The 69,873-nt window shown below is 41.1% G+C and overlaps 5 protein-coding genes across 8 annotated transcripts in view; 2 read left to right on the top strand and 3 right to left on the bottom strand.

Annotated features, from left to right (window-relative positions):
• ralgapa1 (Ral GTPase activating protein catalytic subunit alpha 1) overlaps positions 1–25,592 on the bottom strand; it is a 78,451-nt gene extending 52,859 nt beyond the window's left edge. For 2 of the 4 annotated variants that reach the window (XM_050062538.1, XM_050062540.1), the window contains exons 1-27: positions 24,976–25,592; positions 21,245–21,355; positions 21,062–21,111; positions 20,518–20,575; positions 19,991–20,034; positions 18,806–18,983; positions 18,565–18,680; positions 18,019–18,157; positions 17,678–17,886; positions 17,146–17,469; positions 16,758–16,931; positions 15,752–15,823; positions 15,448–15,596; positions 15,175–15,298; positions 14,434–14,580; positions 13,517–13,607; positions 13,179–13,343; positions 7,050–8,906; positions 3,939–4,063; positions 3,528–3,762; positions 3,097–3,282; positions 1,844–2,014; positions 1,557–1,750; positions 1,360–1,458; positions 909–1,064; positions 505–633; positions 246–371 (exon numbers count right to left, since the gene is read on the bottom strand). In XM_050062538.1, the coding sequence (XP_049918495.1) occupies positions 246–371; positions 505–633; positions 909–1,064; positions 1,360–1,458; positions 1,557–1,750; positions 1,844–2,014; positions 3,097–3,282; positions 3,528–3,762; positions 3,939–4,063; positions 7,050–8,906; positions 13,179–13,343; positions 13,517–13,607; positions 14,434–14,580; positions 15,175–15,298; positions 15,448–15,596; positions 15,752–15,823; positions 16,758–16,931; positions 17,146–17,469; positions 17,678–17,886; positions 18,019–18,157; positions 18,565–18,680; positions 18,806–18,983; positions 19,991–20,034; positions 20,518–20,575; positions 21,062–21,111; positions 21,245–21,355; positions 24,976–25,081 (5,535 nt within the window). In that variant the 5' untranslated portion in view covers positions 25,082–25,592. The remainder of the gene's footprint in view (positions 1–245; positions 372–504; positions 634–908; positions 1,065–1,359; positions 1,459–1,556; positions 1,751–1,843; positions 2,015–3,096; positions 3,283–3,527; positions 3,763–3,938; positions 4,064–7,049; positions 8,907–13,178; positions 13,344–13,516; positions 13,608–14,433; positions 14,581–15,174; positions 15,299–15,447; positions 15,597–15,751; positions 15,824–16,757; positions 16,932–17,145; positions 17,470–17,677; positions 17,887–18,018; positions 18,158–18,564; positions 18,681–18,805; positions 18,984–19,990; positions 20,035–20,517; positions 20,576–21,061; positions 21,112–21,244; positions 21,356–24,975) is intronic. The other 2 variants (XM_050062542.1, XM_050062539.1) reach the window with 2 other exon arrangements.
• A 140-nt stretch (positions 25,593–25,732) lies between these two features.
• brms1la (BRMS1 like transcriptional repressor a) lies at positions 25,733–31,254 on the top strand. Its single transcript, XM_050062545.1, has 9 exons — positions 25,733–25,885; positions 26,635–26,793; positions 27,059–27,149; positions 27,260–27,387; positions 27,486–27,565; positions 27,793–27,889; positions 28,016–28,105; positions 28,249–28,313; positions 28,418–31,254. Exons 2-9 carry the CDS (start codon positions 26,655–26,657, stop codon positions 28,514–28,516), a joined length of 789 nt encoding a protein of 262 aa, XP_049918502.1. The 5' UTR covers positions 25,733–25,885; positions 26,635–26,654; the 3' UTR covers positions 28,517–31,254.
• A 2,223-nt stretch (positions 31,255–33,477) lies between these two features.
• ctage5 (CTAGE family, member 5) lies at positions 33,478–54,785 on the bottom strand. The gene is made up of 28 exons (XM_050062543.1): positions 54,516–54,785; positions 54,186–54,319; positions 52,983–53,069; positions 48,212–52,793; positions 47,838–48,062; positions 47,450–47,550; positions 44,209–44,340; positions 43,926–43,947; positions 43,676–43,764; positions 43,403–43,474; positions 41,952–42,062; positions 41,762–41,833; positions 41,531–41,635; positions 41,207–41,329; positions 40,791–40,979; positions 40,564–40,654; positions 40,342–40,409; positions 40,165–40,235; positions 39,982–40,083; positions 39,777–39,873; positions 39,125–39,192; positions 38,793–38,878; positions 38,543–38,656; positions 36,763–36,921; positions 35,489–35,644; positions 35,224–35,276; positions 34,933–35,110; positions 33,478–34,848 (listed from the first exon to the last, which is right to left on the bottom strand). Exons 1-28 carry the CDS (start codon positions 54,634–54,636, stop codon positions 34,625–34,627), a joined length of 7,632 nt encoding a protein of 2,543 aa, XP_049918500.1. The 5' UTR covers positions 54,637–54,785; the 3' UTR covers positions 33,478–34,624.
• Positions 54,786–55,069: 284 nt separating this feature from the next.
• On the top strand, positions 55,070–58,814 carry gemin2 (gem (nuclear organelle) associated protein 2). The gene is made up of 10 exons (XM_050061710.1): positions 55,070–55,371; positions 55,825–55,909; positions 56,208–56,297; positions 56,528–56,587; positions 56,796–56,912; positions 57,103–57,147; positions 57,244–57,312; positions 57,572–57,682; positions 58,040–58,098; positions 58,355–58,814. The coding sequence occupies exons 1-10, from the start codon at positions 55,250–55,252 to the stop codon at positions 58,392–58,394; spliced, it is 798 nt and encodes a 265-aa protein (XP_049917667.1). The 5' UTR covers positions 55,070–55,249; the 3' UTR covers positions 58,395–58,814.
• A 1,316-nt stretch (positions 58,815–60,130) lies between these two features.
• pnn (pinin, desmosome associated protein) lies at positions 60,131–66,208 on the bottom strand. The gene is made up of 9 exons (XM_050062046.1): positions 66,074–66,208; positions 65,498–65,575; positions 64,919–64,990; positions 64,243–64,318; positions 63,896–63,990; positions 63,630–63,705; positions 62,639–62,794; positions 62,253–62,391; positions 60,131–62,147 (listed from the first exon to the last, which is right to left on the bottom strand). Exons 1-9 carry the CDS (start codon positions 66,184–66,186, stop codon positions 60,874–60,876), a joined length of 2,079 nt encoding a protein of 692 aa, XP_049918003.1. The 5' UTR covers positions 66,187–66,208; the 3' UTR covers positions 60,131–60,873.
• Between the last annotated feature and the right edge of the window lie 3,665 nt (positions 66,209–69,873).

Genomic DNA, 69,873 nt, shown 5'->3' with positions numbered 1-69,873 from the left:
TACAGTCTAACTCTTCTTAACACTGAAAACACTAATAGGAATATTAAAGTCATGACCATGCAATCAACTGTCCTCTTAGATATATTTGTTTTTTCTGTTTGTCTAAAAACTATTTTGCATTACTCCTCTCTTCTCCCTGCTCTACTGGGATCTTCTATCACAAAGAATAATTATACTGTTCAAACGCAGAAGCATAATGACTTGTCTCAGCCCGTCAAACCCAAACTACTATTGCTTCCACCTACCTTGACATCAGGGAATTTGGTAAGCACCACGTCGGCTGTGGTGGGATGGAGGGCTGGAAGCTCCTCATACAAGTTGGGAAAACACACCAGAGATCCCAGCAGGATCTGGGCCTCCACTCTTGGAGCCTAGAAGGGAGGGAAAGAGACAAAGTGAGGAAATGCAACTGAAATGAAAAAAGTTGTTCCAACTTGCACTGTGCAGGTGTGACACAATGAATGCAAACAACATTGCGCACAAGTGTGTTTCTTTGTTTCTTACATTGAGTGATGAGCAGGCCGTGACTCTGGAAGCTGCAATAATGAAGTCTATGATCAACATGGTGGCTCCAGGTAGACCGATACTGAAGAACCTGGGACTGCAGTGTTTTATGATGGTGTTCACAATGTCCTGTAGGAACCAAAATTCTGTTATACACTCCCATAGCTAAAGCAGTCACAGCTAGAGCACATTTGAGAAAAGCCCATATTCCATCCTTTTATCAGAAACAGTACAAACTTTAACAAATGAAAACTGCTTTACAGTAAAGGTATACTATGCAGGAGTTATCAGCTACTGATTGTAAACAGTATTGCTAGCAAAAGTGAAAGCCGATTTGCGTTCAGCCCTGTGTCTGGGCTTTTCATATCTTCCCTTCAACACTTGCCAAAAACCACACACTGTACCTGGTCTTGGTGCAGTAGTCCTTGGTGCATGATGTTGTAGAAGTGTGTGAGAAAGTCTGTGTTTGGGGAAACGTCTTGCCGTCTCTTCATGATCCTGCAGATCAGTTTGTAGGCATGAAGCTTCCCCTGCTTGTAACGCTCTGTCAGCTTGGTGGCCTGGAGGAAAACATGTACATATATATATATACATGTGAGAATAAACATACAAATGCAAGCAATTTAAGGCACTGACTGGCCTGTTAATGGAGGCATCCCCATCTCTGTGTGTGGTTACTTTTTATTTAGCAAAGAAATTTATTTTCATTTTCATTTTCTTAGAGGAATCAATCAAAACAATAACATGATACCATTAGCTACAGGTGAAAAACAGATGGTTCTTATTCTCGTGTGTAACTAAATCTCAATGTAATAATTATCAGAGGTCCTATAGTGATCCCTCAGTCATGCCTACCTTAAAGAGCCAGGGGGTGAGGATTCTTAGGGGTGGGATCAGGACAGGGGGAGGGGGAGATGACTGGTTGTCCAGAGAAATGCCCAGATTATCTCTTATCTAAAAAGAAAAGTGTCATTTTTATACACATACCCCCAAATCTTTACAGAAAGTGTCTCATAGTTAGTAAGGTAGTAATTGTGTGTGTCGGTACACACCTTGGCCAGGTTTTGCCACAGTTCGCACAGATAGTCGAACACCTGCGCATGGATCTCTGGGTCTTTGATGCTATTGACATCCCCCAGGATACCCAGCATCCTACGCCACATTACCGTGGCAACATCTGCGTGCCATCCAGTTAGAGAGCCACCCGCCATGACACTGCAGTCTTCACTGGGGAACTCACTGGTTTCTAGAATCAATCAACGAATCATTTAGTAACTGTTATATCTCATTCACAGCGGAGGAAAAAAAAAAACAACGCACAAAGGTATATGTTTATTACCCAGGTCATCTGGCGTCTGCAGCACAGAGTTGTGGAGCTTCTGGTCCAGCTGTAGGTGTGTGTGTGGGTGGGAGTGTGTGTGATCAGGGTGCTCTGCTGTCAGTGTAGCAGGGGAGGGCGTCTGGGAGCGAGAGCCCCCAAGGGAATGCATGGGAGATGCACTCTCTGAACCTGAGAGAGAGAGAGAGAGAGAGAGAGAGAGAGAGAGAGAGAGAGAGAGAGAGAAAAAGACATTTGAAAAACTTAACTGCTGTGTTTTTGGTTGGGAAGAAACAATTCTTTGCTAGATCACAGGGTTTAGGAGTTATCAGCTGAAGTATAAAGCTGCTTGTTTATATAACATAATGTAGTCTTGTCACATGCTAAGAAGAAAGCTCAAAACCTATCCACTAAATCAGAGTTTTCTAAGATGGTATATGAGATGTATATCACGCCTGTAAGGGGGCTGATGAAGAGGAAAAGTAATTAATACTAACATGTATAGGCTGTTTACTGAAATGCACACATAACAAAAGGGCCATTAAAAAATGATGTGGATAAAATACAAATTAGCATCCAATTATATTCACTATGCAGAAAAACTGACATTAATATGTATATCTGTGAGGTATGTTATGATATATTTAGCCTGTTGGTACAGGTGCTTACATAATACTACAATATTATAGCAGTGTATAGGTATGATATTATAATTGTATTCTTTTACTTTATTGTATTTAAGTTGTAAAATTTTATTCTATTTTATCTATTATTTAATTATTACAAATATGTATTTTTGACCCCCTCCTATCAATTTTATTTGTCTTTATTTATTATTTTATTAATATTTCAATTGTTATTATATTTTTTAGTGTTATAGCTTTTAAATCCATTTGTCATTATTTTTATTCTTGTTCTGTCTTTTTCATCATACACAACATAATTTGTCCAGTTCTTTGAATGTGGATTTGATTACTACTATCACTGATATTATATGCTATAAATCTATTTTATTACATATTCATCATACTTATCACCTCACGTGTATTGGTCTCAAAATGTTTCATTTAATTTGTCTTTTTTGTTGTTTTTGCATTTATGGTGTCCACTTTTTCTGTCTTATTTTGAGCTTGTCAGTCATCTGTGAATCACTTTAAACTGCACTAACCTGTATGAAAGGTGCTGCGCAAATAAACTGGATTGATTGATGTTATCTTATTTAGATCTGCTGAAATAATACAGTAGCCAGAGAGCTCTTTATGTTAAGTGTGTACCAGTAACAGTGACAGTGTGGCTGAGGCTGCTGGTCTCCGAGTCAATATGAAGTGTTGTCAAACTGGCTACTTCATGTTCATCGCAGGCCACACCACCTCCCAAACTGTCCTGGTCCAGTGAGCTGCCTCGACCTCCTCCCCCAGATCCAACTCCTCCTCCACAAGCTTCTGTACTGAAAGTGAAATCTACGAAAGAAATGTTGACCAGTAAACATTTGTTTAGGGCTTATATACTTTTCAAAGTATATTTTCAAAGTTTCCAAATCAAGTCAATTCACAATTATCTATTTATATCCAACAACAGCATCTTACAAGCATCATGTCTTTTCATTTTGAAAAGAGAAAGCATATGAGACAAACGCAAATTGTGGTGATCTTTATATAAAAATGTGTCACAAATTCTGTAGCACTGTCTCATTTCTGTTCCTTACTATCAAATTTGCAGGTGGAGTACTGAAAGGCATTAAAGGAGTCCGACTGGCTGTCTGAGCTGATGACATCAGAACCGCTGGCACTTGCAGGTGACGTCCATTCAGAGGGAACCCCTGGATCATCAATGGGACGGAGATCATCTGTGGGTCGTGATCCAGGACTCTGACCAGCCTCCAGGAGCTCCGGCAGGTCCCTGGGAACTTCCAGACTTCCAGGGCTGCTGCCACGACGACCCTGTGTCGAGAAGAAAACAGGGTTTAAATGTAATTTCAGCGGGGGCAGCGCTGGGCCTCCGTAATTCACACAGAGGCCCGTGTTCAATCATTTGCAGTGACTGCCCAACTCTAGCTCTTTTTTGACATGGAAAATCTTTAAATCAGTGTGCCTGTGTGCATGGGCGTTGTACTCACCGCTGTTCCTTTTGCCCTCAGCCTCTCCTGGATAAACTCATCCATGAGGTCAGAGAAGTTTGGGTTTGTGCTTCCTACGTCACTGGAGACTGGACGAGCCTTCTGGACCACCTCCTCTTTATTGGCTAGAGGCAGATATATGATAATAGTCAAATACAGAGTTCCCACGTACACACACATACACACACAAACACACACACGAAAATGATGGAAAAAGGGATGAAGATTCACAGGTGGACAGGTGAGATGAACAAAAACACATGATAGAGAGAGAGAGATCTGTACCTCCACAAACAGCTCAAAGACACAAAACTGTGTAATAACTTTTAGAAGTTTGTAAAATAATTACATAATAAAGTTTGACTTGCTGACTATGTCTATTTAAGTAAATAATTTGTATTCATCTGTTAATATTAATTTTGCCTGTTTCAGCGGTCAGAGACTGACAGAGTATCTAAAATATTGCTGCTGATACTTAAGTGTTCAAACATTATATAAAGGTGTTACAATATGCATACAACAAACTGGAGCTTCTCTTGGAATTGTAAGAGCCGTCCTGATGTGTATGTACTGTTGGCCCTGACGTTAGCAAAAGGTTGGCTGTTAAACAAAAGCCACAACACAGCAGGCAAACCCACCAAAAAAGCAATGCAGGAGTTAATTCACACCATGCACAGAGAGCGAGAGAGAGATTATCACCTTGTTAGGTCCAAACAGGCAGCATATCAGAGGCCTACATTGGTGCAGTTATGTTACTATGAGTTATGTTACTGTTAGCTTGGTAGCAATGACAGCAGTCGATGTGAGTTTGTTAACTCGGAGAGCAAAGAGCATCGACCAATAACAAATCAGATGAGACTGAATATGCTGCCTATATTAATTCCTGAACCTGTGGCTGATGGGACTGACAGAGCCTGGCTATGTCTGCAGCCCAATACCAGGACTTTGATCAATGAAGCTTACTGAACAAAGAATGTAGATCTTTACGTTGCTGCCACCTAGCTGATGAAAATTTCACCTTGCTGCACATTTTTCCGTCAAGAGACCAGTTGCGTTCAAACTGCAACGCCCTGCAAGTGCAATTTTACATCTTTTTGGGCAGGACACTGTCTGTACCTAGATGTGGTCAGATGTGCAACAAGTTGAAACTTTCAAACCACAGAGGTCAGTGCAAAAATCTGTCATTTTAGCTGCATATTAGAAGAATTAGCATCTTACTGTGGTGATCATACGAAGGTAACTCAAGTTAGCAGCGAACCAATTTACAAACTTAACTAACACAGCCAAAAATATAATTTTAGTTCAACTGTTCTCAAGCATTAACCATACAACACAATTTTACATCATCACTTACAATTTGTTATATAGATACCTCTTCTAGCCTGAAGGTTGGATACCATGACAACAACTGTGTCTACAGGTGGACTGTTTCACTGTTATGGTTATTTGCCATGACATCACCACCAGCAAGAATGAGACTTGTATAAAGTAAAATATGTTGATCTAAAAATGGGATCCAAATGATTTTTCAATCAACTTGCTTTGCAGATCTGTGCACTGAATATCTGCATGTTCTGCATGTGCTCAGCCCATCAAGATGAGCCTATTTCTGTGTGATTACTGCCGTCAACATGGACATGCATATTTTCAATGCTATGATCTGTTAAGTTTTGTGGCCAATGACAAGGTGTAACCATCAGCATCATTGTGTTTAACTAGTTCAACACACAGCGAGGCAGGCAACCAGACAGTCATGGCACATAATATCTGGTTTTAGTCTGCATGGAGTACCAGATGATTGGGGTTGTCTTAATTCACTGTAATTGTAAATATACAAAAGAGAGGTTGCTGTCAATATTGTTAATCCAAGGAAGAATGTTATTTTAAAAGATAAGTATCATGTTAAAATAATTTGGGCCCCTACTGAATTATCATATGTGGCAAATTCCACATATTTGGCATAAAAGAAGACAAACCAAACTTACATATAAACAGTTTTTAGGTGCCATTTGGCACACGTTTGCAAGCAACACACCTAAACAAAAGAGAAAAATAAAAAAAAATGTGGCTGCGCAACAGTATTTCCACATCAAGACAGATTCAGCTGTTGAATCACCAATCACTCCCATCAAACATCTGAACCTCGAGACAAAATAATTTAAACCCTTCTGCAGCCTGCTGCCCCGAGAATTAGAATGAATAGAAATACGGTATTTGTACTGCTGATTCAAATGTGCAGTTATCATATTTGATATCAATTTTTTGGCAGCGTGCAAGGCAAATAACCATTCCAGATCGCTGATTTGAAAGTGCATACCATTTCTTATCCATTCAAATTCTATGTGTATACCTCCTATTCTCACGTAAGGTCTTATGCTGCATTCTAGTGGTGTGAGAATGAACTACAGCGATATGTTTAACATAACTACTGTTTGCTCTTCTAGAATAACTAACATGATTCATTTACCTTATATATACATANCTGAACTTTGTCTAAAAGTCTAAATGTAACAAAACTTTGATGGAAAACGCCAGAACATATATATGGGGGCTTTCTGTGAGGTATTATATAGTTTTCTTTTTATCTGTACTTTGATCTTTTCTACAGGCAGTTGTGTTTTTTGTGGACTGTTGTTTCCTCCTGTGCAGCTGAAGAGGGGCCGAAGTCCAGGGAGGAGGTGAAGGAGGCACAAGGAGGCCGCATGCAACATCGAGGAAAGGGAGGAGGATGTGGAGAAGAGGGAAAAGAGGAGAGGAGGTTAAAGTCCCAAAGCCCTTAGAAGAAAGAGGAAGGGAGGAGGAGGGAGGGGGCTTCTGCAGTGGAGGAACAGGTGGGAAGGTATGGGAGGGGAGGGGTGGGGTCCTTGACAGGAGGCAGGCTGGAGGAGGGGCTACGTTCAAGAGGAAACACATCAAAAGGGAGTTTGAATTTCAGTCCAGCAGCAAGATGATGAGTGTCAGCCAAAAAATATCATTCCATAACAAACCAGTTAAACAGCCAAAAAGGAAAAGAGAGCTGTTGGTGTTTGTGTGTTGATGAGAATTTCTTTCCAAAGTTGTTGTTTTATCTGTTGTGTCCTTTGTGAGCACTTCATTCGTTGCAATCCTCACCTGGCGTTGTCGTCTTTCGCCCAAAGTAGCCCAGGACATGGGAGTAGAGGTCTCTGAGCGATGCGTCACCCATGGCAGCCCGGCTCTGCCGTTGTGGCGATGAGCCTTGGGATGACCCCTGACCTCGGGGCCGTGGCTTTGAAGACAGAGCGTGAACAACAGTCTTATAGACGCCACCAAGAAGAGCCCCCTGGTGGTGTCGTGAGGCAGTGCTGCCAGGCTCCTGGGACCGTGAGCGGGAGGCTCGGGATCGCAAGGCGGAGCGACCCAAGCGGCCGCGCACACCTGAATTGCTTGATAATACCTCTGAGTGAGCCTCAGAGCCCAGGATGGATCCCACACAGGATCCAGGATGTTGCCTGTCCTTGTCCCCTCCAGTCCCAGCCCTGTTTTCAAGACCTCCCGACATTGCTGCGTTCCCTGCCCCGCTGTTATCCGAAACAGTCCCAGAGGCTAATTTCTCATGTGCACCTGCTCTATGGCTAATCCCAGCCACAGAGCCAAACTTACCTGATCCTCCTGCTGCCAGCTTCGCACCTGACCCTAACCCAGCTCCAGCCCCAGGCCTCTCCCCAGCTGAGTGGCTGTGAGTGTGGAAGTGACTGAGGCGGCGCAGCCTTGCTTTCCAGTGGGCCTCTTTACTCTCAAGGGGGTTGTGGAACTGGACTGACTCAGTCGAGGGCCGAAAGCTGACATGAACACCCCCAGAATGGTGTCTCTTGTTGCTACTACGGGACATCTTGGCCTTAGTTTGGTCTGAAGTTTGGGGTGTTTGATTTGACTCAGTGCTAGATTCTACTGTGTTAGTGTCTTGTTTAATGAAAACAGACCTCTCACTTGCTGCTGCGTCTTTATCACCCTGTTTCCCTTCTCCTCTTTCCCTCCATCCATCATATTTCCCTTCCCATCCTTCTGCTTTTCCTGTATTTCCTCCTCCCTTTTTCTCCCCAGTGTGTCTTTCTAAGCTAGCACTCCCTCTAGCATTGGGTGACGGCCACTGACACTGCAACTCCAGGCACTCATAGATGCTTCGCTGCTCTGCTTCATTCTCCTCTGCTGAATCCACACTGCTATGTCTCACTGATTTACTTACCTGTCTGTCCTCTTTACAAGTCTCTCTTTCCTCTCTTGCCTCTGCTACATGCCCCATGTGTTCCATATGTGTTCTAGCAACCCCTGTTTGAACAGGTACAGGTAAAGTTACCACACTGTTTTCTAGTAAATGACCAGGACTATCTCTCTCTCTTGCCTCCTCCTTCCTCTCACCTCCTTTGTTAGTGAGGTAGTCCCTAATAGAGGAGATTAAATCATCCTCCTCTACCCCAGCCCCCATTTCACCCTCCTCTACATCTAAGTCCTTTTCAGATGAAAAGGTGAAAGCAGAATCCCAGTCGCTCACCCAATCCGTACCAGAACCTTGGCTTCGAGAGCCAATCTGGTGCCAGAACTGGTCATAACCACTACCATCATCTTGTCCCTCTAAGGATGAGGACACAACACCATTGGAGAAGGTTAGAGGGGTAGGAGAGGGGGAGGTGGGGGTGTGTGGGAGTGGTTGAGCTGCGTGGCTGTTGGCTACAAGTAAGGAAGAAGTTGTGGAGTGGTGGTGAGGGGGAGTTGGAATCGAGGTAGGATCCCTCTGTGGGCCTTCACCTTTGACCCGCTCTGCGATGAAAGGCTCCATGATGTCAGAGGCACTGCTGCTCCTTGCAAGGGAAGAAGGAGCCGGGCCATCCAGGTCACAGGCCACTCCCTGGAAGACCTCAGAACAGGAGGTGGGAGGTGCCTCGTCGCTCTGGGAAGAGTGGCGCATCCGAGAGGTGCGGGATGTCAGCGTGATTGGCGGGTCCTCAAGGTCTGATTATTAAGGGAAGATGAAGAAAGGGGAGTGCAGTTAGTGGAGGGGTAAATGGGAGTTGATTATGGTAAATGCACATATACAGACATAAACACACTTCTAAATGAACAATGACCCACAAGAAAAAAAAAATCTGCAAACATATCGAGCCACAACATAAAGATAAAAAATAAAAGACCAATACTTTGCATAATAGATTTTCACATGCAACACACATCAAAGAGGAAGCACAGCACCATCAAAACCTAAATATATAGGCGAAACAGCAAGGGGACAATGCTCGTTCCAAATCCAGAGTGAATCTGAGGAATCAGTTTTCACTGTCGCTGGCGAACACTGATGGAGAGGATGGTGATGATGCAGAGTTGGCCTGTTTTCTGTTGGACAGGTAAGTGCAGACGGTTATCTTCCTTAGCTTGCTAAAATATCTGCTTTTCCATGACAACATATGTAAAGTTCCTACAACAGTAGCTTGTAGTGTACCTACAAGCGGTGGAAGGAGGAGGGGGCAAGTTTAAATGTTGTATTTACAAACAATAAACAACAATTCCTGCACGGTATACTGCTAAGTCACCACATCGTGCTCAATAGTTGACTCAGCCTGGTGAGATACGATGTAAATTGGATTCAGAGCAGCATTTATGGTGGCTGAGACAGTTAATGACAACTTCATCAATCTCAACCAGCAAACAGTGTCTACCAAGAAGACCATCACCCCTTTAAATGTTTGCTTTACTCGTATTTACAACTTGAGATCATTCAGGGTATTACATACATCATGAGTTCAAATAAACACAAGAAATTTGTGCTCTAGATAAAGGATCAGCGCTCAGTGAATAACCTCCTAAGCCCTATGATAAGCTATTATGGCAAGGCTTAACTATACAGACCAGTGAGCAGTGATAACTAACACGTCTTTGGGGTCATCGGGTGGGAACCTCCTTTCACCAGTGTTTCGTCTAGTTAGTCCCACGACACCCCCAGGAGGCTAGACAGTGATCTCTGGCGTCCCAGAGACACTTCCTGAATAACAGCTCTCACTGCTCCGTGCACCGACCCAACAACCTCCTTTACCTCACATTACACATGGCTTTCTCAGCCCAAACAGCACTGCCACCTTCAACAAACCCTTATTAGCAAATCTTAATCACATAGCTGTAGTTTTAAAACTGTACAAAAAGCCAACTCTATCGCACTTGGTATTTGCCTCTTCTGTAGTAACATTTGTTATGCCCATTTGGCAGTTTTCACTTTGATCAGATGTCAATTGCGAATAAATGGTAACTTTTAGAGAGATGTTCTCATCTTTAAGAGACCACCACAAAACACACACCAAAAGGAAACAATAAGTAAAACAACAGTAAGGAAAATCCCCCTAGGGGAGGATATGATGAAGTAAAATCATCACCATCGCCAACAGAAATGAAGAGGAGGAGTTGAATTAAATGCCACCCTGAGAATACATGGCATCACATGGGTCATCACATAACATCTGTGATAGGGAGGTAAACAATAAGGGCACAGAAACAAAGGGGAGATAAATGCTTGTATCAGGCAGAAAATAGTGCAAGCAGAAAAAGCTAAAGTAAAGACAGAGGGACATGCATGTGTGCAGGCAGGCAGATAAGTAAAAGATGTAGAGAAACAAGCAAGCAAACAGGAAAATTGCTGGGTCAAGTTTCATGCAGACATGTCAGCAGAAACAGACACATAAGGTGCTCCATGCTTCCTGTAAAAATACAATTTATATCAATTAGTTAGTGAAATATTTTTGAACAAAGACTGATGGATGTTGTTCTTCGGTATCTGCTTGGCGAAATTTCATTCCCGCACAAAGCAAAATCAAATGTACCACAAAATGTCAAAACCACAACAATAACCATATGTCATTTTGGGGGGCTGTGGGGATTGTCCATTTGTCGCATGCAAAATTTCAAGCAATGCTGATGAGATTATTACACAGCTTTAGGGAGAATGATGCATTTTTGATGTCCAAGGATTTCTCAAAATCACACTGTCACCAGTTACAGGTAAAAAAAGTGAAGGACTATATGATTCCTGAGGGAGCACATGCAAACTGTTGCTTCAGTGATGACAAACAGAGAGTCAGACAAACTGACAGAGACGAGAGGACAGGCATATAGTTCCAGTTTCGGACAGACGTAGAGACAAGTTAAGTTTCCAGGCAGACAGGTAGTGCAAGGAGTGAGTACCTGCCAGCTGGTCGGCAAGGGTGGGTAGTAAAGGGTGGTGGTGGTGTAGGAGGACAGGAAGAGGCGGAGCCAGAGCAGGAGCACTCTTAGCACTGCGGATAAAGGCTGAGGACAGCAGAGAGTCCCCCGTAGAGCAGCTACGCAGGGCTGAAGAGGGTGGGAAGAACAGGTAGAAGAGACAGAATAAGGGGGGGAAGAGTGTGAGACAGAAAAGGGAGGAAGAGAGGCGGAGAAGGCAAAGAAAGAAGGAAGCAAGTGGGGAAAGGGGTATTGTTGAAGTGAAAAGTAAAGTGAAAAGGTGAGTGGAAGAAAGGTGGATGTATGGGAAAGGATGGAAAAGTGAAAGGGGGTAAAAACAACGACGTCAAAAGTAACACCAGAGAAAATAAAAACAATAGATAGAGAGAAAGATGGTAAAAGCCGGAGCAATGCCGGTAAAAAGAAATAAGGTATGTACAAGTAAATATTAGAAAAAAAATATTTATGGGGACGAGACAAAGCATAAAAAGAGAAAGACAAGAAATTAATGAAAAGACAGGCAGCAGGACAGTGTAGAAAAGAGGATGGTTCAAGGGTGGACGTAAAGGGAAAGAGAAGGAAGGTTAAGGAAGTGTAAGACAGGGTTAGCTCTGGAGGAAAGACAGTGAGACAGTGAGGGACTGGTGGCAGCTTGGCACTCTACAGTTTAAATCTCCTCTTAAGACTACAATCCCCAGGAGCATTATTGTTAATGCTAGCCAGATCTACTGATTACTTGCAGTCACAACAAAATGAGATTGTCTGCAAGTTTGACCAAGTCTATGTCATTTTATGTATATTAACAGATGAATATGCAACTGAAAAAATGCGACAAAACAACTGCACACTTGCAGGAATGTTGGTTAGCATGTGCAGGCTTATTTCTGACAGGAAAAGCAAAGTTAGAAATGCTAAAACTTGTAAAAGTGGTGCTGAACCACATACAACACAGCTTGCAGGTCCAGAAAAGCTGTTAATCCCAGCAAGTTACATCAATATTGTGATATGGGACTAGATACTGCCTTAAGATTTTGAATATCTTAATATCTTTAGTGTTGTCTTTTCCTGATTTGAAAGGCTGCATTACACTAAAGTGAAGTAATTTTCTCAACATACTAGACTGTTCCAGCTGTTTCAATATTTGCCTTTAACCACTGAGTCATTACATCCACATAACTGATAATAATTTATCAAAAATTTCCCTGTGTAAATATTTTGTCAGGGCACTAATAGTCAACTCTACAATATCCTTGCAATATCAATAAAGGCATTTGGTCAAAAAATGTGGGGTATTAAATATATTATGTGGACCCTGCTAACAGTATTCTTTTATTTGGTTGCTTCTTAGAGGCCACTATGGTATCCACAAAAATGTATCATTTCTTGTATCCCACTCTGTCAGGTTATGCGTATATCATCTCTGACAACTGGAGCAGAACCTCATTTATTGAAACAAGTACCATATTGTGATAAATGAAAAGTTAACAACTTGTGACAGGAGACACGTGAATAAAAAAAAATTTGGTTGTGTGTATTTTAGTTTGAAAGATCCTCATTGATGCATGCCTTTTAAGCAATTAAAGAAAATCCATGTGCATGAGCTGTCATCATCTTGCTCTAAGCTAGTACTGGTATTTCACTGTGGTGTTATGACCGTTTCTTTCACACCAGTGGCCACAGTTGAAGGCTTTGCATAAACAAGACTCTACTGAGGAGGAGGAATGACAGTAAGCATGCACCGCGACTTCCTGTCAGACAGACAGGCAGGAGATGTCAAGTTAAATAAAAGTGACTTGAGAAGAAAGAGAAGCCATCTTATTAAGCACTCTGAGGAAAACCAGGGTGCTAGTTTTTTTTCCCCCAGTGGTGTTCCTCTTCAACATTAACATAAACACACACCAGACAGTTTAAAACAAATACACAGAACAGTGCCTGGGAGTCTGTGCTATCAATATGACTAATAGCATAATTTTCTGTCCTTTAAATTTGTAGCTCATTAACACCGGAGGAGGACAGTCGTGTAAGTGGAGTTATACTGACCTACAGTTTTCTGGCGGACAATACTCCTGGCCTTTTCAATGCCTGGTGAGCCAGCGGTGGTGGCGCTCCGCTGCCTCATGGCTGCTGCCTGACCTGGTTGGTCTCTGCTCCAGCCTTTAGAGAAGGATCGATCCACAATCTGCCGCTGGCCCTCTGAACCTATACCTGGTGTAGATGGATGGAGTGGGACATCATTTCTTAATGCAGATTTAATGTTACTTATTTTGAGACATTGTGCTTTTTTTCTTTTATCTGTAACTATGTACAGATAAAAGAAAAATTCTAGGGTACAGATGTTGTTGTTAAGAAGTCCTGCATGTCTCTGGTGACAGACAAACCTTTTCCTTTATGTTTCTTCTGTTTTTGTTCACTGAGTTTGTCCAGAGGCAGCTCATTCAGATCAACACTGTACAGGTTCCTGGCCAAAACCTGAGGCACAAAGACACACTGCTCAAACATGTGTTTATGTTACAATAATGGTTAACATAGCAGCACCGAAACTGTTGTCTTGGATTAGTACTTAAGGCAAAAAGCTGATTTTTCATATGCCGAGGCAGAATGGATATATGGGTATGATAGGTCTCAATGTAATCCAGTCAACATTAATGGCAGAGCACATGAGAATGACCAAATCAACAAAATCCACAAGTCTAGTATTAATCAAGCAGGCAAAACGCCCCATTTCTGAAACACTCCTGGTGTGGTATGACGCTGTGCAGAGGACAGTACAAAACCAGGTAGCCACACTGCTGTGTATCGTGGAACTGTGCCTCCTGGCTTCCTTACAGTCAAGATGGCAGCGAGTATGATGAAAGTGGTGATTTCGTCATCTCATATCTTGCCTTACTTTAGTGGATCCTATCGGTCATGGAATTAATCTGCAGATGCTCTGGTTCAAAATAAAACCAAATGTTTCTCTGGATGTCAGTTTTTAAGCCACAACTACGGCCAAAATGTGGCCTGCAACAGACAGTCAGGCTTGTTGTTTTTAGCTGAGATGATTTCCAGAAAACTGTGGCCCCTTCCGCCTGGTTAAGAGTGGGTGTGTAATCATCAATCTGGGTCGATATAACCATTCAATGATCAATGATCAAGTATCATTAATTAAAAGTGAAAACACTGATCAATAACATCCTCTTTAGGTTAAGCTTATATTTTGAAATTCTGTGTCACAGACTCACTCACACACATACACACAACCAAATGCGTGATCCCCTCCAGGCTTACGCATGGTGGTGATGATCACTTTGAGTACCTTGGTCAAGGTCTCCATGGTGAGAGACCACTCAGTGACCAGTTCGTCCCAGCAGGTAAGAGAGGAGAGGACAGAGAGGAGGTCGTCCCACAGTTCTCTGCTGATGTAGACGTTTAAGTTCCCCTTAATCCAGGCTACTATCAGTGTCTGTGCAGAGAGGGGAAAGAAATGATAAAAGTTGTACTAGAAAAGCTCTCACTGATACTCACTGAAACTAAATACAAGTCGTCTGGATTGTACCTGAACACTAAACTTCATTTTGGTGTTCTGAAAATAACTTTTGGTAAATATTAACATCATAAGCAGGACTTGTGTTTACTAACATATCTGTATTCTGAATATATAAAGACAGCTGGATACTTGAGAGCCTAAGATTATATTCAAATATACTACTCCTTCAATAGATGATTACAACATCTGCATGGATGCATCATGTACTTCTACATAATTCTGACTGATATTAGAAAAAATACATCTTTGTTATATCTGTCTTTGTACCCAACTACATGTTGAGCATTTAGAGCTCCACATGCCAGTCTATCACCCGGAAGCTGTGTTGCTGTAGACAACAGTAATCTTATCATGACTGCAACAGTGTTCCTATTCATACATTTGTTTCTTTTTTCCAGGTACCACAGAGACAACTCTGTCTCCCTCTACCACACAGATAATCAAATAGCTGAATGTTTGGCACCCAAGAGGAAAATATTTGGCCAGTTTGATAAAATGATATTAATGTACCTGAAAGATAGGTCCAGCCAGTCTGCCTGACAGTGTGTTGCTCTTCTTGCCCTGGGGCATGATGGATGGAGGTCTTTTCATCACTGACTCCGTTACCCTCAGTAGAACCAGTAGCACCTGCTCCCTACAAACAAACACATTCAAAAGCAAGCAGAAGAGACAAATCTTTTACTGCAATGTATTTAGACGCTGCATCAAAGTGTGTCCTAGTCCACAGTAACAGGTGTGATTTATTGTGTATCTGGTGTCTGTGCAGCTCAGTTTTTAGTTTACCATGTTTTCTGGTCCATGGTCTCATGCATGACAAGGCTGCGGTAGATGTTCAGGACTCGCTTGCACATGTCGACATGCTCCTCCAAAAGGATCTTGATGTCATTGGCTGGCTCCAATAGGAAAACATTGGAGGAGTGGGTGATAAATACCTAGAAAGGAGACAGGCAGTTAGGATGCAAAATGGGTCCACAAACAATTTTTATGGATGATTATATAAAGTTAAGCACGAACAGTTAAGATGTCACTGCACCAATGAGACATTTGTGCGTATATGAAATGGGCAGATGGTGTGTGTTGACCATACCTGTAGTGTAGTCTGAACTCCAGCATGAACGTTGTACTCCAGTAATTCACTGTCAACAGCCTTGTTCATTCCCTGAGGAAGAGAGAGGGAAAAAACACACACACAATTATGATAAAGTAAAAATAGCTAAACATATACAGGCAAATGCACACATTCTCTTCTCTTAAGGGAACACAACACTCCCCAAATGATCATTTGCATTTCAGATACTCTAAACACAGACTAAAATTATCGATAAATTGAAGTCATTCAGGGTCCAAGTTTAACAGCAGCAAAACTATATCAAAACATCCCTTTACAAACTCTCATGCAACCAGTATGATCATATACAGTAACTAGTATAATCCAAGTCTCATTTGTGTAGTCGTACGCCCAGTACTTGCCAAATACATGCATTTTCACTAAAACCTTACTATTAAAACACTTCCATAAACAGTCTTACACACAGACAAGTAGAACACCTGCTATGTTTGTGCTTAAGTGTTTTAAATAGTGAGGTTTTAGAGAAAAATGCATGTGTTTAGGAAGTACTGAATAAATAAGACTCGAATTACACTGCACAAGCTGTGAAAGAGTTTGTAAACAGATTTTTTGATATAATTTTGCTATTGTTAAGCACAATCTCCATGACTTAAATTTATTAGGAATTCCTCAGTTTTGGGATTCTTAGTCAACTGTGGAGGCATGTGAGAAAAACAAGATTTTCTTCATCAATTCATTGTAACACAGAGTGAGTAATTAATATAAAAATGATCATTTGGGGCGTGAAGTACTCCTTTAGAGCCTGCCTGTCTTACAAGCCCTGGACTCTTAAAGTGACACCCCACCTTGAAGTCTGCTGCCTTACCCTGTAAATTAAACCAGTCTTTCTTTTCTGTCAGAATCCCTCTGTCAGTGGGCATTTAGATATAGTAAATCACTATATAAAGGTCTGTTCTGATCTGTCTGGCCTACCTTTATTTTAAACATTTCAAGATTACACTACTGAATTGAGGTAATTTCTCACCTCATCCTCCTTGTCTCCGAGCTGAGAGCCCGAATCCAGGCTGCTGGTTGTGGGATAGGGGCCCTCTTCTGGCTCCTTCATAAACACTGGCCTGTCCTCCATGGAGATCCACTCCTGGTAAACACGGACCACTTTACGCATCGCTGCAGCTTCACACATGGGAAGGAGAAACGCCTATAAATAGATAAAGAAAGATAGACGTAAAACATTGAGTGACTTGTTCATGGACATACTGTGTTAATAACAAAAAAAATAAATTCCAATATTAGCAAAATTACACCTAGATCCACTCCAACTGCAGGCACAAACTTACATTAATGGTTTGACACACTAGAACCATCAGTTACACAACAACCCAACTCCCTGAAGAAAATTATTTCTCTGTCACCTGTCTAAAGATCTCAGTGATGAAGTTGACATTGGTTCTGGAGCTGGTCAGTACTCTCCTCACCACCTCCATGTCTGTCAGCTGCTCTTCATCGATGGAGCAGAGTGAGGAGGAGCTGGGCTCCCTCTCTGTCAGCGTGGATGTGTTGGAGTGGCTTTGTTCAGGCTCCCCTCCAGTCCCTGGACCCCCAGAGAGCCCCATGCTGCCTCCACCCGATCCAGATGAGCACCCACTACCTTCCAGGTGGCTGTCAGACCGAATCCCACCTCCACCGCTGTCGTCTGAGCTGCCTGCAGAGCGAGCTGCCAGTCCGGCTGCTGCTCGCTGGAGGTGAAAATTTGGGTCATAAAGTGAGGTGAGAAAACAATTTAAAAAAAAAAAAGACTGTCCCATATAAATATTTGTGACGATAAATTTTGTCATTCATTTCTGACCGCATCTTGGACTTTTTACTTAATTGAGAAAAGAGAGGAACTTTTCGGTGACTTGAACCACCCTGTCTTTTAGCAAAATATGTACAGTATGTGCTGACCTGTATGTTCTTAGGGACGTTTTCTCCCTCTGTTCCTGGGATGTGTGTGTGTGCATTGGGTCGTGGCTCGAGCCAGAAAGACACCAGCCAGCGGATGAAGATGACTCGGGCCTGAAGGAAGCTTTCCTTGGTGCAGTACACTGTTTCACTCCCGTCTTGTTCCCTGCGCACCACGCTGTAGTAGGGCTTAGGACGCATCGGAGGCACATCTGCAGGGAAAGGGGAAAATCTATATTAATGTAGTCTTTGGTTACAATAACACAACAATACTGTTCAGTGTGTTCTAATAGGCTATTAGGTTTACAGAATCAGGTAGCTATTTCAGATCTAATGTTACTGACCCAGTATTGGGTTATAGAGGCTGGTTTCCATGGCGAAGTTGGGGAAGATGTGAGGAAGGTAAAACTTCCTGAAGTGACCAAAGAGGAAGCTGAAGCCACGTTCATGGTTCTCTTTACAACGCCACTCAAGAGACTTGGCCTGGTGAATACACAAACACAGACACACACACACACACACACACACACACACAAAGACAAACAAGCTTGTGTTATAAAGCGAGCATTACGCACACAAAATAGGGTCAGGCGGAGAAGAGCACCATTGTTTTAGGGGAGAATGTTATCAGTGTGTGTATGAATGCATGTATGTCTATGTGCATATGTGTCTGTGTGATAGCAGCAAGAAGAGGAAATAAAAGAACAGTAAGGGATTGCATGAATATTTCATCTAGCATCAAGTTTCTATATATATGATAATGTCAGTAAATAACACCTGGTTTCTCAAATATATTTGTTTATGCATTAGTGGCATTAGTGAGGCATCATAACATGTACAAAGTGTAGTTATGTAGTGTTAGCTGTGTTAGTAAGGAATGATGATAATACCTGGTTTACCATGTATTTGAGTAGCGCTTCTAAAAAGTAAGCAGTGAGGTCTTCCTGGTTCTTGTCACCTGACTGGGGAGGAACCAATGGAGTGATCTCTTCCGGGGTTACCTGAGCTGCAGGGGGGAGAGCGGGATCATTTAATGTTAAATTCATAATGAATACTGCAAAATATGATGTCATTTGTCTAATCTCTGTTTAAATTGTGGTGTGTGTGTGTGTGTGTGTTTCTTTGACTAACTCTCTGTTAAACTTAGCGGCGGGTTAATCAGAGTGTCCAGGGTGCGTGGGGTCCCATGGCAGAGCGGAGCTGGGAAGCCAGGAATCAAACAGGCGAACATGCAGAGCTGCTCACGCTCCGCATTACTCTGCAACGCCTGCATCCACAGCAAGAACAAGCGCACACCTTCACGACGGATCTACAATGTAGATGAGACATGGAGAAGAGAATCCAAATTAGTACATGTTACTTACAGCATTTATGTTTTCTTTAAATTAAGACTTTAATTTAAGAAGAGGCTGTACTTGTCATTTAAGGAAGCAGGGAGGATTAGGATCTAGGGGCTATGGCAGACAGGTAACAGGGGCTACATTCACATTACAAGCAAATGTGGCCCAAATCTGACTTCTTGCTCTCATGTGAAAAAGATCTGATTTTGGAATTAATGTGTGTTTTTCTATATATCCAGGTTTTTTTTTTAAAGTCATACTTCACAGTGCAGGCGCAGATCATTCACCATATGTGTCGAAGCGGTCTACTGAAATGACAGAAGGCTGCCGTAGCTGTACCGTTGCTGTGATAGTCTGCCCGAGTCTCCAGCCAATACAGCCTGACTGCCACACGTTTTTTGATGGGGACAGCTTGCCTGCATGCTGCAACAGCCTTGTCGTGAGGCGGTGACAGAGACATTGGAATGTAGCCCTGGACATGCTTAAGTTTTGGAGGAACTATTCCTCAATGAAACCCTGCACGTCAGTGCTGCACAACTCCTGATTCCTCCCCTGGCCACACCCACACCTCTCTCTCCACAGAACTACCAGTAATAGCTGGTAATAGAGCTGTATCTATGGCTTTTGCATTGCTTCCTCTTCTCACCCTCATCCTCAATATAAGAGGAACTGTCATCTGACCTTCACAAAAAAATCATTCAGGAGATGAACGCTTGCTCTGCAACGGCATTCATTTTTTCCCCAAATGCCTGTCTCACAAATGTGACATTTCTTGTTGTTGTTATTGTATGACATTTTTGGTTACATGCAGGCGTTTCAGGGCAGAGATTCGTTTACACTGATGTCAGACATATGTCGCTTCAAACATGAATGTGAACAGTTTAGGGATCAGATCTGCGGGGGAAAAAAATCTGAATTGAGCATTAAGCCCTGTAATGTGAACGTAGCATGAGTCAACAGCAAATCAGAGTGGTACCTTCAGAGAATTCCCAGTGTGCAACAGCTTTTTGAGGATCAGCCCTGAGAGAGAAACACATGTGAGCCTTGCATTTCAAAATACAGTGCATAGTAACTATAAGGGTAGCCAGATCCAGTAACATTAAAAACTGATTTCATAGGACAAATAAACAGTTGCCACACTGCAGTAAAGACATTTTAAGGGCAATATAAACACATACAGGCCCTACTGATCCTTTGAGGTGTCAGTGAAGCTTTACACTTTGATACCACAGCACTAATGTAAAGAGTATTTATTGTAATGTTAGAGACCAACCAGAACCAAAACTTTGAAAAGAGAAGATTGCACAGCATGTTGTAGTGCAGCTTTTGTCCTCTTACCCTGCATGTATTTTATCACGTGAGAGGCTATTACGTCTAAAAACTAGTCAAACTTGATTCAACACGTAGCTTGCTGGGATGATCTGATCTGCTGCGCACATGTAAAGAGATAAACTGTAACATGTGTTGCAAGAGAGGGGCTGACAGTGGTTTTGTGTTAGTTACCGATGCTGTGGAACTGCCATCGGCTCTGGATTCTCTCTGGCAGGAGCTGGAGTATTTTCTAGAGAAAAAAAAAGCTTTCAGTCAGTATGACATTCCTAAGTAATCAATAACTCTGTGAAGTCTGTTTATTGTCCATCTTTATTCTACCTAACACCTCTCAAGGAAAACCTATATTAAGCAGCACATTCTTTTGTCTGAGTGCTCACTGAACTTGTGCTTTGCCCAGCCTTGTTCTGAATTTAAAGTGCGTGGGGCCAAATGGAGGTCAGTAACACACACATACTGACTCTGCTATCTTATCCTGGCTACTCTAGGCACCACCCAGTCAGTGTTGCTAAATACCAGTGGTCTTATTCTGGGGTCAATGCCAGCTTGTGCTGTGGTACTGATCCAGACCACCTACAGAAAGTTAGAGTTCATGGAATCACAAACGCTTCACATAATGTCAGAGCTCTATTCTGATGTCATGTTGCAACAAGGTTTTAGTAAAGAGTTTTCTATTGACTTCAATTTTCATTGGAAATTTGCAACAATATTTTATTACCTCAAAGATGAAGAGAATTGAGTCCAGCTCCTCCCTCTGAGACTTATGACCTGAAACACACAGACTAGCTTAAATAGAGCACAATGATATGGCTAAATAACAATGATATATTGCTTTATTTCTACACTGTAAAAGCAGACTAATCAGAGCTTTATTGTTTGGTTGGCAGTGAGAAAAACGTACCTTTTTGCTTGAGGCTGACCTCAATGGTGACAAAGTTCTCAAAGAAGACATAGTAGATATGGGAGTAGTTCTGGTCGAAGAACTGTTTCAGCTCTGACGGCTCTGCATTTTCTGGAAAATGAGAGGGGAAATAAAGTTGACAATTAACTAAGACACACACACTCTCAGGAGAAGAACACCAAGGTTAACTTTAAACTGTTCACAAACTTGTCCTCGATTCCTCCAGAAAGGTCAACTGTCTCATATTGAAAACAGTTGCAATGCGACCATCCTTGTTTTCATTACTACAACACACCTGCATAAAACTTCACTTTATCATGCATACAAAACATCAAATGTGCTTCTCCACTTGACCCCACATCTCTCTGTTTATTTTTGTATGCAGCCAGAGAAAAACTAAAATATAACATTAAAACATACAACGATAAAAACATCAGCGTAGAGTCGGACAACTTGACAATATATCTAAGCAATGAGTCTTTCTAAATAAACAGATAAACCCATTAAAGGCTATTTTCTAATTGTTTCAGAGTTAGAAGTCTAAAACACATTAGAGCTGCAACAATTAATCAGTTAGTTGTCAACTATTAAATTAATTGTCAACTAATTTGATAATTGATTAATCGGTTTGAGTAATTTTCTTAAGAAAAAAAAAAAAAAGTCAGTGTTCTCTAATTCCAGCTTCTTAAAGGTGAATACTTTCTGGGGTTTTTTTTATGACTGTAAACTGAATATCTATGGGTTGTGGACAAAACAAGACACTTCAGGTGGTCATCTTGGGCTCTGAGAAACACGATTGACATTTTTCACTACGTCTAACATTTTATAGACCAAACAACTTAGCAACTAATCTAAAAAATAATCAACAGATAAATTAACACTGAAAATAACTGTTGCAACCCTAAAACACACCTATAACACTAAGAAAAAAACCTGCTGTGAAGACCCAGCACTTGTGACTTTTCATCACAGGAAATATATTTGAGCAATGTAACCTCACTGCAGCATCTAGGTTCTCTAAATACACTTGTGTCATGTCAACCTGTGGTAAAACAGACCCACAGCCCAGCCTGGGTCCCTGCTACAGTTTCACAGATACACTGCTCTAAAGGATGTGAAGTTTACCTTTATGTGTTCTGGACTGAATCTCCGCCTTAACACCCCTGGCTGTCATTTGAGCGGAGATGTTCAGGCTCAGAGATAAAAGCACACGCTCATACTGAGAATACAACCACCTCTATAGTTCAGGGTCAAAAGTGAAAGAAAATACTAAAGCATGTAGAACTTTTAGGCTCTGCACTGACACACACAAGCTCATGCACACAAACCCTTAAGAGCCTCTGGTAATAGTCTTTGGGTTTGTTTATATGAAGTCTAAAAGAACTCTGACACTGACACACACACACACACACACACACACACACACACACACACACACACTCACACACACACAGAGGCCGTCTATGTTGTATGCCATAGTGGTTGCCCTTGTAAGGTCTTAGTGGCCTAGCTGAGTGATTTTCTATCTTTTCCTCCGCAGACTGACATCTTTAACACAACAGTTCTCAATACCCCATTACACATGCCACCTCCATAGCTGCCGCACAGAAGCCATTTCCTACAAAACCCATTGCAAATTATGAAGTCACTCTTCACATGCACTGACACAGCAGCACTGAATGCTACTTTGGTTTAGACCTCAGATGATGACTAGTACTACATTTACCTGCTGCTCCATGCCACAGTCAACAAGTGTGAACTGGAGAGCTATAAAAATGATCTGCTTTTCTCTGAGGTTTCTGTAATGTTCAGTTTTCTGTTTTTACACAGTGTACAACCATAAACTAAATATGAAAATGCCCTTAAAAAGGTATTTTCTGATTACCTTAATTATACTATGCAAACATTTAGGCAAAACAAGTTCCTTAAGGAATCACCATTGTAGGGTCAGATAATGGAAGGAAATCCTGACCTTGTAATGTGTTACAGAGGTGGCATTTTCTGTCATTATCGACTGAGCTATACAGCTTGTAAACACAATACTATCTTATTTAGACAATGGCTAGATTCTTAACCTCAATATAAATGTAATCAAGGCTTAGTCATAATCCTAAACACAACCGTGGAGCTAGCTATTTGTTCCAGGATCTGGCAGAGCCAAACAGGCCTTAAGATCAGTTACTTAACCTGATTACATCAAAGGAATTGCAAACTGATGCAATAGCTTCTTGCTGAATTAGTCTTTAAGATCAAGTATGAACTACAATATTACAAAAATAAAACACACAAACAAACAAAAAAACACAAACTATCCAACACTTTTAGTGCTCACTCTTTGTGTGTTTCCAGGAGAGGGTCTTGTTTTAGGGTAAAAGCTGGTCAGTCAGTTTTTTACGAGAGTGACAGCTACAAGAACATCATCAGCAACATGGCCGCTGGCCAAGTGATTCTTGCTGTGGGGTGTATTTTTTTAGCCTGCTTGCTCTCCAACGTGGCATTGCTCCAGTTCACATCAGCGCTGCAACTAATAGTGCCCATATGCATTTTCTCCAAGTGGTGGTCTGGCACCGTGATCGTTAAAACTATGTGGTTTGCTGTTGTTCAACTGTCTGAGAGTTCCTTCTCAAACAATGTGACTGCAAGTCTGTTTGTGTGTGTGCGTCAGTGTGATTGTTATCAAGGTCTTGTATTCCCCATTGAGCACAATGAGGGGCACACCCCTTTCTCTCTGTGTCACACACACACATGCACACACGCACACAAACATAGAGTCCAGTAGCTCTTACAATAGAAACAGGAAGTTGAGCTACTGTACTGGCTATAGAGAGGAAATAGTAGAGGCTGTTTCCCTCCCCGGTCAGTGTTTGTGTGTTTGTGGGTGTGTACATGTGTGAGGGCAAGTGCGTGCCAGTGAAAGATACACACAGGCGTAAATCACAAAACGCACTCACAAATCCATCACTTATTCATACCCATTACCCTAACATCATCCTTACTCCCACACACAATCAAAACATTGCACTTGGTTCTGAGCTGTAACACATCTTAACATATGTTAAAAAAAGACCTTTCTCAAACGTCAGGTCCTTATCCAGAACTCGGGCACACCCCTGGTACAATCAAAACAACCTGGCTAAAAACGCATCACTGAAATCTTTTGCAGACAGCTTCATACACACGTTATCACATAGTAGTAATCATATAAAATGGGATTCTTCTCCATTCAGAAACCTTAAGTCGAAATCCATTCAAAAATTTGACATTGTAATGGAACTGCCACTCACACAGTGTAAAGCACGCCTTTAAACCCTCGTATACCTCGACAGATTCAGTTGGCAGCGGACACAGCTAGCCCCATTTACTTTAAAACACATTTCACTTTTAGTCGATATAACAAGGCTCATAACTGTCCGTCGATATCATTATAACGTTAATGGAATAAGAAAAAATCCCAATAACGATAATAAAGACGAACGACTGTAAAACAATTAGAACAAGTGATCAAGTGTTTTGCAGTGGACTACAGGTGAGTTGCCGAATTGATCAATAGATACTTAAAAAATCTGAAATAGTCTCTAGTTTGTTATAAAAGGGCTGCGCCTCTGTTTACATGCAAGACAACTTTGACATTCCGTGATTTCCGAGAGCAGTTTGGTGTGGCATTCCCTGTATCCACAGACTGGCACGTATGAGCTAACCTGTTAGCTGCTTAATAATTATTCTTAACTTACCTATGACTATTCTGAGATGTTTCAGCCTCGTCAACACGTCCTTCTTTGGGTCCAACACTTTCTGTGTTGATTTCTTAACGTCCCCATGAGGCTTTTTGGAAAACATTCCTGGGGCAGGAGACACAAGAATGCGATGGTAGACAGCAAGGAGGAGCTAGCTGTGTAGCCACTTAAACAGCCTCAGCTAGCGTTAATCTTCAAACTATAACCAAAAATCGTTGCTCCTTGGTCATGTATTAACGTAGCGCTGCGAGTTAGCAGCCCTCCGCAACAGCGCGGAGTATATCACTTAGTAAATGTTGTCGGCGCATTCTGCTTTACTAAAAAATATATGTAAAACGGAGCGGGGCAAAGCATCCATCCATCGCACCTCCCTTCCACAACAGTCTGCAGCCTGACGGCTAACGTTAAACTAGCTGGTTAGCTAGCTCCGCTGTTCACTTAGAAAACATCATGGCGGAGGAGGGAGGAGGGAAAACAAAATAATGGATACCAGATAAATCCAACGTCAAAACAGTTCAACAATAAGCAAACTTTGACTATCCCGTTTGAACTATATAATATGCGAATGTTACAAAACTGCAACATATTTCTGACACAAACGGCGTTTCTAAATTTACGACGGTTAAGTTTAAAACGCCTTTCGACAGTTGTGCTCGAGCTCTCCAACTGAGGCAACAGGGTTGAATCCTGGGTAACGTAGTGTACGGCTGGCTATTGGCCTGTTAGTTAAGAGAACATTGGCGATGCAGAAAACTACAGCTCCATACACAAATAAGAGCGCCCTACAGAGATTTGTTTTTAGCCTAGCAGGGACACACGAGTGAAATTGTAACCGAGTAAAAAATAACTTCAAGCTTTTTTGGTTTTCTTAAAACATTCTCGCAAACGTCCTGCATCCCCCCATCTTGTAAGTTTTTATTTATTTTCGAGATTCCTATTTTATATTTTTTTGTAACAAGTCGTGCTAGTCTTGCTTGCTAACTAATTATACTGCCATGCTAACATGCTAACGTAATGCTAACATAATGTGTTGTCACTTGTTATTTGTCTTGTGTAATTTGATTATTTAAAAGGCAAACAGCTACATTTCTTAGTGAATTAAAATTGCTTTGGGTGAGTAACATTTAACAAACTATCTCAAGCAATAAGATATAACCATCTACCGTATGGGTTAATTCTTGTGTTCAGGAATATACATTGACGTAACAGTACATCCCACGGTATTATCATGTCATTTTCCAAATTGAACCGTAATAAAAAACAGCTGAATTAAAAGACAAATATGTAGAAAACATAGTCCAGTAGAAATTGATATTCGGCGGTTTCCCCACACCACTATCTGCATTTGACAAATGGGGCTATTACACAGTTATGTGGATGGATTAACATCATCCTACGACCCTTTAATGATTTTTTTCAGAACTTTCATAACCATATCAGGTGAAAGAAGTAAAATAAGTTTGTACATCAACAAGTCATTTACAATTATATGTAATTACTTTGAACAGCCAAGTCAAGCCACGTTTCAGTTGTCATGCACATATGTCAATAGGCTTAAAACTGGATAAATGGAATTAACTAATATATCAAAAGCACACAGCTGTATCTGTTGCAGGTTCAATAAAGCCTGACTGTTTTTCTATCTAACACTACCAGTCTGGAGTAAACCTGCTACCATGCCGGGGCACCGTGATCGGGAGAAGAAGGAGAGCACAGCAGAGGAGATGGAGGTGGAAGAGCACGAGCAAGACGCGTCCAGCTCAGAGGAGGAAGATTCTGACACCTCCTCTGTCTCTGAGGATGGAGACAGCTCTGGTGAGAAAGTCTTACACAGAAGAATATGAGCACACCATTTGTTTTTAATTATGTTAATGATTTTCATTAAAAGAAGCAGGATTTAAGTGTAGAGAAAAAGTAGTTGCTGTTCAAGGTTTGACTGGACATTCCCAGTCAATGAGTTATCTGCAGAAATATGTGTCAGCCAGGTTTTGCTTCCATATCAGCTCCTGAGCAGTTTCTTTCCCCCATCACTCTCATAATATGGAACCAAGAAGAGATGTTTGTCTTTATCATGTTCCAGAAATGGATGAGGAGGACTGTGAGCGGAGGAGGATGGAGTGTCTCGATGAAATGTCCAACCTGGAGAAACAGTTCACAGATCTCAAAGACCAGTGAGACTAAAATGATTTTTTTTTTTACGTTTATCTATTGACTTTGAAATTTGAAAATGGCATCAATAAGAATTAGTTGTGGCTCTAATCCCACATGTGTTTGTCCGCAGGCTGTATCGTGAGCGTCTTAGTCAGGTGAACAGCAAGCTGGCAGAGGTGGAGGCTGGGCGGGCAGCAGAATATCTGGAGCCTCTGGCTGTACTGCTAGAGAACATGCAGGTCCGCACCAAAGTGGCAGGTAACTTCAACACACAGCCAGAAACACTTCATGAAGTCTGATACACTCTGGTCCCCTTATTTAGTCTCTCATTTTGTGTTATCCTTTGTGTTTGTCAGGTATCTACAGAGAGTTGTGTCTGGAGTCTGTGAAGAACAAGTATGAGTGTGAGATCCAGGCAGCATGCCAGCACTGGGAGGTCAGACACACACACATTTTAATTCCCAAATGTCTTATAAAGAGTTATTGCTGTGATGATCTATTTTTTTCTGTTATTCGATCTATGTGATTTGTGATGGAGTATGTATGTATTCAGATGCATGCTTGTGTGTTATATTATGCTTATGTTTGTGTGTGTGTGTGTGTGTGTGTGTGTGTGTGTGTGTGTGTGTGTGTGTGCGCGTGCGCGCGCGCACGTGTGTGCAGAGTGAGAAGCTGCTGCTGTTCGACACAGTACAGAGTGAACTGGAGGAGAAAATTAGAAGACTGGAGGAAGACAGGCACAGCATAGATATTACATCAGGTGACACACTCAAAACACAGTTGTCATGCATGTGCATATCCATACATTTTATTACAGTATTAGGAACACACTACACGCATGCACAAAACATTGTAATCTGTTTGTCTCTCTGTGTCCCTCTATCAGAGTTGTGGAATGATGAGCTTTCAGGAAGGAAGAAGAGGAGAGACGCTTTAAGTCCAGATAAGAAGAGGAGACGACCTTCAGTGGTGTCTGATATCCTTCTGCTGTTAAAACCTCTGTTACTGTTCACATTGATACTACTTAGTTTTTATACTGCTTCTGTATATCCCAAATGCTGGTATCTAGATGGTGTCTTATATTTGGAATTGTGTGGCACTGTCCTTGACTCCACTCACGCCCATATATTGTTTACATGCTACCTGACTTGGACATCCTGGAGGACTGGACAGCTATCAGAAAGGTGTGCAAATGTTTGTTGATAATCAAAGCTGTGTCTTTGTCCCTTAGGTGGCATTAGTCTGTGTGTGAAGGCAACGTTTAACAGCTGTGTGTGTTGTCTTCCAGGCTGTGGCTACTCTGGGTCCCCACAGAGGGAAGGCCGACTCTGACAGCCCTGTGTTCCCATTCAGACCAGACAGGAGCAGACCCATTCTTAACTGCTGAGGAACACACACACACACACACACACACACACACACACACACACACATGCAGTGTCACACACACACACACTCAGTCCCACAATGGGAATACTCAAACACACCAGGATCACAAACACATGCACAATAGATGCAAACATATATATGACAAGCATGAACATTCTTTGAATCTTCCCACAATCCACTACACTCCTCAGCTAACAGTGACACCAGTCGGTAAGCTGCCTCTTGTGCCAGCAGGCACACACAATAAGGACTCATGGGTTTGAACCCCTTTAGAGAACAAACAGGAATAGAAGCATTCATTTACTTTTTTGTTGTTGTTTCTGTCTGTATCAGTGTTGGTTTCTGTTTACTCAGTGGAGAGGTACAAGAAGGTTTCCCTCTTAATGGACAGTTGTAAGGAAAAGTGTGATGCCCAGATTTCAACCTGTACAGGTTTTTAAAGACTGATGTCTGCTGAAGCCACTGAAACTAATCCCAGTCTTCATCACATTTCATTTCACTGTGAGAAGTTATTTTTGGAATGACTGTGTGCCCCAGATTTGTGTTGTTTTCAAGGTGTTGAAGCCACTGATGTGTCACTGGACACAAACTAATGAAATCAGGGTTTTATTGACTGATGTCTTGGAACTGTTCAGTAGCAAAGAAAGAGCCACATTACAGAGCATGTGTGTGACACAAACTGGCATATATTTTATTTTTCAATTTTATCATCATATCTTCTAAATAGAGGGCTAATACTCAAAGTGGCACAAGACATGACTCCTGGCTTGAAAGTGAAACAGTGTTGAAACATGATTTAAATCATGTTTACATGTGTAGTACACCATTTCAGACTATGATATTTATAGTTTGTCCACTGAGGATTAGATTAAGACTGTTTGTATTAAAAAAGGTTTTACATTTTGGATTGTAAGGTTTGAAATTATCGCCTCCCAGAATCCTGTATTTGGTGATAGTGCCATTGTCTTTACACACAAAATGAGTGGGAACGTGACCAAAATCAAGCATTGTGTTTGACTTTGATTGTGGCAGTGTCAGCTGGCATTCCAGCTGAACTTAAAATTTTTGTACAACCTTGTTAACACCCTGAGTAAACTGTTGCCTAGATTTGGTAAACATGTTTTACAGCTAGCAAACTTTGTTATCTGACATGGACACCATTTAACAAACACACCACAAGCTACGTTGAGTTTTCACAATTGTTTGCAGCGCTGTAATCACCAGCAGTTCAAGAGCCTTTGCAAACATGTAAATTTGAGCATTTATTTTGGGATACCTTAGCGTGTAGAAGGTTTTCCTTTGTGGAGTATTTAAACCAGGATGTCAGAACCCTTATATGCTCAGTGACAAGGTCAAGGAGAAGGTTTCACAGGCTCCATGTAATTGTGTGTAATTGTAAGCATTGAGATTTTGGTCAGTTGTGCCATGAGATATTTTAAATTTTTGTACCTTTTTTTTTTATTGTGGATCAGTTCAAATGTCTTGTATGAGACTAATTATACTTTTTGTTAAGCTGTTTTGAATAGTTAGTTGGTGATCATATGACACTTTGTACAGTTTTGTTGTTTCAAAGCATCCAGCACACAGTGCCTACTTTTAAGTCAGCTTCATTGTCACATTCTTTTTCTTGCATTATTAGTCACAGAGTCACAGTTTGGTTGCAGTGACTGTGGTTGAGACAAACTCAGTGGTAGTAGTATTCAAAATGAAAGATAAGGCAAGAGATACTCTCAAGATCCTGTGTGCATTAGTGACCACAACAGACTTTGTAGTACATTCAGAAAGGAATAATACTTAGATTTGGAGATAGTGGTATGTGGACGTTAAGGTAAGTTAAAGCCTAAAATGTTAGTGTCCATCTGAATATAATCTATAATCCAAATTCATGGAGGTATTGTATTTCTACTGGACACTGACATGTTAGACATTAACTCACCCTTTTCAAACTGCCAATGGACTTCCTCATACCACCGACTCTGTTGGTAAGTGGTGATAAGCACATAGCAATAATAGGGGTATTTCAGTAGATCTGTTTGACCATATACAGTGTTTTTGGGATACCAGGGCATTTTCAATATATTTTTGTTAACAGAGCTGGTTATTTTTATGCGGATCATAAAATAAAGTCAGTTTACCATTACATCACTGCAACTGCAAACCGTAATCAATAATGTAATGAGTCATGGTAACTGCATTAACAAAATTATTTTGTAATAACTGAGGGACAGAACATACGAAAAGTTAAAATACCAAGGCATCCCTTTAAAGTTGGTATTCAACAGGTATTACTGTTACATTCTCTTCTTCTCACATCTACCTCTTCTCTGTCTATATGTTGCTCACTTTTTAAAGTAAAATCCATGTTTGCATTATTACTGGTTTTTATATGGCTGCGTAGGAATTGTCAGGATTTTTTTTTAAAAAGCCTACTGTGACGATGATGATGATGATAATTGTACAGACAGGGAAGGAACCAAACCATGTCCTTCCTTCCAATGATACCCTGCCGCTGAATCTTCATAGACACATCCCACTGTTTACAAAAGACGATGAGCAAACTGCCATTTAATAAAATTGATTTTATAAACAGATGTTTTTAAAGATTAAGGTGTTGGGGATGTTAAATATTCACATCAATATTTTTTTGACAGTTGATGTTAATGTGTCAGGTATGTATGTGTCTTTCTTGTTGATGATGTGGGTGGGTTTTACAATTAAAAGTTTGTTTTATACGTACTTTGTGGCGTCTCTGTTAAATGTATCTTTGGTGATGAAGACGCTGACTGACAGCAAGGCATATAGTGAGCACATTGACGGTTTACATTATAGTCAAAGTAGTGCCAGACCAAGGAGAGCCTCCAGCCTCAGCTCTTTGCAAGCATTAATCTCCCAAATAAGAATGAAATATTTAGCAGTTTTCCATTACAGTGTTTACAGAGTGCTTTACAGGGCCTAAACACAGCATATAAAAAGGAAGTAGTGGCTCATGCAGGAACTAATATGGAGGCCATACCACCAAAGCTGCCTTGATCAAAGAGGACTTAACACCAGAGTATATATTCTGCTAATAAAATGACTATTGATCACACTAAAGAGCACTTCTGTACTGGACTGGAAGGAATGTACTGCACAACCTCTGTATCTCTCTACCACATCACTGACCACAGGGTGCATTGAGGCTTGTATAAAAACACCGGTAATAGATGACGTATGATGATCTGCTTCACTCTCTGTAGTACAACTGCTGTAAAACTGAGAAATATTTAGAGGCGACAGGTGCATACAACCATAAAAGAGCCAACCTTAAAAATTTGCTCGCACTGCTTAGTCAAGCAGGATTTGCCTGCCTGGTTAAAACCACAATGACCTCAACAAATTCTCAACAAGACTATAAGAAAATTGTGGTTGGACTAGAGGTGTCACACAACCACAAAATGTTGCTCAATTTTGCCTCATCTTCAACTGTTAGCAGTCTGTAAAGACCTGTGCTGCAGCTCTCCCTAAATTAGTTTGACAGTCAATTGTATAACAGCTTGTTCCTCATGTTTCCAGCACGGGGGGCAGTGACTGTGGCAACCTCTACAAATGGTGACATCATACCCTCTATATAGTGAGCATAAGCCCAGGTGTGTCTCATTTTACTTACAACTTCTTTCTTTAGAGACAGAACACAAGAGGCCATAATAAGCTACATTTCTGAAGGCAAAGCCAAGTGTAAGTCAGTGTAACAAGATCAAAAACATGGGTTGCTTGTTGCTTTTGGTTCAAAACAATAGCTTTAAAGATGGAAATCTTGCAGTCCACAGGACAGCCAGTGAAGTTCAGTTATGATTCACCACAATAATCTGTTTGACTAATGGTCTTATTCCAAAAATGGAAAGTTGCAGAGAGGTTAATAGGTCTGTCTCACAGCAGATTTGTGTTTGTATAACAAAAAACATTAATGATGGCTTTGTTCCAATAAGTGTCCCACAAAGAAATGTCACTTTGTCAGCATGTGGAATACAAGAACCCAGTTAATGGTTTACCCAAGTGGAATGGAGCCAACATTAACATCTTATGTTACACCCATGATTTTCCTGTTTTGACATGTCAAAATGTCTGCTGTGAAAAAGGTCTGTTGTCACTGTGTATCAGAACAAATTTCTATGAAAGTTACTTTATCTGTCAATTAGCCATACCATAATATGAATGATATTAAAACATATAGTTCAAAGTAGGGCATTTCTTATTACCACAAACACTGAGTTGATATTCTCCAAGTCAGTATGTATCATCTGTATTTTCATGAATTAGGGGAAAGCAGCATATGAATATTTATTCAGAATTCAGAGATGTTATATGGGCAGCCTAATTATTTGAAACATTATCAAAATTGCAATATGGCCAACTGCAATATCCAAATTACATGAGCTGCTTTGTTTTTTGATAAAAGGCAAAATGTATCACAACATAGCATTGAGATGTCACAGCCAGCCTTCAAATCATATTCCAGATGTTCCCATTCCCACTAAAATCGCAACTATTTATAGCAATTGCAATAAATCTGATTTAAATTTCACATCTAAACTTCTACAGAATTATCTATAGTTTACAAGTAATTTAAATTGCATAGTCGCAAATTTATTTTCTTAATGTTAAGTTCATCTTCAAATAAAAGTTCTGTTAATGTTTAAAATGACACATCACAGGAGTTTGGTCAGGTATTTAGAGATTATTGCATATGGATTGTGCTGTACAATCAAGGTTGCAATAAATTAAGGTATATTTTGCATTTATATATTTACTGTATTTAAAACATTACCAATGTATGTCATATGTACAGTGTTATAGAAAACACTGATAACCAACTAAACTTGACTTCCAGTTACATTCCAATGCTCTGTTATCCCCGGAGGCCTCTGATGAGTTTGCTCCATGCACAACAAATTCAACATGAATAATATAATTATGGAGACATTGACAATTTGACACTCTTTATTCATCTGTTAATAATCACTTTTTACAAAATTCACATGGGTGTCATCTTCCTGGCTCTGAACGTAGCCTCTCTTCCAGTCAGTCCGTTTACTTCACACAGCTTACTTCGGCAAAATACAAGCAGCTACTATAAGCCACTTTTTCAAGCCTGGGCCATATGCAGGTCACTGTAACATCATCAGAAACACTGTTTACTTGCTGCTGTTTTAAATAATAGCTTTGTTGATGAAGACAAAGTGCCACTAATCCCACAGGGGAGCCATCAGTTATGCACTTTAATGATATATTTTAAGAAACTTTCTCATTTGAGGAATATTTAGAGTTTAAGATCATCTCAGGAGACAAGATGTGACGTCATCTGATTTAAGTATAGTCGAATCCAGGTCAACAACTACGAAAATACTAAAGGGCTATTTTTTTTTAATTATGGTAAAAATGGCGAGAACATTGGTGTAATAAAATATCTTGTATTTGGCCTAAAAAGACGCATTTTTTCCATGATAGCCCAAGATCATTTAGATTTCTCTTTTTGTGCCATTGGGATGAAATGTTGACTGATTCCATAAGTAAACACACATATTCTCTGCCACATACCACACATACAGCATTCCTACATGCACACATTTCAACCTAAGTGCCATTAAAAACCATTCTGGCATTGTCAAGCAAACAAGCAACTGTTTCTGGTTCACATGGCAACATTCCCACACACAGACGTACAGATTAAGCTGCCTGTGAAATTACACAACAGAACATAACCGTTGTCACCGTGAGTCCACAACAACAGGAAGTACTTCGCAGGGAATGTCGCTGGATGATGATAGGGCAAAGCAACAGAGAGAAACAAGGCAAGTGACAGGGCAGGAGAGAGAGAGGAGAGAGGATGTGAATAGAGCAGAAAGACCGAGCAGAAGCAGACAAACAGCAACAAAGTGGGCTTGTGAAGGCTGAAGGCTTTCCCTTGTGCAAACACTCTTCATTAAATAAATCCTCCTGGTTAATATGTAGGTGTTAAAGATAACAGAATGATGGAAACAGCAACCCGCCCAAACATCCGTCTACTGCTGAGTTAAATTTGAACCAGAAACGCGTCATCTCACAGCTCGAGTGGAAAACCCGGTCAGGCTCAAATGGCGTCTTCAGGCGAGGGTGTGTGCTCCTCTGGCGACTGGCTGTGTGGTGGGGAGGGGACGGACTGCTGAGGAGGGAGGGGACCCATGGAAGGATGTGGGTGGCCGTCGGGCAGAGGGGGCCGCACTGGGGGGCCGTAGTGAGGATGAGGAGCAGGAGGAAGAGGAGGTCCACCGGGAGGGAAACGAGGCGGGAACATCATCGGTGGAGGGGCCCACACTGAAGAAAGAGGAAATGGAAAGAGCGTTAGGTTAACTCTGATGACATTCAGGGAAAAATAGAGTTGTAGCCGTGGCTGCTTACTAGGCATCATAGGAGGGCCCCCAGGCCCCCTGGGAGGGTAGAAATCGGGAGGTGGTGGTCCAAAGGGGGCTCTGCGAGGAAAGGGACCATCCATGGGACCCATCGGGGGTCCAGGAGGGGGTGGGCCGCCCATCCTTAGATCAGCTTCAGGGGGAGTCCTTCGTTCACCAGGACCAGACTGGTTACACAGATACAGAAATGTTACAGATGCAGGATCAACAATCCCAACACACAAGCTTCTCACACAAAATCCCTCAAAAACACACAAATAATCTCTTCTCAATCTCTTACCTCTCTGTGCTCAAGTTCACCAGGCCCATGGCTGTTTTCTCTGTATGAGCCATCTGCATTGAAACAAATGAACAGAGGAAATTAACTAGATGTTCATGTTTGTTTTTTTTGTTCCAAGTTTGCAATCCAACACATCTAAAAACTTCTTCTTCTTATCGGTTTCAGTATGTGAACATTCACCTATCTGCAGTTCAAAAGACTTAAAGACAGCAGGACACTATAGATGAGAACATGACAAGCAGCTATACAGATCACAGCGACTCACCTGCCAAGTCTACAGGGTGAGGGGGTCCTGGGGGGAGACCCCGAGGATGGAGAGGGCCGGGTGGGAGAGAGCCAGGAGGAGGCAAAAGGCCCAGAGCTCCTGGAGGAGGTGGAGGTCTCCTGTACATCGGACCTCCTGGTTCTGGGAACATGTAGCCTGGGATAAAGACACAGTAAGAGAGAAAGAAAACAGACTCAGATATGTGAAGATGCATCAATATTATATTAAATTAACAGCTCTCTATTTGCACGTTGATATTTTTGAAGGTTGCTCCATTTCCAAATAATGTAAGAGTGACACTGTGAATACTTGAAGTTAGTAAATGAAGTGTTTGAGTGAGTTTGGTGCATATAACAGCCTGAAAAATAAGAAATATGAGGAAAATTTGAATTTTGAGTTTTTACCTTTGAGGGTGAACATAACAATATGTTATACAAAATTAATTTTCCCTCCCTCCCTCATGTGATAAATGATCTAATGTAAACACCTCTATCACAGAGCTTCACAGACAACTGTAGTTTCCATTGTCAAAACTCAAAATGCATTAAACACAATACACGTGCACCGTCAACATGCATTTGACATGCACATGCACACCATATGACTTTGACTGTTGACTTGCCAAACACAAGTGCCACTAATAACCTCAATGATAGCTGCATTCCATCTTAACTAATATCACACCTACGCATTAACTGCTGTACATCAATATTTCTGCTGTGAAAATGCCTCTTAAGTTCCTGATAAGTTTGCAGACAGAGTGCCATGACGCTTTCAGAACATACATGAAATATCTGGCCTGAACAAAATCAAGGTATATATGGTTCCACAAAGTCAGGTGAAGTTTTTACGTGTGTATAATGATGACCATGACGAATGGTCGATGACACAGCAGAAACCCAGCAGTGCCACATGCAAATATCTCCCCACGAGACTGAGGACATACAGTATACAGTACAGTATACAATATCATAAACAGCATAACAGCTCATATAAACAGTTGTTTAAATTCAAACATAATAAACAGGGAATGCTGGTGAAATCATCTTGAAGGAGTTTCAATTCTTTAGCACTTACCTGATTAGTTTTAGGGCAATTTAAGGAAACCCACTCATGTCTGTTAATAGGATCTAAATCGTATCCTCGATATGTTCAGAGGTCAGTGCTGGTCAGGTTATGGGGGCATCACCAGGCCTTTCTAACATTACAGGTAGACCCACCAGACCTTACTGATTCACACTATGTCTTTCTCTTTGTCTCTCTCACAAACACACCTGGAGGTCCTAAGGGCCCTGGTGGTCCAGGGGGTCCTGGTGGGGGCCCCCTGCGATCTCTCTCCCATGTAGGAGAGATTGAGCCACTGTCTGAATGAGGACCTCCACTCCGCTCCATCTCTCCTTGGCCACCTGGGGGCTCCACTGCACAGCGAGACACTGTGGAAGAAAGGACCGGAGGAAAGATACAGTACAAGGGAAAAGAGGGATGAAAGAAGAGATATTGAAGATGTTGGTGAGCATGAGAGAAAGACAGAGAGAGAAAGGGAAAGAGGGAAGGGAAGAAGCAGATCCAATCGGCCGCAGACAAAATATCAGACAATTAGGGCAGAATAAATGTGACTGAAACACAGAGACAAAGAGAAAGTGTCATGTCAGTCAGAATGAACTGATGAGATTTAAGACATATCATCAAATTACACTATTTTGCCATGGACTCTGCAGAGTGCTAACATCATGCCAGCATACAGACCATGCAGCTACACATGTTTGAGCATCTACAGTTGTACATGCTACAGCCAGCTGGTCATCTCCAACATGCTGCAAGTCTTTATTGCGATGACTTTGTGAGACTGGACTGGCAAATGTACTGAATGTAAAGAAGATTAATGTTTTGTAATTTCAATTAACAAAACTTTATGATACAGATAATGGCTTATAAATAACAACAGAGAATACGGTTGTACTTAAAAGGATACCTCACCCCCCAAATTATCTTTGTATATCAACTACTTTACGTTGTGAAGCAAACTGTTTTCTTTGCCTAGCCTGCAGTGAATCAAAAACTGAGGAAATTTTTGATGAATTGAAGTCCTGGGCGACTGCCCTTACCAACAGCAAAAATATATAAAAACATCTTTTACAAACTCTCACACAATTTGTGCAGTATAATTTAAGTTTCATTTATCCAGTCATATGCTCAATACTTCCCAAACATTTGCATTTTTGCTAGAACCTGACTATTCAAAACTGAACTCAAAGTGAAACTTATCAAAGCTCTCCTCAAAGCTAGACTCTTTTGATAAAACCAGTAATTTTCCCTCGCTGCTGGTTGCCTGCTGCCTCTATTGGTAGTTTGTTCATGTTATTGTGTGACTTCGGTGAATCCGAGCCAACCCTTCAAAACACAAAAGTCACATAATTACAATAAACTAACTAATCAAGGCAGTGGTAGACCAGCAGCTCCAGTGTTTAGTGAGGTAAAATGACTGTTTTTGTCAATGAGGTCTGGCTGTAAAGAGAGTGTAGATCAAGTTTCAGCTTTAAATAGTGCGGTTTTAGCCAAAAATGCCTGTGTTTGGGGTGTACTGACCATACGACTACATCAATTTGATTATACTGCACCAGTTTTGTGAGTTTTTAAACAGATGTTTTCACATAGTTTTGCTGTTGTTAAATGTAGACCCCTACGGCATCAATTCATCAAGAATTCTCTACATTTCTGGATTCCATGTTCACTGGAGACATGCAATGAAAACAATTTTTTGTCCACTAATTCAACGTAAGTCAGGATGATTAATTGATGTACGCATAGTTATTTGGGATGAACTTTTCCTTTGAAATATATAAACTTGCAACTTAAACACAAGAAGATACTCTGAGAATTTCCTCGAAGTATATGAATGAAAATGAGGACTAGTATATTTATGTTTGTAGTGGTTGTGTTTTTGTGCATCATCCTAGGGGGATCTCATCTGGTTTGGTGTAACCTAACCTGGATACTGTCACTATATATGTGGATTGTGGCTTTCTCTGTGTGTGTGTTTGTGTGTGTGTATACCTCTAGGTGACAGTCTAGCAGGTGGTCCATCCATTAATGTAGGAGGAGACAGAAAAGCTCTGGTTTCAGATGCAGGTCGACCCAGAGGAGACGGACCGTATGGTGACCTCTCAGCTGGAGGTGAAGGGTAGTTTGGTGAGTGCAAAGTCAAGGAAATCTGTGGCCTACTGCTTCCAGGCCGGGGTACAGTAGCCACAGAATATGATGTAAGTTTGATAACGCATGTTTTGTTTTATAAGGGTGTGCTAACCTCTGAAAGGAAGTGGTCTAGCCAGGCTGTTCAGGGCGTAGGGATCTTTGTCGAGGGCATCAAGTTTAAACTGTGTGTCTGTTAGCCTGTAAACAAACACACCTAAAGTCAACACATGACAAACATTGTCTGGACCTGATATGTAATGTACACAATATGGCTTATACAAAGAACAGATGAAAACATCTCAAATATTTCTATGGAATTAAGAAAAATTTTAAAAATTCCACCACAGTTGGTCTCATGGTCCATAAACATGAATACGTTCTAAAGAGACAATTTAAGTACACGTTAACCTTTTATCAATTTAAGTTAAGTTATTGTATGCTTACTTCTGTCTGAGCAGAGCGTTCTCTCTCCTGATGTCTGATAGGTCTCTGTCAGCTGCTCGGGCTGCCAGCTAAAAAAAATCAAGCCAAGATCAGTAACAAAACATGACACGTGCATAGATATAGATACAGTTAAGATCTGTGTACAACATGAAGTTAACTGGATCCAGCACTCATAACATTATAGACTAAAGCCCTAATTACACAGGTCTAGTATTACCTGGGGACCTCTGGTAGGAATGACACAATATACAACTTATTCAGGAGGCTCATCTTGCTATACAGCATAGATGTGGATGTTACGCAAAGCCTCAACATCATATCCGGGGGATAATGTCAGTAAGTCTGAGTAAAAAATACAGACTTTGCTTATCATGTGCAAATGCCCAGAACAAAACACAAAAGTAGGGGGAATCATTTCTAATCATTATCATGAGGTCTCCTTGTAAAGCTAGTAACGTGCAAATAGGGCTTAAGAAACCCCTGATCGAGTACCAGTAGATGTGTGCTGCAGTGAAAGAGAGGAAATGGAGAAACAAACCACCACAGCCACAACAACATCAACTGACATCTATTTGGTTGTAAATAAAAAAAGAAGAAGAAGAAGAAGACCCTAAATTTTTTTCATTCCATGTTTTTGAGGTGTTTTACTGACCCAGTTATTGTGAGCCTTCTTCTCATGTGCCGATATTTGAGTCTGGTAAGACTGTTTGCTTTTCTCCAGCTCTTCCTCCATCTCTTCTGCTCGTTGTCTGCAGAAAAAATTACATACAGGTGAGACTCTACAGGCGTTTCTACAAATGTATCATGCATATCGTGCATTGTCAGTGTATTTGGTAATACTTTGAGGAAACACCTACCTATAATTGCTGAGTTCTTCCATGGCCAATGCAATGTTTTTGTCTGCCTTATTTAACTTCTCCTCTTTCTGCATGCGCTCCTTCTCCTCCACCGTGAGCAGCCTGCAAACACACACACTCATCAAAATCCTGGACGACTACTACAGTTACTTGTGCACATTTATCTGTATGTCTATACTGTACCTGTGCAGCTTGAGCTCGTTCTCCTGGTACATTTCTGTCATAATCTGGAGTTTCTGCTGTAATCTTTGGGCCTGAACACAAGAAGAAGAGGAATGAATTCTAAAGCAAATGAATGTGGATTTTTGGATGTTGATATTTAACAAATTATTACACTAATATACAGCTGAGGTCAACTACCTGATCGGCGTACTGCTCAGTGTCTGACTGCAGAGATAATTTCTCATTATTCATCTCCTTAATGCTCACTAGAGGGAAAAATAAAAACAAACACAAAGATGTTTATATGTTGCACAGATTCATAACATTATCATGTAAACATGGGCTTTGTCAGACTTGTTTGTTCTGTATCAGATATCTTTTACATAAACATCTGCGTAAAACAGAGTAAAGCTGACTCACCTTGCAGGTCTTCTTTAGCTTTGACTTCATCGTTGAGTTTTGCAAATATTCTGTCCTTGTCTTCATCTACTGATTTGAGGTCTGCATTTAGCTAGACAAACAGAAAACCAACAGTAGTAGGAAATGAGTAAAGTGTACAGATGTGTTTCATATGAATGAGTCCGGAGAGTTTCCAAACCCTTCAGTGTCATTAACACTGTGTGCCTGTCTCCAATTTTGTCAAATACCTTAGCAGCATAGATAAGTTTCTGGACTTTCTGGAGATGGCCTTGTGTGTCCACAATATCTTCTCGTCCATTCTCTCCTCCTCTCCCTGCTGTGCCATTGGACGTCTCCTTCTCTCCTCCTTCCGCACCTTCCTCTTCCTCCAAGTCTGAATCCCAACCTTTCATCCTCAGCAGCCGATCTGTCAAGGACTGGAAGCATGCACATATTTGGTGTCACACTTATTTCTAACAACACAAAGTAATATAACTGAATGGATTAGCTTAAGTCAATCTTTTACATTAATTTGCAGTCTTCTTCTGTAGTAGCTCTTGAGATATTTCCATTAATTTAAACCCAGGTTTTACTTGAAAATTAAAGGTATATTATACAGTAAGTAGCTAGAATATACTATGAGCAATGCTAGAACCAACCATACCATTATGCGCTCATCCTTGTTGGCCACATCCTGCAGCATCCCACTGTGGGCAGCCTCACACCTCCTCATCTCCGCTTCCAACTCACTCACTCTTTCTGCCCATCCCTCCACCTGTTGCCTCAACTGCAGAGACAAAGAGAAGGAACACAGGGAATAGAGACAGAGAGGGGAAGACAAAGATATGAATTATGCCAAGAACAGATCAGATTTCAGCAATACTGTGTACAAGGGTTGTAAAGAATTCACAGAAAAAACAGAAATCCAGTACAGAATGTGACAAAATGGCTCAGCAGTACTTTAAAGCGTGTGTGTGCAGCATCCTACCTGAGCGTTGCTTTCCTGCAGCAGTGTGTTCTCCTCTCCAGCTGTTTCCAGATTCCTCTGCAGTCTGTCACTGTTCATATTGTACACTTTCAGAGTGGTTTGTGCCTAGAGACAATCAGGCAACAATAATGTCATGAGAAACATGGAGGTACAGAGCATAGGAGGAAAAGATGAAGCAGCAAAGAGGAGAGGACAAGAATTTAAAGGTACAGAGAGGTTAGGTGACGGTACCTGCTCTTCTTGTGACTGGAGGTCTTTGATTTCTTCTTCAAACGTTTTCATGCTCTCTTCAAGCACTGTTATCTGGAAGGATCACCAAAAAACATAATTCACTCTGTCAATTTCACACTAGATGTGATTCATGAATCAAAATTGTAGATGTTATCGTTGGTATTGTTGACAGTTGTGTGTATGCTCATACTCTCTTTTCTTGCTCCATCCTGTGCTCTCTTTGTTGTTCCAGTTGATCCTTCAGTTGTTTAAGATCCCTCTCCAGCTCCTTTTTAGCATGTCCCAACTGTCTGGCTTTGACCTGGAGGAGGAAGAAAAAACATGAGGTGTAAACAGAAAAATCTTTCAGGTATGAGCAAAGGAGTGAGAGCACATTCAGAGTCAGATCACAGCATCAAAATTTGATTAATCATCATTCCAAATTTGGTAAGGCCGTTAATTTCTTTTTTTTTTTGTAAAGCAGCTGTTATCATTATTTTTCTAAGAACAATGCAACAAATGACAATATCAAAGTGGTTGTTCATAGTGACAAACCTAAAGATAATTATCACTTGAATCTGCAACATCCCTTTGGCTTTACAGTGAGTTTCAACTCATTGTTCAGCTGTTCTGTCCACAACTTTACTGTTTTGGTTCACTCTCACTGCTTTTATAGTGTTGTTGTTGCACCAAACAGCAGACAGACACAGTTAGAGACTAGCTGGTGAACACAGTGGAGTTATTAGCAGCTGAAGAGCGCGATATTTCTCACAGGAGTTGGTAGAGGTTAAAAACACACCATTGTAATGGCCAAGTGGTAAATGATAATGTTGCTCCCTAACTAATGGATGTATAAATAAGCAACTGTTTGCTAACAAGTTAATGACATCAACTTGAAAGACAGTGTCAATGTTGTGCTCACAACTGGTATCCACTGCCCCCAAGTGGCGAAAAAAATCACTTATTACAAGTCTAACTGTAAGGTATAATATGCAGGAGTTGCTGGTTACAGTTTGTAAACATTATTGCCAGCGAAAAAGACAGACTCAAAGCAGACTCCAGATTCACTTTCATGCGCTAATTTTGTGGGGGGTTTTGGCACTGTGTCTGTGATTTTCATAGCTTTGTCTTGATGAGTGCTGCTTACAGTCTAGTCCCTGGTTACTAACTTTTTATAAAGTCCTAACCTAACCCGGGAGCTATCTCAAGGGACGTCCCCAACATAGCAAAATAAAAAGGACATTTAAAAAAAAAAAATTACAGACAGAGGGCAAAGTCTCTGCAGAAAAATACACAGTCACAGACTTCTAGTGGTCATAAGTGATGACTGTGATGGATTACTTTTGTATGAGTCTATAAAGTGTTTTTGTTTTTAGGAAAATCCTGCCAAATATATCTTTAAATTAAATCATTCGGCCAACTGGGAGAAATGTGCACACAATGAAATACATCAAGAACTCTCTGCAGTTTTGTTCGATAAATCATTTAAAACATACCATAGACTGAAAACACATCTAACAGACTGAAGTCATATATGATAAATAACAATAAACTCTCAGCAAAACACTATAAAGAAGTCCGTAGTTTAGCAGTATGGTTTTGGTTTCTAGGTTGTTTGACATTACTTAATCTCCCTTGAATTCTTTTTTCTGTCTGACTTACCTCCAGATGTTCTGTCTTTTGAGTTTGGGCCAAAATGCCGCTGTCCCTCAGGGAGCTCTCCAGGTCATCATACTGTAAATGACACATCGTGAGGAAATACATTTCAGTAAATTAAAGCAGGCTCATGCTGACCATAACAAAAATGCATTTCATCAGAATTTGAGCTTATGTTGCCAATTTTCTGCAATGATTTTGCAACGGGCGAGTTTCTGCTTTTTTGATTACGTCTCAGACACCATACGTATGGCACCAGTCGGTAGGGGCGACACTAACCTCTTGCTGACATTTGCTGAGAGTCTCAAGGACTTTACATTTCTCATCCAGCAGTTGTGCAACCTGCCCAGCCATCCACCGCTCTTTACCTGAAAACAGGGAATACAAGGCTTATTCAAACTACTTTTCAGTTATTTCTGAAAAAAAAAAAAAAAAAAGAGATTAAATTGAAAGCAATTAGTGGTGTATTAGTTTTATTTCTGTCAAGTCACAAAAATGTGATAGTAAAGAATAAGTAGTGAGAACTTACTTCGATACATTCTGCTTTTTACCTGTGGGGAAATAAGAAGGAAACAACAATAAACAGGTAGTCATTAAAGGAGTGACGCCAAGATCAAATATAATTCTGAACCACTTGTGGCATACCATCAGCCAATGTTCAATCTCATTGCTACTGCATTAAAGGGATCCAATCAGTTGATAAATGAGCCAGTTGTCAAAGGAACAAATGAGGTCTCTTTGTGTCTATGTCCGAACCAAAAGTATGTTGGTGGACGTTGGTGCGTACTGTATATACATGGCTGTGTACTCACAGAACTATAACATCTACAGGTGAACAACAGTATTGTCACCATCCCCACCACACTGGAGATAATGACTGGTTCCCATGGCACCCCGTACAGGTCTGGCCCCGGTCTGATGTCATCAGGCAGTGATGATACAACCTAAATAAAGAGGAGAGATCATTCAGGAGTTGGTTTTGGTGAACAACTTTTAAAAAAGAAGTGAGATCCTTGTAAGTCTGGGAACAACATATGGTTCACTCTATTTAACTTATTGGATTTTACACAATAGAATATTTATCGTGGATGTAAGGCTTCTTAGTGCTGCCTGACTGCCCTGCAAACTACCTCTAATCAACTGCAGTGAATGTAATTAAAAATGAGAGATGGTTTCACGCAACCTAGCAGTCAGAGACCCACAAAACAGCTGTTGCTTCAGAGGTCAGGATTATGCTCCTTACACTTCTAAAAAGCATCTTTAAGTAGTTTTAATGTTCTTTCAACTGACCACTGAATGTATAGCTCAAATTTGTGTTCGCTGGTATTTCAAGTAGTTATCTCTGACTACCCAATAGTTTATTAGACAATTGTTTAAGAAACTAAGTACAGGTAGATAGTAACTTCTAGAAAGCAGTAACAGAGTCATCTGCTTGGATTAAATGTTTAAAAAACACATGCCCTATTTAAGATTAAAGATAAGACACAACAGGAAAGCACAGCAACACCTGACCAGACCTACTGACGTTACTATCAATTAGCTAGCTAACTATTACAAGCTAACTCTGGGGAGTATAACAAACACCTCTGAGAGAGCGACTGAAAATCTCATTGTAGTTTTGACAGCTGATTTACAGCACTGACACGACACACATGTAGTCAAACATGAGCTGTCCAACATTAAAAGATGTACTCAGCCATAATAAATGAGCTGTACTCTACTGCTTGACAATCCGGTAACGCTACGTTGTATCAGCTGCGGCGGCTAGTTAGGAAATGCTAACGAAACCTGCCACATAACGTACATCCTTCACTTTCTCCACGGCGATACTGTAGTAAGCCTCCGCCGTCGCCTGGAAGTCGACCGCTTTGCTGGCCAACTGGTCGCTCGCCGTATGTTCCGCCATTTCCCAACTATTTCATCTGGTAATTAAATTAATGATATCTGTCATTTAAAACTGACATTAGGAACAGAAACTGAAGCCATCTACCCGGGCTAGCGGCGATTTCACATCCTATTCACAACACTGACGCTCGAGAGTGGACCACGTCAAATTGCACGTCGTAGGGGTGGAGGATGTTGGATTCTCTCTATATACTCCTCGTAAAGATTCCACTAGACTAGTATTGCTTCAGGAGATGATAATAAGATGTGTGAAATATATCTGACGATTTGAGAAATACATTTACATTGTTTTCAGCACTCGCAGGCTCAAATAGATATAATTACACCCCCGCCAGTGTAAATGGTTCAACCGCAACGTCACCAATTGTAAAATGCCACACTGGCACATCGGAACACTTTTAAAGTGACACCAAGTGAAACAGGTGTCACTAAGTGAAATGGAGAGCTCTCAATGTCGTACTTGACAATCTCCAGAATAACTTACATACGTATCTCAAACTTAACATAAAATGTTTTTACACAAAATGGCATCTTTCTCAAGCAGCTCATGTCCATGTGTCACCTGTGTTGATTTACGGCGGCAGGGTAATAACAAGCTGGTCTAAGTAGGGCATACCTCGGTGAAGACTTGACTCAGTCACCAAATGTTTGAAAAGGTAGCCTACTCACCGACTCAGCGTCGTTTTCGTCCATTTGAAACAATCTAGTCCTTTTAAAACATTTGAAACAGTTTGCCTTTAGAGCAGATTGGCTGCCAGCTGGCCCAATGTGTGTAATGGACCCACCAGCACTAAGGAATGTGAGTGGGGATGACAGGACCAAGCCAGCTTGACAGCTGAGACGCAGGAAAAGCTGGATGTCCACAGGGAGAGTCAGATCAGCATGTCACAAGTTCAGTGTCTTAAAGAACCAGATCCACAGCATGCATACAGCTGTATGGACGTCTGAAGGTGTGTCAGAGGGTCCTTAGGTCAAATGGCCACTCAGAGGGACCCAAAGAAAGCCTACAAATGAATTAAAACTAGCCATACCTGTAAACCTTGAATTACCTGACAAAACATGTTAAAACTGAACTGTGACAGGAACAAAATGGATCCTGCATTGACCTTAGTCATAATATCTAATTTAAATAATGTTGTGCGGGGAAAAACAGTCAATTCATATGTCTAATTTAATAAACTATTGCTTTTTGCATTTGACTCTTTTCACCAAGTAAAAAGCAATTGTTTTAAATCTGTTAGGATTTTAATGATTGATTCACATATTTACAGCACTATTTGTACAATGATGAAACATCCCTCTCAAACACAACAGGTTTACCTCTGTACGTTGTATTTGATGGTGTTAGGAATAAACCTGAAAGATGATGCAGATTGAACAAAGTGTTGTAGCCATATAGCCCATTTCAAAAAGTGTAAAATGTAAATAAAGACAATATGCAATTATTTGCAAATCCTTTTTGGGGTGTATTATATTGAATACAGTACAAAGACAACAAATTTAATGTTCAAATTCATAAACTTTATTGTTTTTGGTAAATCAACACATCCTGTTCTTTTAACAACACTCATTACAGAATATACAGAGATTTCTCCAGATTCTCTGAATCTTTTGACAATATTACAGATGTGGATGGTGAACTCACAAAATTTCTTGCAATTGTGCATTGAGAAAAGTTTCTCTTTAACTGTTGGACTATTTGCTGACACAGTTCTTCACAAAGTGGTGAATCTGGCACCATCCTTGCTCGTCAACAACTGAGCCTTTTGAGGGTGCCCCAATAATGAAACTTAAATCTGTTAGCAGTTATCAGTTTACCTGTGAAATGTTCAAGGTGTTTTTAGAGAATTCCACAACTTTCCCAGCCTTTTGTTGCAACTTTTTTAGAATGTGTTGCAGGCATCTAACCCAGAGTTGAGTGTATATTTACAAAAAACAATGAAGTTCATCACTTTGAACATTTAATATCTTGTCTTTGTACTGTATTCAGTTGAATATAAGTTGAAAAGGATTCGCAAATCATTGCACTCTTTTTTTGTTTACATTTTTCACAGTGTCCCATCGTTGTTGGAATCAGGGCTGTAGTTGATTGTCACTTGACAAACAAATTGCATTTCTGGCTTTGATCATTTAACCTACAACTCTTACCTGTACAGTAAGCCATATGAAGAGCTCCCTCACTGCATGAACATGAGTGTTTGTGTCTTCAGTGATCAGAAGAACAAAGTCCTTAATTTGCTTCATTACCCCTGGAGTTAGAGCAGACATTACAGAATTAAAAAATTTAGCTTTTCACTTTATCACAATTATACATTATTAGAATTCGAGCCAAAGCTTTCATCTTTAATGTATTAATGTAGGCTTCTTCTGCAAAAACAAAAGTAAATAGCGTTCTGGCCAAGTCATTATGTTCCAGGCTGTTGCTGGCATGAGGATGCAGCAGGGTGAGTAGCATTCCTTCTCATATGTTATTGCTTAGTTTCTTTGAATCATCATTAAATCCTTTTTGATTGAGGGATACTTGAGTCATCCATACCTTCCAGTGACTCCGGTGGTCCTGGCTGAATGTGAGGATGGGACTCAGAGGACACTGTCTCTTTTTCACTTTTCCCTGTTTCTCCTCTTTTCTCATTTCCTGTGCCTCCACTAAGTTTGTCCAGCCCCATCCATTCATCTCTCTGAGCATTGTTGTCTTCCTCAGTGGCCATTTCCTTATCGTTGCTGTGGGTTGAGCAGGATCCACCAACACAGCTGGCCTCAGCTGTATTCAGTAGGGAAACACATGCACTCTGATCAATGCCAGTCAAAAACACATGCCAAATAAATAATATCAGATTAACTTAAAGTATCATTGATGTCAGCCATGATCTTTGAAACCTTGGTGGTTTGTGTTACTGATGTCTGATTCACCTGTGCTTAAAGTCTCTCTCACGTTTGCCAACAGCATTTCTAGCTTCTGAAGTGCGATGAGCGCTCTGGTCTTTTCTTTATCCTCCTGCGGAGCATCTGCAAGCTTCATGCTAGGAGTGACCAGTGTCTCCCTGTGATAATGCAGAAGTCTCTCTATATCCAGCAATATCGATTCATCATTATCGGGGTCATCCATCGTGGTTTCTGAGCTTCCTAAAATGTAATCCAAGAACTGCAGCTTGTGTCGCCCAAAGAGTTCTTTCAAAATTGTCGTTTCATCCGCGCTCATGTAGGTGAGGAGGCTCTTGTAAAGTTTGGTCGGGGGTTTTGTTTGGAGGGGGCTTTCTGTGGGATGAGAATGGGTCTGGGTTTGGGATGGAGAGGATGTCTGGGTGTCTGTAGAGGGAGGAGAAGGCTGCAGCTGCTGTTGTGACACTGTGATGGGAGATTCTGTGTGTGACTCTTGTATATAATCCTGACTTGGATCCGTGGTTGAATCCAGTTCTTGTTGAGGAGTCAGAGAGGCCTGTGCATTGGATGCCTCACCTGTGTTAGAATCCAAACTTGGGGCAGGTTCTGTGGATCCCTCAGTTTCAGCGACAGGTGTTTGGCTGAAATAACTGACAGCGTTTTTGAAAAGGCCGAATGCGCCTCCACCTCCAGTCTCTGCTGTCTCTTTATTGTGACCATCAGAAAGAACAGTTTGCTCAGATATCACAGGGTCACTGGACGAAACTGTTACATCTATTCCTCCCTCTGTCCTGAATTCAGAATCAATTGTATTATGATGCTGGCTCATCATCTGCATATCGGCATGCCTCATGTTTATCTCTGTCTCTTCCCTGACAGTGTCCTCCTCTGAGTCTGTCTCATGACCAGAGTGAATTGGCTCTGTTTTTCTCTCAGTGTAAATCCCATTGCTGCTGGTTCCAGTGTCCTCAGGCTCAGTTGTATCCCCCTGATGGAGCCTATTGGCATCAGAAAGGTCAGTGTTGTCTGCCTCGCCAGAATCCAGTTGATCATCTTTTTTGCTCTCAGCTGTCTGGCCGAATGACAGTTGATCAGGAAGGCTGTTTTGGCCACTCTCACCTGAATAAAGAAGATCATTTTCCTTCCCGTCATCATCTCTCTTTTCCTCCTCCTCCCGTATTCCGGCCTCATCTCCCTCCATGCTTTCAGCTGGTACCGTTTGACTCACTCCTGTCCTGCCTGCTAATATTTGATCATTGTCAGCCATTGGATTTTGTTTTTCTGCTTCCATTGCTGCTTCATCTCCTGAGCTCAACCTATCTGCAGAATCATATCCATCTCTGTCCCTCGCAAATCCGTCTTCACTCGATTGTAGACAAAGCTCATCTGAGCATTTAAGGCCCCTCTCTTCCTCTTTGCCCTTCCTCTCATCCTCCACATTCTCCATCTCCTGCTTCTCCTCAACCTCCTCCTGTGCCATTTTATCCTTCACCTCTTCCACCCTCTCCTGTGTCTGTGTTTCTCCCCCTCTCTCCTGTTCTTCCATCTGTGGGTTTTCAGTCTGTCTCTTTTCAGTTTCTGTGGACGTTTCGGAGAACACAGATTTTGAGCTGTCCTCGTCTTGTGTCTCCTTCTCGTTGCTGTCTGATTCTGGACTGTCAATGTCTTTCTGAGTGTGAGGGAAAGAGTGGAGGGTGTTTTCTATCTCCACCTCTAAATGAGACTGTACTTGCTCTCCCTTTAACTCCTCCCTGCTCTCCTCTTCTTTTAACTCTTCTGTCTGCTGCCTTTCCTCCTCTGTTAACTCCTCCACTTCCTCCTGCTTCTTCTCCTCTTCCTTTAACTCCCCCACATGCTCCTTGTTGTCCTTTTTAATCTGCTCCACTTCCTCCTGTTCCTTATTTTCTTCGAACTCCTCTAGTGCCTCATGATTCTCCTCCTCCTTTAGCTCTTCCATCTCCTCCTGCATCTTCTCCGCCGCTATTTCCTCCATCTCCTCATTTTTCTCCTTCTCATTCAACTCCTCTCCCTTCCCCTGAGTTTCCTCTTCCTTTAACTCCCTCACCTCCTCCTGGTTGTCCTCTTCTTTTATCTCGTCCACTTCCTCCTGTTTCTCCTTTTCCCTCAGCTCATGCACCACTTCCTTCTCCAATTCCTCTACCCTCTCCTGTTCCTTTTCCTCCACCTCCTCCTGTTTCCCCTCTTCCTTTAGCTCTTCGACCTCACCCTGCTTTTCCTCCTCCACTTCCTGCTGTTTTTCCTGTGCATTTATCTCCTCTACCTCCTTTAACTCCTCCAGTTTCTCCTCTTCCTCTATCTCTTCCCTCTCCCCCTGCTTTTCCCCTTGCTTTGACTCCTCTTCTTCATCACTCTCAGTCTCTATTGTCTCTTTCTCAGTTTGAACTGTCTGGATTTTGTCCTCACTGTCTTTCTCAGTGTCTTTAACAGTTTCCTTTAGCTCATGTTCATCACCAGCACTTTGTGTGGCCCCTTGTTGCACATGTAGATATGAGTCCTTATCTGCATTGTTTTCCATCTGTGTTGTGCTCTCACTAGTGGAAAACATTCTTCTGTCCTCCTCTGAGGCATTTTCATTCATCATTTCAGTACCTCCATCAGTATAATTGGATGAGTCAAACTCCCGAGAGCTGTCCTCAACAGGGTGCAGCTCCCCCTCCAGTCCTAACTCACCCTGCTGTGTTTCTGTATCTGTATTACTATCAATCATAGCAAGTGATTCTGAGTGTTCAACATTGGTTTCCACACTGTGAGCAGGTAAACTGTCATCTTCACTATAGACTGGTTCATTTCTCTCCACAGTTGCGTCTGATGATAAGAAAGGCTGACTCTCTCCACCTCTGCTGACTTGACTTTGTTCTGCTGAGTCATCATTCTGAGTCGTGGAAATTTCTCTGTGAAGAACACCTGTTTCTGCATCATTCCTTTCACCTTCATGACTACTTGCACTAATTTTTATAGACGCATCTGTGGATTCCTCTGTGTTCTGATTGATCTGATTTGGGATTTCCTTTACTTCCTCAACAATGTCATCTGCTTTGTCCTCAACCTCGCCTACAGATCCTCCCATGGAGTTTGAAGTTAAATCCACAGAACTCACATCAGGCCCTAAATTTATGTCAGATTGTGTAAAAACACCCTGATCAGTGTCACTTGCAGTTTTAATGTCTTGTTCCCCTCGCTCTCTGTTCTCATCCTCGCTCTCATTCTCTATTGATTTGGGCATCTCATGATCTTTACCTTCCATTTCTTCTGATCTTTCCAAGTCTAGGACATTTTTCTCTTCCATGTAAATATCTGAAGCATTATCTTCCTCTTCTTCCTCACTGTTGTTGAGCTTCAAAGACATTTCACCTACAGCCTTGGGCCTTCTCTCTAACGCAGTCTGAGGCGTAATATCTTTTTGATCAATCTTGGATGCTGCATCTTCAGGGAAGACACTATCCTTGCTACTGTCTGAAGTACTTATATCATTATTATCACTGTCAGCGCTGACTCTAATCTCTGATGGGGCATCTTGGTCATTCTGAGTTTCTTCCACCTCCAGTTCATTTGTAGTTATCTCCTCTGTCAGTGCAGGTTGTGATTGACTGGTATCCATATTCTCTGAGCTTGTTGGTTGTTCTAAGATTATGTCCTCTTCTGTCTCCTTTAAACCACTTCCTGTGCTCTCGTCAACTTCACTCTTGTCATTCCCAAAGCCTAACATGTCCCCAATCCCCATATCCAACCAAGAAGCAGGCTCTGGCTGTTCATCTTCCTTGGCCTCTATTTCAGCTGTTGTCTCACGTCCTGACTCCTGATCAGTAATGCCAAACCCCAGCGTACTTGACAGTCCATTTCCTAGCCAACCCAATGTCCCCATCTCTTTCTTCTCCTCTTCATGTAATTGGCTGCCTTCTAAATCTAGAGACATCCTCCTGCTCCTGAATTTCTCTGCTGGTTCTTCCTCATTGTCTCGTTCTTCACCTTGCTGTTTTTCTACTGAATCATCCGTTTTTTTCTCTCCTCCAAAGCCAAGCCACCCAGTCATGGTTGAAGTAATAGAATCATCACTTTCTCCATCTTCTTCTCTACTTTCTATAGCATCATCAGGTTTTCCATCTCCTCCCAACCCCAGCCACCCTGTCACTGAAGAAGCGACAGAAGCTTCGGCCTGCGTCTCCTTTCCCTCATCTTCTTTCTCTCCGTCAGCCAAATTTTCAGCTTCTTCCTCTTTAGCAAGACCTAACCATCCTGTCACTGAAGAACCCAGCCAGGAAGAGGGAGCAGACCCACCTTGTTCGTTCGGAGCTGCAGGAGTCTCCTGAGCTTCCTCGTGAGTCCTGGCAGCAGCGTCACCAGTATTTTTGTTTTCGTCCTCTTCTGTCAGTGTGGCCTCAGTTGCCTGTGTTGAAACTGGAGATTCTGTAGAAGGATCTTCAGATGTTTGTAGACTTTCAGCATTTGTGTCATCGGTGTATAGCGTGGTTTGGGTGGTTTCTGACTCCTGGTTTTGGATTTTCTGATCATCATCATCACCATCATCATCACTATCCAGATGACTGGAGTCAATGGGGTAACCAAACTCATCCATACAGAAAAAATCAGATTTCTGAATGAAGAGAGGAAATAAGGAATAAGGCTTTATTTTGTACAGATTCACCCACTAATTGAGGGTTAAATACTACACCAAACAGTCCACCAATTCACTATTTATTCTAGTTTGATTTACAATCACAAACTATAGTTATTATGAAAGAGTTTGCTTTGTTCAAAGCCTCTAATCTCAAAGTCTATTTACCTGTGTCTCCACTACTTTCTCCACAGTAGCATAAACCTGCTCCTCTTGCACTGCATCCTTTGGAAAATAACCAAACTGTTTGTCAATCTGAAATCAAAAGGAAGCAGAGCAGTGATCACAGTTCTGTGAAGCCCTGGCAGCATTGTGAAAAAAATGAAGGAGGAAGCAAACAGCAACAAGAGTTACAGTCCCATCAGAAAAGAGGCTTGTATAAGAACTCTAAGAATTCAATAAGATACTTGAAAATAAAAAAATTGAGGCGACTCTTGACGCAATGTGGATTTCGTATCACAGTGGTTCTGGTATCTGTTTTAACTTTATATCAAATATCTGCATCTGCTGTATATGAGAGCTTATGCAAAGATATTTGTAAACAAAACACAATCATCTCCAAACCAGCTCTGTTTGTACATAACTCATTTTTTTAAACTTTAATTTCTGTTATTTTTAAATCCTGACATATTTTCCTAATCTGAGAGTTTGATGTCAGTTTTTCTTGAACTCATTACACTGACAATTTCACATTTTCAGAACTACCTACAGTCTGGCTTGCTTATTTCATGTTTCTTCAGATTCCTAACAATCACTTTTTTGTGCATTCAGGTATAGATTTGTGTTGAACACTCCACAGTTACATAAATAAATAGGGTTAGTTCACATTGTTTCAATCTTTGCTTAAACCAAAGGTCACTCAATGCAGTGGTGGATGAGCATTACTCAAATTACCATGGTTTAAAATTCAGTGCGAGGAATGGTGTCACATGGGTCAATACTTTAACAAAATCATTTTCACCTTAATCAATAACTTCATGTTATGTCACTGAAAAGCAGAGCAGTTCTTCTACAACAGCTACATAAAATGATTACCAAAATAAAAGACTCACAAGTAGGAGTGATGTTGGTTCAGCACATTAATATGTAGATTAGTGTTTATCATTCTGTCTGTCATGGTACATAATCACATCATTAAGTAAAAGAACTGCAGAGCTCTCAGACATTTGTGTTTATCAGATGCAGCGTTAACATGACTCAGCCAATCAGTGCTGAAAACCTAAACTATCTGTATTATAATCAAGACTAATCTCTTTAACCTAGAACCTGAGATGAGGGATTGTTTACATTCGGTAGTTGATTAATTATATGCTGCTTTAAAGAGAGAATAAGGCAGATATATAGGCAAATAGATGGAGATATCAAACTCACGCTGCCTGCCCACAGGTCTTCCCTCTTTCCAGTGAGTTTGTGGTAAACAAAGAATGTGTCTCCTCGTCTAAAGCTCAGGAAACGGCAGTCCTTACCATGGTGGTCCCTGATGGCCTGCACTCTGCTCATGAAGCCTACAAACACACGTAATAGCAAAGAGACAAACACAAAGACATAATTTAAGTAAGAACTGGATAGATGGATTAAATGTATGCATGAAAACAGTAAAAAATATCATCATATAGAAAGCTTTAAATGTGGCTGATTGTATACAAACTAAATATATAGGCTGTTATAAACTGGCATTATATATTAGTAGGTAGGACTTACTTTCACATGCAGAATCTCCACAGATCTTGTAGTCAGACAACAATCCCAGATTTAAGTGAGGTAAAATCATAAAAAAGATGCTTGTACCCCACAGGATTTTATAAGCCTGTGAAACAGCCATTCTTGTTGATTTAACAAGAGTGTATCAAGAGAAAATGCCCATAATAGCTTAAAAATAACTCCAGCCAGTTGTGCTGGCAAGTGGACATTGCCTCTAAGCTGCTGCTGTCATGAAGACTCAATGCTAAATAAGAGAGCTGAGATAAGATATGGGCTTAAGGCTAGCGTGAGGATAATTATTAACATCCAAGAGCTGCTTGCAATACTAAACATTATCTGGTCACTGGTCAAAGGTTTTTTATTTATTTTAACATAAAAGGGGAACTCTTATAATTTAAATTTCACAGTGAAATAAATAAACAAACATGGCGACATATAATTGTTTTGGCAAGGTAAAACGTGGACTTCTTGTGGACTTCGGACTACAGCTAAAAAGTTGACAACACGCGTAGCGTTCATCACCATGCCAACCAACGCCGCGCGTAAAGACGACGTCATCACTTCGCGTTTACAAACAAGATGGCTTCCTAGTCTTTGAATAGTTTTACCACCTGTGAAAAATTCGTTGTTTTGGTCGCCAGAGGATATTTCTGTCGTACGTCGGCGCTTCATTTGCACTTGGCAACATTTTGCCTCATACATTTATATAGAAATTAGCTTAGAATTGATACAAAATGAAGTCGGACGTGGAGGAGTTAATGCCGAGGCTGCTGCCTGTTGAGTTTGAAGCTGGTGCAGAGGAGCTGGACCTGAATGGACCGCCGAGAAACCCCCGGGAATACCTCCGACAAGTCCAGTAAGTTCACCTCAAACAACTCCCGTTTGCCCTTTGGATAGTTTAGAATAATGTGACTCTATCGGGGGCTGCTGCCATGTACTACACTGATACTTCCACCGGATATAATGTAAATATGATTGTTATTAGAGGGCGTATCAACTAGCTAGGTTGATATATCAGTTTCAGGGACTGTTGGGGGTGGCTGGCGTGTGACTTTTTTACTTTACTTTTTATTATGGCCCACCCCGAAGCTACAAATATTTTTCCTTGAGTCTCACTCATTTCATTTTTTTATTTAGTTTTCATTTAAGTTTATAATAAATATTGTTTAATGCTTACATTTCCACGCTTTCCTTGCATGTACACTACTCACAAAAAGACACAATGACTGTCATATTGAACTGAACTTCATTTTTCTGCATCGGTTGGTTCGGTTTGTCATGTGCTTGAATACTGTCTACTTTTCATCAGGTTGGAGGCTTCACAATGTCCAGAGGTGGTGGTTGCTCAGATTGACCCCAAGAAATTAAAGAAGAAACAAACAGTCAATGCCTCTGTGAGTAAATATACAGTGAGGAATTTCAAATGAAAATGATATGTATATATAGGCTACTGTATTGTACTGTACTGTACACTGTAACATACAGTGCAATATCTACCTTGGCGTTCCTCTTGATGTGGTCTGGTATTAGTATATTGAATCCACTTTTAGTAGTAGTCAGGCTGCTTTTATAAAGTATTAACTGAGCTACAAGGGATACATGGGTAATGTTGGCATGTATGACACTCAGTGGGATGAGATGAATGTATTCTGTGTCTTCAACTGTCTGAGAAGTGTGTCTTGTGTGTCTCAGGTGGCAGGTTGCCATGCTGCTCCAGTGGGTTTCTGCCCCAGTCTCAGCTGGCAGCAGCACCAAGTCAGTAACTTCTCAGATGTCAGACAGGTAAAACAAAACACACAAAAAAAACCCCAAATCTCCCAAATTGTACAACAAACCGTTGTTAAAGAAAGCAAAATCAATTCTGTCTGATAGCACTCTCCCCCTGCACTTAGAGTTTCAGAGGTCGGGGTTGAGTTGTGTTCTGCAAAGGCATGTAATCACTGGAGTATGTTAACTACATTATCTGTTTTCACTGTCAAACTGTTTTTTTGGGTTCTGTATTTTGCTTTCAGAGCATCACAAAGAACAGGAATCACTGGAGCAGCCAGACTCTGGATGATAATGTGCTGCTGGTAAGGAGATGGCACGATCGCTGAGTTCATTCATTAGTTGGAAAAGTGTAAAAACTGATTACCATCACCACAAAGGCATCCATTTCTTAATTTGAGCAGAATGCTGATCTGAAATGTAATGTAGATAAATACACATAAGACAGGGCAAACTGAGTAAGAGATATTGCATTTGTTCTTAATTCATATTTGTTATGTGTGTGTCCTACAGCCAAAGCTAACAGACGAGAAGGGCTGGATGAGATTTTGTTTAGGAGAGACGGTCTATCTGGGCACATCTTCCTGCCACACAGATGCTGAACCAGAGCCAGCACTGGACTATAGCAAGGTGGTAAAAGTGTGTGTGTGTGTGTGTGTGTGTGTGTGTGTGTGAGGAGAACAAGAACATCTCATTAAGTAAACCATTAATATGCAGCTGATGTTTTTGTTAATGGTCAGGCAGATCTAATGGAAAGATTTAATTACTTAATTATAGAAGAGCGTGTAATATAATAACCCAAGCATGTGTCTGTGCTCAGGTGGGCTTCCCTCCCTTCCTCAGCATAGTCAGCAGACTAAACCAGGTAAATAACTTCCTCATTTACACATTGAGCTCACACTCAATCAGTTCAGCAGTCTGATTATTACATATGTATTTTCTCCCATCTCTCTGTGTCCAGTCTACCGTACTGATGGTGTTGGAAATTCTAATCTCTTGGTTTGAGGAACACCACTTTGTTCCACAGTTGGTGAGTTAAGTTTTTTTTAAGTCACTCCACATTTTTCAGTTATATTCAGATATATTTTGCCCCCTACTGTGACATTGTAGATAAACATGACGGTGGCATGTCCATCGTATTCCTCCTAACCAAGATAAAGTATGCGATGAACACTTCTACATTTTGTTTTTGCTTGTCCATTCTAATCCATTCCACAGTTGAAATATGAAAGGCTATCATTGTATAATGGTTTGTTTTCTTGTGTGTCTATATCACCTGTTTGTTTCAGGGTCGCTGGTTGTATGCTTTGTTGGCCTGCCTGGAGAAGCCTCTGCTGCCTGAAGCCCACTCCTGCATCAGACAGTTGGCCAGGAGATGTGCTCAGCTCCGCAGCACACTGGTAGGATTCAGTCTGTACCACTGTCCTCTAGCCTGTGGTTAACTACTACTGCCACCCTCACTACCTGTGTGTATTTGCTGTACTCTTAGCTCGAAACCTACGAGTTGCTATCTACAGTATTTTGGGGGAATTTTTTTGTCTATCTTTGGTGCTTAAACTTCACTGCAGGGTAGATCACACAACACATGCTAACTGGCAGTGTTCTTTGACAAAATCAGTAACTGGATAATGGTACTGTACTCCTACATGTTTACTATTCACAGGTGTGTGTGCTCATTTCTTTGACATAATTTGATTCGTAATGTGATACATTACAGCTGATGATATCTGTATATGTCTTTCTTTATGAATCCACAGGAGAGTCCGGAGGATGACAAACTGCCCGCTCTCAACCTGCTCGTCTGTCTTGTTGCCAGGTATCTACCACTGAGTTGTACTACTGTAATTTATATTGGTCAGGTCACATAAACTCTGATATAACTGGGCTGTCTGCATTAAATCCAACACAAAGAGACTTAGTGCTGTCAACATTTTGTAGTCCTAGCTACCAATATTGCACATGTTTAGAGTGATTATACAAACAAATTATACTTTGAATGATGTCAGATATAACTTGTGTGCTGAACACTATATGCATGTAATTATGCTAATTTTCCTTTGTCTTTGTTGCAGATATTTTGAGCAGAATGACCTGGCAGACCAGCCACAGTGAGACCAGGGGTGAACTGTTGACCAGCATCAACAAGACAGTGAGAAGGGATGTGTCAAAAGCCCTCTGACTGATGCAGCATTCAGACAGCAGGCTGTACAATAAAGCAACAAGAAATGACCTAAAGATGGAGAGTCTTTGCCAACTGAGTAAAATCACTGGAGAGAACTGAACATTTCCAAGGATGCAACACTGCAAACAACAATGTAGGGAGCTTTGGAGATGCTGCACATTAAAGTTGCTATGAAAGTAGTTGAGGACAGAGCCAAAGGGACTAGATCATGAAAGTAGCCATGTTATTTGGACCTTTGCTGATAAAAACGAACAGCAAACAAAACTAAAGATAATAATCATCTTTTGTTTCTTTGTAAATTTAATTGAGGTTTATGGATGCAATATTTTTCTATTAAACTGTGCTTTGTGGGATAACTACGTGTGGACAGTGTTGTTGGTCATGAAGTGTTCAGGTCCCCCACAAATATAGTTGCAAATATTAATACTGTTGCTTTTAAGTTGGACAAAGGGCAAAGCTATAGGTCCAACACCTACAATACACAAGCACTGCACACATCACCAACCATGAAATGTACCAGTTCCCACTTGCTGCAGGGTAATGACCCACCAAACATGGCATGACTGCTGCCAGGGGCCTGACACCTCAGATGATCACATTTAGAGAGCCTTTGGAATGAGCCCCTACTCCAGCCATGTTGATGTACTGTCATTGGGTACCAGCACATGACAGACCAAATTCTGTCTTTGGCTAGTCCCCTATTGGATCATAATAAGCCTGTTGTAAGGAACCTTGGTGTGTAATTTGACAGGAATTTATGTTTTGAGCAGCACATAAAGCTTATGCAATAATTTATCATCTTAGAAATAATTCAAAAATATAAATTAACTGAACTTTTAAAGATTCCTTCATCTCATCACAAATAACTGCAAGCCTTTTCAACCCAAACAAAGAGTCGTAAGCACATCTCTCCATTTTTGGCCTCTATTCACTGGCCCTCCGTATGTGGTAGAATACATTTTAAGATTTTACTGATTACTCTTAAGGCTCTTAATGGCCTCTATCCCTGCTTCATTTCTGACCTCTCAGTTCCACGTGTACTGGTACATACTTTTGAGATCCTCAGGCAGGGGTATTGCCTTTTCCAGAGGCTCGCTTGAATACCAAAGAGGACAGAGCGTTTGCAGTCAGGGCCCTGAGGCACTGGAGGGATAAACGATCAGATCAGATGAATCCGTGATCTCTTCAGTCCCTTCTTGAAACATTCTTTTATTGGACAGTCTTTCCTAATTTTACTTGTTTCCATTCCTTTTGAACTGTCTTTTGAACTTCAATTCCTCGATTTTTATACAAAACTCTGTCTTTGAAACAGTAAGATCAGATATTAGATTATTGGTCTTGAAATGCCAAGTTAAAGAGATGCTACATACATACTAGAGCTGAAATGATCAATTGATCAACAGAACACTGTCAAACCATAGATAATTGATCAAAATGGGAGGATTTGTTTTTTTTTTTTTGCAGTACTGTAACGTAATTACCTTTGGATTTTGGTCTGTTGGTCAGACAGACTGAATATGTAACCTTAGACGCTGGGATGTGATGAGACGTATTTTGGCATTTAAAAGACAAAACGATTGAAAAAAATAATGGAAAATAATGATGAATAATTATGATGCTGAAGACAGTTGCAGCCCAATGTGAGAAAGAAATACCAAACCACAAATTTTCACTAATAGCTCACCTTTAATATGAAGCAGATTCTCAGTCGGTACAAAAAAAAAAAAAAAAAAAAAGATTTCATAAACCAGCATTTGAGCAAATCAAACATGTACCATATGATGACGATACAAGGGCCTTGACATTGATCAAATAGTGGAAATAAATGAGGTTTAACAGCGTTGTCACATCACCTTGAAACACAACTACTGTACGCTAATGGTTACTGCTACCATAACCACCAACACCCCAGCCTATGGCATTATGATCAGGATGGAAAAAAAATCAAACAAACATTCAACACCAGCTTTTCATCATAGTGCCACAAAGACCTTTATAAAACCTACATGTCAGGCCAACAATATTTTTTTAAACTGGATTTAAAATGACCACACTATAACCAAGTCTGGAATAGTCTCGCCATCTTAAACCTGTTTAATAAGGGATCCAATCAGAGACAGATGCACCACTGACTTAAGTCCACTTTACATTTCCTTTTGCAAAGTAAAAAATACGGGAGAACTTAGGAAAATCATGACCAGTCATCCACTTCCTTTTCGACATTGATTTATAAATCCCTACAGTGAGAAAAATCCTTCTGTTAAAACCTCAATAAGCCTTTATGTAGCGTTTTAAGGGAAAATACTAGTTTAAAAACCTTTGTCTTGTGTCTTTAAGTAAATAGTTGATTTCTCCCTCAGTGTTTTTTGTTTGTAAGTTTTACCATACAGATGCTGAATGAGAACCACATTAGCGTCTCTTGTCCTTCCTGTCTCTATCTTTATGCTCCCTATCGCTGCGGGACGACCTGCCCCTCCCTTCCTCGCTCCTCTTCCTCCTCTCCTTGGATCCCTTCGAGTCCCTCCCTCCTCCGCCACTCCCTCCTCTCTTGCGGTGACTTCGCTCCTCTCCTTTCTTCCTGTCCCTGGCCCTATCCGACGGCCTCCTCTTGCGCTTGCCACTGTCTCGGCTGCGACTGCGGCTGCTGCTGTTGGATGATGAGGACGAAGAGGATGAGGACGACGAAGAGGAGCGGCTAGATCCGGAGGAAGAGGATGAGCTTCCGCTGGAGGAGGAGCCGGAGGAGGAAGAGGAGGAGCTGTTGCTATGACTGCGGCCCTTCTTTGGCTCCTTTTCCTTCTTCCTCCCTCTCCCACCATCCTCTCCCTCCTTAGAGGGTGCAGGGGTAATGCTGGGGACCTCCTGGGAGTCAGGAAGTTTTGGGGGTGCTTCGTCCCCTGGTTTCCCTTCCACAGCCTGGGTCTCAGTGGCCGAGTTCTGGACCTCAAGGCCAGGGATGATGCAATCCTGCCCAGGCACCATGAAGGCTGTTTGGGGTTCTAAGGGTGGAGAGGATCCCTGGGCCTCAGAGGACTTTTCTGCTGGTTCCTCTGTAGCGTGGCTGAGCTGGGGCTGGTGACTGATGTCTGGTGCATCTTGGCTGGTTACAGTTGGTTCAGAGGACTGGGTGTCCTGGGTCTTTTCATTCTGGATGTCTGTGGGCTCCTGTTTACTGTCTGTTTCTCCCCCCTCACCCTTACTCCTGTCTGCCTGCTCTGGCCCACCCTCCACCTCCATCTCCTCTGACCTTGGACTTGCCTCCTTCTCTCCCTTCTCCTCACTGTCCTCTCCTCCTTTAACCCCCTCCTCTCCTTCCTTCTTCTCCTCACTCCCCTCCTCACTCAACTCCATTCCCTCCACCTCTTCTTCCACCTTCTTCAACACCTCCTTCTCCCTTTCCTCCCTCTCCTCACCCTTGTCCTTCTCCTTCACCTTTCTATCCCCCTCCTTTCTCCTCTCCTTCTCTTCCTCCTCCTCATCTTCCTCCTCCTCTTCCTCCATAACTGCAATCCCCTTGTTACCTGTCACCTTGACTGCCTGACCTGCTGGCTTACCCTCCGCCGAGTGGTCCATCCCTGTTGCTGCCGTGTTGCCATCCTGGTCACGGTTTGGCTGTCGCCGGGGGCGGGACTCCATCTTGCTGAGGTGCTCGGCAAAAGCCTCGCGTCTCTCCTCAAACACAGCTGCCCAGAAAACAAAAACAGAGATCAACAGATGTTAGAAAGTGATAAACACATGCAAAGCAGTTTTCTCTAAAAAGAATTCTCTAAAAGAAGAACCCTACTGACCATTTAGTTTCTTGGTGGAGTCATCGAGGAGTTTCTGTGAGGCGGAGCACATTTTTCCAGGCACATAGAAGATATGAGGCTTGGTCTTGGTACGAATGTATTTCACCAGACGATTGTTGTGGCTCGTCCACTCCTCTTGCTGTGCCATGAAGGTAAAGAGAAGGTTAAATACAAACTCTCTCCAAACATGACAACATATCTTTGCATTCCTTTCCTAAACCACTCATCTCTGAATACAAACAATCTGTCAGTGCTGTAAATAACCTAATCTTAAAATTTTACAGACATGTAGATATTCCAGTCACCTGTCCAATGCTTTCATTTTTAGATCTCAATGTCTCTTGTTTCTACCGGCTCCAAAGTGTTGTTCAGAAGCATTTTCTTACCAGCTGAGCTAATTCCACTTTCTGTTCCAGTAGCCTCAGCTCAGTCTGTTTGGCTCTCCTCTCTTCAAACAGCTCCCTCTTTTCACTCTCCACCTTCTTTTTCTCAGCCTCAGCTTGAACCTCAAGCTTCTGCTCAATCTCTGAACGTCGCTTTTGCTGTGGGTGCAAAAGCAAAAAAACAAACAAAAAAACAACAGTGACGGGATTAAGGAGGGGAAGAGTTTAAGAGGAAGATAAACAGTGGTAGTGCACAAGCATGGAAATTGTATTGTGTAAATACTGTGTCAGCAGTTGGGTTTCCCCAGCATAAAAATCCTGCTCTCATCCCATCCATTTTTTATTTATAAAATCAGAGACCATAAATCAACCCATTTTTTCTTTAGTTGCTCAGTTTGGTTTCAGTGACCAATCTAATTCAGTACCTAGGTCAAAGTGTAATTATATCAAAATATTTCAGGGGGAAGTTTGTTGTCTTTGCCTTGTTGGATGATATTAGCCAGTATGAAGAACAATTCTTAATATACACAATTCTGGTGACCGCCCTGTGGGTTCTGCCATCTTGCAGCACTGCCATTACTGCAGTGGCAAGTCAGCAGTGACAGCAGAACAGGTTTAAGGCTTTTCTGAATTATCTCAGTTAACTGATGACAAACGTTGGCATTTGACTGTCTGCCAAAAAATAAAAAATAAATAAAATTCACTCCCAACAAACAAAACAAACAGAGTTGCCGGTATGGTGGAGACTTTCAGCCAAATGTGTCTGTGCTTGCTCCATATAACTTAGATAAATAGTTGCCTTAGATAATAAACAGACAAAGATATTATAGGGAGACGACACCGCAGTACCAGCGTCTTGTTTACTTTCAGTCCTTCCTCGGATTCATCTATACCTCTGTTTCCTACTGAGGGTGTCTGTTTATTTGCTTTGTTTGGCCTCTTCAATGACAGTCAGCTCAACAGTTCACTGATAAACTGAACAGATTTTCCTCACCTTCTCTGTGGAGACGTTGGACTCTTGTTTAAATTTTTGTAGGGTCCCCATCAGCAGGCCGAACATACGCCGATTCCTGAACAAGAAAACAAACACCATTTCACACAATTGCAGGTTTCAGCCGCACAATGATAAATATTTTTGTGTGTGCCATTCCCCATTTTCTTTCTTTGCTGGTGCAATTCAACAAATGTGACTATAAAAACTCATGGCAGTCATCAGCTTTGAATGTCAGGACTGTGGGCTCATAGCTTATGCTGTCATACCTCTGTTTGCCCCTCTCATCCATGGTTTGATCTTGAATGAGGTCTCTGCGTGTTCTCTCCTTGGAGGTAGCTACTACAGACGACTGCAACGCCGGCTGAGGGACAGAGAAAACATGAAGGAGAGCAAACCAATTTGTTAGGTCTGTTTGTCTTTCAAAACGCTGAATGTCTTATCTTCTTCAAATATTTGACATTTAAATGTGACAATCACGACAGTCTATTTCTGACAGAATACTCTGAGCTGCCTGTCAACATGCCTACGGTTTTTTGTCAACCCAAAACATAACCTTTTCCCCCACAGAAGAACAGCACTACCAACACAGAAGACATAAACTCTTTATTCTTACCTTTTTGACATCGTCATCGTCCTCGGCGTCACTGTCGTGGCGCATGTCTCTCCTGGCCCTCTGGTCCCCTGCCAGCCTGCAGACACGTAAAAAGATAAGACACTTCACAATCTATGCAAATATATCACCTGCAGCTCTCACAGCTATCAGGATATGAAGAATCAAAGTGATTCAATTACATAAACCAGAGCGGTGATCTGAACACAGGAAAAAGGTACAAAAATAACTGAAAGGCGGCAACAAAACAAACACAGAACAAGAGGGTAAATGTTGTCATATCCTCTGACTGCTGTTTGGCCTGAGGCAGTCTATGGAATTTGTTCAAATGAAACAATTTGGATCTGCTTGAGCAATACCAGCAAGTGGTATACTTCCCAACATCAGCATTAAATTCAGTTATTAAACTAGTGACATTCTGTTGGATAACTGAGTGGAGCTCTACACTCTACAGTCTCCATTGAGGACAGACCAAAGCTTCAAAATCAGAGAATCTGAATAGGTTATTTTAACTACTTAAATTACTTGTGTTTGAGTAGTTGCACCAGTCAATACGTTTGTTGCAATCTACATGAGATGTTTTACAGTCGTAGTAGCTGTTATGTTAGCACGTCAGATACACATGTATAAAAACAAACAAACAAATATGTAAATGAAATTAAATAAAATAAAAGCTCACCTCAGCAGGGCTCCTTCGATGTCCCTCTGCTTGGCAGGGGGGCCGCCGCTTCCCATGTCTGAGAGACTACGCCTGGGAGAGGACACAGAGACAATGGTTAGAGTAAGCAGACAGCACTTAATGACAATAAATGTGTGATTTATAGAGAATTTATTGCCAGCTGGAACAAATCAATGACCTACGTATGTTTTGTCAGATCTAGTTTTCTCTTATTCCTATTTTAGTTTCTGTTTTACCAACAAATATAAAGGAAAATTAATAAAACGATTTTTGACAAATGTTGATAACAAATGACAAATACTTCTTGTTTGTTTTGTGGTCAGTTCAGTACACCAAGCTCAAACTGAGCATCATACCTAATAATTTAAATGCTAGATCTACCAAACAGCAGCAGGAGAGTCTAACACAAAATCTGTTTTGCTTTTCAATTCGTCATGCTCTTACCACCAATTATGCCCCTGCTGTATGGTGGTAATCCTGTCAAGCAATTCTACAGATTAACAGAGTACATCCTGTACCTACCATTATCTTAACGAACATGCATGCCGTTGGATTTAGCCATCTAGACCACAGCCTTACCTGAGCAGGTTGATTCCTCTGCCTCTACCTCCACCGGGGCCTGCCATGGGGCCGCCGAGCCGACGGATCTGACCCGGTCTGTAAACAGAGGATGAGGCAGGGGTCATCACAACATTACCTTTCACCACAAAAATCTTAAACTCTGGTCTACTGAATTACAACAGCTCAGAAAAAAATGTATTATCATTGTTTTTGCAGTAACGTTATTGTGGCTTTGTTTAGAGCAGAGACATTTAGTACTATATAAAACATCTGTGCTGACACCCGACCGACGCCTGCAGGGCCTTGTAACGGCTGGCCTACTAGGTTTCATATTTCACTCCAGAGAAAGAGTTATGAATTCCGGGTGTATTTATCACTTTGTATGGCTAATTAATGTGGTTTGGACACAGGTAAGGAGAGTTCGCGGAGTTCCAGCTAGCACAAAGCAATTTTAGGGAGGGGGTAATGTTTGCTATCTGGCTAACGCTAGCCGACTCATGCTAACACATACGGCTAGTCATTTGAATGCTAGCACGTTGCTTAGCTTATCACTACAAATATGCCAAAAGCTAAATAACCACTCGGGGTTTTTACCTTGATTCATTAGGATCACGTCCCGTTAATTTACGAATGTTATCGTCCACATTTTTCAGGCTTTCCTTTGCTTTTTCGAGCTGGTCTTGCAAGCTCCGCACCGCCACCGCCATCTTGCTTCCAGTAGCGCGAATCACGTGTTCTGTGTTCTTCTTCTACTACCTCTTTACTGGGTTTTCTTCTTCGGGTGTACCGGGAGCTGATATGTGGGGTTGTGGTGCATTACCGCCATCTGCTGGTCAGTTTTTATCACTTATCACTTGTTCCAGTTTCGGCTACTCATTAAATATAATATTTCCCAAAATGTTGTGATTATTATTATTTTCCTAAAGATAAAATAATAATTGATAATTTGACACCAATCACATTGCTTAATACTGATTATAAGGTTCTTTGTGGGGCTGCTGCGAGGCTGAAGAAAGGTATTTAAAAAAAAAAAATAGTGAGACACAATCAGGATAGTTGAAAGGTAGGCCAATATATACATACGGATAAAACAACAACTGACATTATGAAAATTTGGAGTAATGTAAAGTGTAAATAAATTCTAAACAGGTAGTTGCAGAGTGATATCACAATCTTTGGCAACGTTTTGTTATCTAATAACTTTTATCTTAGAACGATGAATGAGTGTACATTTTAACTTCATATGGAGGAAACAATGTCAGTACATAAGGAAGAAGGACATGGTTAAAAACTATGAAGATGGGGATGTGAATGTGATTGATTCTGATATCCTGAATGGTGTCCTGAAATTAAAATGCTTAAAATCTTTCATTACGAATAGTCACTCCTTTTGGTTTATTGTCCCCAGTGTAATTTTTTCTTTCTTACATTGTGATAATGAGTGTAACTCTTTATCAATTAAACTATCTGCTTTCCATCAGCAAGTCCATCTCTGTTGGAAATTAATATATAAATGTAATTTCACACTACATGACACACCAGTTTGGAACAACAGATACACATTGCTCAGCAGAAAATCTGTGTACATAGAGGAATGGGTCTCCACAGGGATTTGGGCTGTTGCTCATTTTATCGATGGGGATGGAAATGTATTACAGCATGAGGAGTTTTGTGAGAAATTCCAACTCCAGTGACCTGATATACTAAAAGCCATACCACTGTCTCTGAGGTCAGTGGTTAAAGAAAACCTTCTGTACTTTAAGGTCTGTCCTGGACTGAGACAGCTTTGATTTTTGTGACAGTGAATGTACCAACAGAGTTCTGTGAAACTTTTTATTAAAGGTATTTTTCCTCAACTCAGTAAGAGGAAATCATATTCTCAAGGAATTTCCACTGCCTTCTATGGTAAAAAAGTGCACTTCAGTGTTTTAAATGAGATTCATCCAACGAACAAACTCTTAAATCTGACATTTAATTTTGATGTGAATAATTCTATATTTAGTTGAAGGAAAATTGAATCTTTGTTACATGTGTTTTTCTTTTGTAAATTAGTGCAGGCCCTCTGGGGCGATGTACAGTGCTGGCTACAGTCCAGGGAGATTGAGTTGTCACTCTTGAAAGTGAAGAGTCATATTTGGTGTTTGTGTTGAAAACAAGGAAGCAGACTTGGTTCTAAATATTGTCTTGTTACTAGGGAAGTCTTTTTTTATACATGAATGCAGATAATTTAAGACTAAACTCAGTCTGAAGCACTGGGAGAGACAGTTAAAACTCAAGTAAATCACTGAAACTTGTTAAAGACAAGGCAGCTCTTATATAATTTTAATTACTAGATATGTTTAAGTTAATTTGAAAGCCCTGTTTTTGTTTTATTAGTATACATCTATCATTTTATATCTGGTTCTTATATTTGTTTGCTAGTTCCATTTCAGCACATGTGCTATTTCACTTAAAGCTACAAGTACATGCAAGTGCTGTACCAGCATGTTGCTACTTGCATGAATCTTAACAGCCACATAAAAAAAACTTGTGTGTTTCAGAATGGTTCCTGACTAATAAACAAGGGAAGCTAAACATCCATCATCTCATGTCATAAAAGCACCAACAAGTGCTTTGACGTAAAACAGGAGAGCTTTAAATATGCTCTACTGTTGCAGCAGGACTGTGCCACATGCAAACTGAGGAGAACCAGAATTTCTAGAAGTGCTCCTGCTGTCAGAAGTCACAAGATCCTCAGGAAGTATATGACCATAACTTGAACTGCAGCAGTCTGTCAGCTCATACTTTATGACTGTTTAGCTGGATGGAGTTACCCATAGACAAACATATCAACAACTTGAATGCAGTATGAGCTTTATCCATTCAGCATGAAGAGAACAAGAATAGCATTCTAGTATAAGAATAATTGGTGATCGTAAAAAAACAATCAAAATAGTTGTGGTACACGCCTACAAGACCAAGTTAGAAGGCATGTTTATTAAATTATATGACACCATATTTATTTTCAGTTTAGAATAGAAGAGAACTAAGTGTTCATTTTGTTTTGTTTCTGTGGAGTTACAGTGTACAGTCACTCTTTCCTCTCTTGGCAGCCAGGTGCTGTGTGCCCATCCATCTCTATTAAACTGGTGCGCCAACACTGAACTGAGAATACCAGCTCACAAAAATAAAATCCTTTTGAGTCCTAATTTTGCAGCTTTTGCAAATCAAAGTAGGAACCAACCATGAAACAGCATTTTGTTACCTGAGTCATATCTGTACTGCTGGATTTCTCCTTTTCTTCTGATGACTGCATTGTCTGTTGAGTGGATCACATAAATGATCTCTTTTACATGTAAACACATTGTGGCAGTGTGTGTTTGTGTGTGTGTGTTACACTACCATTGTATTTGTTTGTGAACTCACTGAATTGACATTTGAAAACATATGTCATCATAAACCATGTCAAATGTGTTTCATTCGAAATGTTTCAATCAGTTAAAGAAGAGAAGGTGGAATACGCCAGTCCATAGGGTGTCACTTTGTTTTGACATTTTTTGTTCAACCAAGAAAAAAAAGGCCCTAACTGATTAATATCAAAATACTGTATGTCTTTAAATCATCTATAAGACTAGCAGGAGTTGCAACAACGTCAAAGTAATGAGCAATAATTTGTTGATTACCTCTCCTATCCCACTGTCTGGCACACCTCAGTGACGCTGAATAAGCCGTTAATCAGCATCCTGCTGGGTATTAACTGAACGTCACCCAGTGTGTTGTAACCGTGGGGCCACAAAAATGTGTTACTGTTTCAGCTTAATTGCATAACACCAACATGATAATCTCATTACCAGACGTGAACGAGCTCTTTGTCTGAGCTCTGAGCAAAGCAGGAAACAAAATGAAATTAGCAGTGAGCATGTTTCCTCTTGTGTCAGCAAAGTTATGGGCTAATATTTACATCACTGAGGCTGCTTGTAAAATGAACTATTAGTAAATGTGAAAATGAATTTCTTCGTGACAAGAAGTGAAAAGAGTTGCACGCTTATTTGACAGTTTTTAGGTGTGGCCTTCGGCTGCATCATCATTACTTACCTGCAGCCTCCATGTTTTTTTCCCCTGAATGAAACATGATCATTATGTGATTTGAAGCGTAAACCCTCCTCCTGAGCACTGAGATGACTTATTAAAACTAAAGGGACTAAATGAAAAGGTTACTCCATGGGTTAGGAAAGCTGTTTTCTAAATATAATTCCTTTTATTTGTTCTATCGTATATTTCTTTTGATTAGGGCAGTGTGAGCAGAGGGAAACCATAATTTCTCTCTTCTTTGCCTCAATCTTTCAGTCCCTCTCTACCCTTCATCTCCCTTCTCTCTGCTCATCACCAACCAGCACTTTCCCTGTATTCCCCAT

Source organism: Epinephelus moara, chromosome 14 (genome assembly GCF_006386435.1).
Source record: "Epinephelus moara isolate mb chromosome 14, YSFRI_EMoa_1.0, whole genome shotgun sequence".
NCBI classification, from domain to species: Eukaryota; Metazoa; Chordata; class Actinopteri; order Perciformes; family Serranidae; genus Epinephelus; species Epinephelus moara.
The sequence above is the reverse complement of the archived record's forward strand: the minus strand, read 5'-3'. Positions and strand labels throughout refer to the sequence as shown.

Coding starts and splice junctions, on each gene's coding strand:
- brms1la (XM_050062545.1), top strand. CDS start 26,655: ATGCCGGGGCACCGTGATCGGGAGAAGAAGGAGAGCACAGCAGAGGAG. Junction 27,150..27,259: donor TTCACAGATCTCAAAGACCA/GTGAGACTAAAA, acceptor GTTTGTCCGCAG/GCTGTATCGTGAGCGTCTTA. Junction 28,314..28,417: donor ACTGGACAGCTATCAGAAAG/GTGTGCAAATGT, acceptor GTTGTCTTCCAG/GCTGTGGCTACTCTGGGTCC.
- ctage5 (XM_050062543.1), bottom strand. CDS start 54,636: ATGGCTGTTTCACAGGCTTATAAAATCCTGTGGGGTACAAGCATCTTT. Junction 43,475..43,675: donor TCAGCAAATGTCAGCAAGAG/GTTAGTGTCGCC, acceptor TGTCATTTACAG/TATGATGACCTGGAGAGCTC. Junction 42,063..43,402: donor AAAAGACAGAACATCTGGAG/GTAAGTCAGACA, acceptor TTCCTCCTCCAG/GTCAAAGCCAGACAGTTGGG.
- gemin2 (XM_050061710.1), top strand. CDS start 55,250: ATGAAGTCGGACGTGGAGGAGTTAATGCCGAGGCTGCTGCCTGTTGAG. Junction 55,372..55,824: donor GAATACCTCCGACAAGTCCA/GTAAGTTCACCT, acceptor ACTTTTCATCAG/GTTGGAGGCTTCACAATGTC. Junction 57,683..58,039: donor CTCAGCTCCGCAGCACACTG/GTAGGATTCAGT, acceptor ATGAATCCACAG/GAGAGTCCGGAGGATGACAA.
- pnn (XM_050062046.1), bottom strand. CDS start 66,186: ATGGCGGTGGCGGTGCGGAGCTTGCAAGACCAGCTCGAAAAAGCAAAG. Junction 64,319..64,918: donor ATCGAAGGAGCCCTGCTGAG/GTGAGCTTTTAT, acceptor ACGTGTCTGCAG/GCTGGCAGGGGACCAGAGGG. Junction 63,706..63,895: donor GATGAGAGGGGCAAACAGAG/GTATGACAGCAT, acceptor TTTCTTGTTCAG/GAATCGGCGTATGTTCGGCC.